Genomic DNA, 72,089 nt, shown 5'->3' on the forward strand with positions numbered 1-72,089 from the left:
CTGCATTAGCACAGCTGCTTCCCAGGGAACACCATTACAGGACCACTTTTCAACAGCCACTCCACCCATTGGCATTAAATTGTTTTTTTCAGCAATCGTGGGACTTTCTCTAGCAGCAATAATCAATCTTTACTGTAACAAACATTGTCTGTAACTTGATTCAAAATATACCTGAAGATATTCCAGTAAGGCAGAGGGGAAAACTGCATTATGAAAATATCACAAAGTCTTCTTCAGAGCAGGAGCATCCACCCATGCAGGAGGCCTGAGCACACTGTGGCAAAGTAGGGGTGCAGCCCTGTGCATGCCCCCCTCAGCAGCATCGGCCTCTCCTGCTCCTCCCTGCTAACCCCAGGTCCCCAGTTGCCTACTCCCAGGTCCAATGGGTCCCCCCTGGCCAGTGCATCTCGGTGCCTGGCTGCTGGCACGGGTTATATCTGCCCTGGGAAATAACAGGTCCCCGGGGCAGCATCAGGCAAGAAATATTGATTCCATGACTTATAGCTATTTCCTCAGGCAGTTCCTTGAGGGAAGCATGTGAGGTAGTGCTGGGAGATTACAAAGCAGCCTCAATAACTGAAAAAAGCTCTGCAATTCAGTTTGACGCCACTCCTTTAGATCAGCTACTTTTCCCAAGTTAACCCCATGTGATACTCTTTGCTCTCACCACCCGTTTCTCTTGCAAAAGTTCTTGCACCAACCTGAACTCGAGGACACGAGCAGCCTGTGCAAGGTTTTGTAAATATTCCTGATCTTAGGGGATGCTGTTGCACTGAGGATGGCATCAGGTGGGCGGTGGTTGTATTCCTCTGCGCTGCCTCAGCCTGGGCTTGTGGTGCTGAGCCCGAGTGTTTGAGGATCTCTTTGGATGGATTTTTTTTTCTTTTTTTTATATACGTGAAATTCAGAAGTAGTTATAGCCCAAATGGGGCATTTTGAAGAATACACACTGGACAATTTGAATGTAAAGTCTTCACCAGCAATCCAGTTCTTCAGAAAGCCACCTGAATTGCTTTAGACCCTAGGATGTCAGTGCCAAAACAAATAACTAAAAATAACAGATAACTGAAAATCATGTTAAAAATCATGAGAGAACAGTACCCAAGACACAAGCATCTTCCAGGAAGATCTTGACGCTTTTCACTTCCAATCATTATTCCTATGTAATATCTCCATCCTCAAAACTGGTGGATATGAAGTAATTCATGAATTTAGGTTACAAGAGCTGGTGTGAGAAGCCCCCAGTGATCAGATACTGGTCAACTTTTTTCCTCTCTTCCTAAATGAAGGCTGACTTGGAAGAACCATTTTGAACATACTTTTGAAGAACATACTTTTGGCAGTGTTGAGACACCAGGAGAAGCCCTCTAAGCCAAACGTATGGACAAAGGGACAAGATCCTGCACTGACCACTGACTCTGTTGTGCTGAAGTAGGATTTTTAGCTGAAGGCAAAGCCGGGCTGGGGGTGCTCAGCATCCTGGGGATCATGAAATTCATTAATCAGGATGAGTCTCCATGGCAGGAACGAGACGTGGTGCAGGGATGGCGAGAAAAGCACCTCGGCCAGTCCATCTGCACAGTGAAGGGAGGCAGGCTCCAAGGCAAAAATGAGCCATGCTCTTTATTTCAACAGTGATTTCAAGTATAAACAGCATCCTTTTTCACTGTACACCATCTGCCTTCATGTAATTGCCACAAAGAAAGGATCGGTATCTTTTTTTAAAGTATTGATCATTTTAGCATCTACTATCTCAGAGCTGGCAAGTGATCTGCATCTTCTGAGTCAGCCTGGTGGCACCCGTACGAGTTCCTGCTCCCCCATTTTACAGAAAAGTGGAAAAACTATCAAGCCAGGAAAGCAGTAACAGCCTGCAGCAGGTTTCAGTCGAGGAGGTCTCCTCACCACTCCACCTCGGGCCATGGAGGCCAGGCAGGTGGAGAAAAGATTTGCATCTCTGTATTTTGCATTTACTGCTGCAACAAAGAACTCATGCAACGTGGGCATGCTTGTGGCTTGTGTGCTTGGATTAGGTGATTGCACCAAAGCAGACGCAGCAATAGCCATAAAGCATTTGACTGTTAGAGGACAGTTACAGAAACTGTACTTGCAGCCCAGTTTTAAATGGAAGAGTGTTTTACTGGAGTGGAGAGGATGGAGAGCGGCCGTATGCAATACTCTGACAAACAGAAAACTTTAGGATTTATCTACAAACTAAATGGGCACTTGTTATCTAGAATGATAAATCTCTGTTTACAGTGTAAATATTTTCTCCCTCCTACTCCAGTGCAAGCTCATTGCCTGCAGAGCAGAATAGATGGTCCCAACCAGACCCCTTTACTGCTTTCCCCAGGTTTCTGTCTGGAAATTGCTGGGGAGAAACTTATAAAACAGAGGACATCTGGAAACAAAGCCTGATGGAAGCAATTCCATTAGATAAATGAGTATCTATCTACCATTTAGCTTTCTGACATGCAATATATGTTTGCCTCTACTATTTCAGACAGTAATTTTACAGATGGGACCATTACCCATAAATTTACTCAGACGAGAAAACTCTATTTAGTGTCTTTGATTCCAGCAGCCATTGCTACCAGGCTTGTGAACAGCTGCTCACTCCTTCCATAGGCACCAGACCCACAGGAGGGGGTCTGGGGTCTCCCCTCAACCTCCACCACCCCACAGGAGTGGAGGTCCCCCTGGCCTCCCCTTAGAGACATCTGCCCCAGTGAGATGCTGTCCCTTCTCCCTCGCACCCTGGGGAGAGGGGCTGTGGGAGGTCGGGGAGCAAAGCTGAGCCCTTCGCAGGTTGAGCCCAATTTGTAAAATATCCGTGCCGATGGAGCCGCGCTAAAAAGCTGCATGAAAGATCCAAGCTTTGAGAAAAATGTTGCCTTAGCAACTAATTGCCAGCCTGCTTTTGCAGAGGAGGCAGCTGCAGCGATGTTTATGCGCGGGTTAACTTCCTTGCTGCCGCAAAGGCTGCACAGGGGTTACACCGAAGCGATAGCTACCCATCTATTTTCAACTCCCCCATGCACAGACTGAAGACGCCTGCGCCCAGCAGCCCGGGGAGGTGGCTGGAGGTCACACTGCTGGCACAGAGGCACGGGGCAGCAGATCTGTCACTTCTCCAACGCAAGAGCAAGAAAGAAAATCCCAACTCATGCCTTGGCTTTCACTGCGTATTTAGGGAACCAATGGTGCGTTTCCCAGAAGTTGCTTAAATCTCTTTTTGTATATTTTGTAGTCATGGTGTGTTATTTTTAATTGGAAACCTTACAGATTAGATCCTTGCTAATCTGATTGGCATTTGCATCAGGATTTAGTTAAACGGTAGTGTGAAATGTGCTGTTGGAAACACCTTTGTAAACGAGATGCATCCTTTGACCAGCTCAAGCAAAGCAGGCGTAGCTGAGTCTCTCACCCAACACGTGTCACTATATAAACATCAACTCAGGCATTTTTAGAGATGCACTGGCTACAGCATCTTGCGGAGCTGCGGGGGGGGTGGGGGTGGGGGGGCGGTTGGTTGCCCAAGCTCACCACTACTCAAAAGCCACATCTGACCTGTGCAGGCAGAAGGGAGGACTGAGGCTGGCAGCATTTAGACACTACTCAACAAATATTGAAATTTACACCTAACTTTGGGCAGACACACAGTCCCTGCGGCCAGAGATGCTTATACAGACAGGCTTGCTTAGCACTCCTGGCCGCGTTATGGCTACATCATTTTCATGTCCTCTTAGGAACATCCTATTTAGATGTTCCCGGAGATGCTTTGCACCTTGAAACACTATACAATCAAAAAAAACTCCCACTGCAAATGAGCAATAGTGTTGAGAAACTCCTGCCCTCACCTGAGTCACTGAGGATGAATTCAGAGTGATAACAACTAACAGAACTGAGAACATAGGTGATTTCTATTGCCAAAGCTTTTTACAAAGCAAATTATATCTGACAATTACAGGAGTAAAATGTGTGTCCCAATATTTGATGAAACAAGTGTCTGTTTAAACAGAGGAAGCATGTAAAAAAAATTAAAATCCCAACTTCAGCTGGGTGGGTTTCTGCAAGACTTGAAATTTGGTGGCAAAAAACTTTGCGAATGGTCCCAGTAGGCTTTTAAAAACCTGGTTCATAAATTACTGACACAAATGCCAGCATCTCACTGAAATCTACGTGGCGTGTAAACACTCAGGTTCTCTGAATAGTCAAATCACTCAAATATTTTGCATTTAAAAAAAAAAAAAAAAAGAGATGAAATCAGATTAATTCGGTGGAGGAATCCCAGCTCTCTAAGACCAGCCCTCGTAGGGAGGTGATTAATGAAGGCAGGGTGGAGGAGATGGTGCTGCAATGGGTGACTTTGCTCTCTTACGGCAATAAATCGGGTGCATTAAAAATGATGAATCCTGGTGGTTCTGTGATATAGTAAAAGCCACTGTAAGGGTAAATTTAGTAAAGATAGCCTGAGAAAAGTTTCTCTCCTCATGTCTTAATTTTAATTCAATTAAGACACTATTAATGAAAAATAAAACCTGTAAGAATTTGAAAAATTAATATCTCAATAGCTCTTGGTTTCTTTTAAAATCTGTGAGAAGGTTTTAAATCCCCAAAACTGAAATTGGCTTTTCCTCCCCAAGACTGCACTGTTCCTTTCAATAAGTAGACAACCAGTTGCAAAAAGAACCAAGCTGTACCATAAACCTCAGCAACACAGCACACAGGTCAGGGTTCTCATCCTCCTCATCCTCACCGAGGGCTGCAGCACTGGGGAAGGAGAAGGGACACAATTACACCTTCCCTGCCCAGAAGGACCCCAGGCTGCTGCAGAGCAGGAATACGCAGGGGGTTTCCCCCCGCACTTCGAGGGATGCTGCTGTGTTATCCCCAGAGAGATGGGCGCATCCTGGCCTGCTCAGCTATAAAATATTATCTAGGCTCTTAGAAAGCTGCTGGGCACCCTTGGCTGCAGCCTGGCTTGCCCCAGGTGGCATCAACCCAGGGAAGGCAGAAAAAAGGAAAAGAAACACCATAAATTATTCCAGTGGAGACCCAGCTGGGCAGGTGGCAGCTCCCTGCTGCCCCACAGCGCTTTTGGCGCTGGGCTGGAGGGACAGCATGGACCAGGGACCTGCCGGGGGTCCAGGTGCCCCTTCCCACTGTGGACATTTGGCACCTGATGGGGGCATTTGGTTCTGCTCCTGAAAATGGAGATAGATATATATCCATTATATATTTTTTTTCTTTTTTTTTTTAAGCTCCTGGGAAAGTCAGGTGTTTTTCCTTGCCTTGGGGAGCATCCTGGGATTCAGGAGTACCCTGGAGCCTGTTTGGCCGTGTCAGTGGGCTCCTGCACACATCATGCTCCTGGTTCTTTGCAAACCCCCTTGCTGGTCCCCTCTTTGCTGCCTACAGCATTCCTTGGACAGGTCTGGGGGTTTCCCCTTCAGCATCCCCAAATCCCAAACACGCCATTTCCTAGAGCCCTGCTTGTCATTTCATAGCATATGGTAAAGTTCAAGATCAACGTAGGTCTGCAGGGGTCCCAGCTGGCTCAGAGCCCCCCACGCCAGGCACCACACAGGTACCTGCAAGCATGAGCAGCTGAGGTGCAGGTGAGGGAGCACTCCATCCACAAAGCCGTATTGGGAACACTGGGCTTGTGGTGGAAAAATCTGCTTTTCATGCTTTTGCTGTCGGAAAAGAAACATCATGGAAATGTGCTCCAGCTCCGACAGCTTTGCAATTAGTTGATACATTTACATGGAGCTTGTTGGCCTGAATTCCAAACAAACCAAGCTCAAATGTTGTCATATGTGGATAACTGGCTAGCTGAAAAGGGTCACATAGACATAGTCACACAAGTTACACAATAACAGGAAGATCGCGGTGGGAAAAGAATGTTGCAGGTGGGAACAGATAACTACAGAAGAGAAACTAGGGGCGGGCTTGGTATTTAGGCAACTAACCAATAATGAGCTTAACTTTTGTAATATGTATGAGCTAATTATAACAAGGCATAAAAGGTGACTGTAAGGGACAATAAAGAAAGTCTGCTGATCACTCATATTGAGTGACTGTGTCTTCCCTCCGTTGCGACAGTCATATTCCTCCAAATTAATAAGAATTATCCCTTTTTATCACTAATAGAGGAATTTTGCCCCTAGATGAATCGTTTCCTAAGTAAAAAGTGCTGCATTTCCCTGGGGCTGGAAATATGATGGTGCATAGGCGACCGACTTGGTACCTCTGCTCGGAGGTGTGAAGCCAAGGTTTGCCTTCTGCTCCCTTCTAGGAAAATATAGTTCTTTTGAGGGGAGACACAAACTTCCAGGCTTGGGTTAAAAGCGGCAAGGTCTGCGTGCTGTCTTCCCTCAGCGGTGACCAACGAGCCTGAGGAACCATTGCTCACCTGGACAGCCCAGTCCAATGATCTCTATATTTTTGGAGATTAGATCAAAAATAAATGAGGCTAGTTGCCTAATTCCACCCCCAATCCAATCGCATTTGGCTGAAAAAGACATAAATAAATCCCGCTCCTGCAGGTTTAGTAGGAGCCCCCCAGGAAGAGGAGGGATGAGGTTAAGATGCTGTGGTGGGTGCTGGCACCCTTGGCACCAGTGCTGCTTCACCGCCCTTTGCAGGGGTGGAGGGACAGAAAAAATGAAACTCTGAGATTCATGACAAAATAATGATTCAGAATCACATTCACTGCTTTAGGAGACAGATGCTATTTTAAAACAATTGCATACGTCAATTATGCTCATTTTTACCCTGATTGCTTCTGGAGGAGCCTGGTAACGTCATTTACCTTACTGCTGCTCTCTTACACAGCACAGCGTTCCAGGGTAATTTCCATTGAAAGGGACTTCTGAACATCCCTGAAAGTTTAAAACGTGAAAAAATATATATATAAAAAATGATATTTTTTTTCCCCCTAGATGAAGACAGTAAGCCTTAAACTAATGGCTGCACAGCACAATATTCAGAGCAGCACGTCCCTGCTGAGCTGTCCCCTCACAGCCCCGGGGATCCCTGCACCAGGTCCCCACTCACTCTGTGGCCCGAATCATCAACACGTGTGCACACAAAGCGGTTCACATCTCCGGCACCGGGTTTTTGGAGGCAACTGTGGAATAATAGTTGCTGGCTTGGGTAAGCAGGTGACATGGGCAGGAATGCAAGCAAACAGCAGACTGCCTAGAGCCCAAAAACCAGCTCGCCCAGCGCATCCCTCAGCCCCACAAACGTTTGCTCTGTCTCCTAGAACAACATTTTTAACATAAGATACATTTAAAACTACTTATTACGTGGCAGAGTAGAAGCAAAGGTTAAACATGATAAATCCCCGAGTCAATTTTAATAGAACGTTTCCCTGTTTATCCTTTGGAGGTAAGAAACTTCATATTAATCTGAACTAATAAACAAAGTATTAAAGCATACCATTAGGAAATAAAAGGAATCAACTTACTGGAGATCTAGCTCAAGTTTAATCCTTCTGCTGGTTTCCAACTTCTAAGCAATAATTTATTACTCCTATATAAAATATTAAAGCCGGTGCCTGCAGCATCACCCTATACTTTAAGGTCTTGAACATACCATTTCCTAATTCCTGCCCGGTTACCAATTTCTGCTGACTACATGAAATAGGGTCCCATTAGCCCTGCTCACCCCCCCTCGCCACAAAGGCACAAACCACCCGATTTATGGCATCTCGGCTTATCCAGGGAAGCGGGAAGGGAGTGGGATGTGCCTCCCACCCACGCCATGCACATACAGCTGGAGCTGCTGGCAAGGCACTCACGCCTGGAGCCCGGGGCGGCCAGATCACTGTGTTCATATTCCTCCATGCCAGAGCTCCTGTGCAGGCACTTTCCCTTTCTTGCAAGGAAATACGCCCCATGACAGAAGACGATGTTTTCCCTCGAAGGGCAGGATACAGCTCGTTGGGTGCGTCTTGAGAGATCTGTTATAATGCTGTGCCAGTGCATCAAATGTTGCTGCTAATTTCTTGCTCCAAGGGGCTAAGTGATAAATTTTGCTTAGGAGAGAGAAGAGTTAAACAGGCTCTAGCATCTTCACATCTCCCATTAGGAAGACAGAGCAAACCCTGCTGCAAATTGCTGCCAGCAGGATTTGAAACCCTACAGGAGAGAAGCTGGAGAAAAATGAAAATATCTTCTTTCTTGCCCAGGTTGACGTGTTGCTGTTCTGCGGCAGGAGCTGGGTATCAGGCAGCACAGAGGATGCAGAGCCCCAGGGATGCGATGGGCGTCTGGTGCTGCTCCCTCCCCAGGTCTCTCTCTGGGTGGCCTGCTGGGTTGAATAAAGCAGATTTTGGGTCAGGGGCCAAATTTGCCTCTGCCCCGGGAGGAGCAGCCATGCGGGCTCCCGCAGCCTTTCTGCAGCAAGGGGATCTCACATATTGCAAACACTGGAGTAGCCCAAAATTTGCTGTTTCTTTCTCTTAAAACAGGAGACACAGGGAGCACACCAGGCATGAGCATGTCCCTTATTTTCTGCCTTTCTCCTTAACCAGGTGCGTTGTCTCTCACCTCCAGGAATCACGTTTTCCCATGTGGGCACCCTCCTGCAGCATATTCCTGCCCATGGGCGTGCGGGGGGGAACCGTGAGAGTTTAAAGCCAGTTTTAACTGCAAGCAAAATGTCAGTGGATTGAGTGGATGGAGCAGATCCAGGTTCCAGTTACAGCATGGTGACATGAGAGCACCCTTCCCCAAAACAGGGGGGAACTGGTACAGAAACGATGTTTTCATTCTTTTCTTTCAAAAAGGGACGCCGCTGATGTCAGCGCACCCTAAAATAACCACCCATTTATCGGATGCGTGGATTCGGCAATATCCCAAGGCACAGCCTGGCGAGGGAGTTGGACTGATGGAGACCAGCTTCTTGCACTGGCTCCCAGCGAGAGCTGCACCAGGCTCCCAGTAACCAAAGCCACCGGTCCTGAGGGCACCAGGGGAGGGAAGAGCCGAGTGCTTAGGGACTCGCTGTGGATATGTAAGGCTCCAGATACTCTTTACCACATTCCAGTCTTCAGAGAAGCATGTTTTCCCGATCGGCTTGTCTGGCACAATCGAGATTTCCCCCAAGATATCTTGAGGGAAAGATGCAATCTGCTTTTCCCCGGCATCTATTTGCTTCTGTAAACTCCGAGGCAGAACAGTCATTTTCTGTTAGCAATACTTTTTTGTTTCTGTCAATGAAAAATTAATCTCAAAGGGAATGTGTTTTTCTCCAACTGCTTGTTTTTATTTTTGTTTCGTAAAATGCCTTAGAGCCATAATTCTACATGGTTAAAATTTTCCACTTGTTAGCTCCCACCCCACTTCTCCAACTCATGTTACAGCCGTGATTGCCAGAACGTAATATTCAAAACCCAGCAGTGTTTTTTTGGTGTTGCCAATAAACAGAGGTAGCTTATGAAGAGCGTAGAAGGAAGCAGACATGGTGATGGATGAGGCACAAATAAACAAGATTTATAGGCCCCCGAGTTTCACCCGTCCCATGCAAACCTGGGGGCTCCACCCTGACAGCCTGCAGGCATCTCACCCGCGCTAATGAGCTGATTTTACAGCCCATTACTTATCTCACAGAGGGTCTCCCAAACCTCCTCAAGCCCCCTTCCTTGCTCTGCACTCACCTGCATGTCTCCAACAGCTTCTGGGACCTCCTGGTGCCCATCTCGAGTTGCACAGCCTTCGCTTTCAACCGCAAACCCTGCTGCTCGTCATTCACGTAACTGCAAAATCGTCTTGGGATTTCTATCTAAATATTTTTACCTATCAAATGAAAAGACTGCATTTCAGTGAGAGCTGTTCGTCTCCCACCAGCCCTCCTTTCCCCACGGTGAGCGTGCTGTAGCTGACAGCCTCACACAGTTATTTATTTTCAATGAAAAGGATCCCTTTAATTAGCCACTTCATGAGGAAGAGGATCTCACGCGGTATCTCTTAGGGACTTTCTGACATTTCTTGAGGATTAGCAGCACCTTAATTATTTAAAACCTGCCATTTACTCTGTGTCCTACATCTCATGAGTCAATTAAAACACACAGAAATGTCAACAAGGGTATTTCAGATGGCTGTTGCACATCAAGCCACCGCAAACGATCACAGGAAAGCTTTCTGAACCAACCCGGGATATATAGATACACGGCAGTACAGGAGAATTGCATTCAGGAGGGTGGAAAGGACACTGGGAGAACATCTGTTCAGTTGTCCAGCCTGCATCTAGGATGAGTGTTAAGTACATCCCATCAGACAGATGTTCTTAAAATCAACCAGCTCCCCATTTCCAGCCTGGGCTGTGGGAGACCTCCAGACAGGCGGCATCCCCAGCCTGAAAGCAAGGACTGTCTCCTCTGGAGGTAGCAGGCAGATGGAGCTGGAAAGCAGCACGGCAGATCACAAAACAACCATGGTTTTGGCTGAGGAGCAGCGCTACAGCTTGCTACCTGCTTGTTTGATTGATTTAAAGCAGCAAAAAAAGCATTTTACGAGTAAACAGCTGCCCAAGGGTGGTGTGCAGATAGTACTCCCTGAGTAGGTTGGATAATGCATGTGTTCAAGAACATCTTACCTATTTCTACATGAAAAAAGGGAAAGATCTACCATCTTTCTAATGGAAGAATAACCATCAAGCACACAAGTCTGCCAGCTTAATTTATGGGAGGGAAAAATGTGCTTTTTTTTTTTTAATAATAAAAATAATTCCAGTATTGGGAAACTCTCAAACAGGTTCCCTAGGAAGGCTCGGGGAGCTCAGGGATATCTACCAAAATTCTGAGCAAACCTGGTAGAGCAGCATTGCGTACGCCAGTCCCCAGAGCCCGTGGGGTGCCACTCTGAGACAGTGGTGAAGATCACCCGGGGGACACCCGCTGCCTCTCGCCTACAGCTAATTCAGCGCTTCAGCCCTGCTGCACAGCGTGAGTCTTCAGAAGTACCTTCTGCTCCTCTGGAAACAGCCATACGGAAATTGTTTCCCTGGAGAAGCCTGATTTTGTTCCTCTCGCTGCAAACTTGGTCTATAACTTGTGCAGAGCCAGTGCACAGAAGGCATTGACTCCAGACCCGTCCTACTTTTTTTGCTGCTATGGAAGCATAAAACCTTTAAAATTTAATTTTGATAGCAAAATAAACAGCAGAGAACCATCCCATGATGAGGAATGAGGTGCATGATGTCACGTGTGGGCATTTGACATTTCCCAGCCCTGATAGCAGGGGTCACGCAAGGAGCTGTGTCAGAAAACATTTGCTCAGCCCCAGATTTCACTCGGTCGCGTGCAAGCGCACCATTTTAATTGCTAGCATGGGGGAAAACACGGTCGTCAGCTTGAAAACCCCCTTTACAGCAGAAATGCTCCAAGTGCTGCAAGATGGTGCCCCCACGCCCAGGGCAAAGCAGCCCCTGGGACCCCCCCGCTGCTCCCCATCACCCCAATACCTGTGCTAGCACAGCGACAGAGCAGCCAGCTCTTGCAAAAATCAATCCCATCAACTTCATTCCCTCTCGCGCTCCAACGCTGCTTCGCTTGGTCTCACCAGAAAATGCCAAGGATGGGTTTCATTGAGCAGCACAAAAGTCACTTCACAGCAGACTTCAGAGCTCATTTAACCTTTTCCTCAAATGCATGTTAATAATTGCTTTCATCCTCCCTCACAGGCTGTTCAGCATTCATTTTAATACCGATTTTCCCTCTTCTCCCAGTATGCTCCCATGCCATCCCTCCACTGGCAACCCACACCCAGCTTGCAGCCTCTCTCATTGACCTCTCCTGCTCCACCCAGGGCCAGGGACAGAGGACGGCCAGCTGATCCCAGCTGTCTCGCAGCTTTATTGCGCCCTATTATGCCTTTATTACCCCAAAGTGACCGCTTCTCTGCCCCAAACCTACCGTCCAGGCTTGCTGGGCAGCACGGTGCATCCTGTGGGCAGCAAGCAGCCCAGTAACCCCCACATCCATGGGCTGGTGGGGCAGGGCGCATGGCAGAGAGGCTCTTGGCTTCTTCACGGGCACACCTGGCCCCTCCGAGCTCATTAAAAATAGGTGTTAATTGATGAGTACAAATTCCCCAGCCAAATGACAACGACCCCGCGCACTGGCTGGCCAGCCTGGGTTGCGGTCTGTGTTAGAGGAGAGGGCAGTGTCGTGAGGAAGGGGAATTTTAGTGGTGTAAGGTGATGTAAAGACGGCGTGGGGAAGCAGCTGTGCATAGATCCGCAAGAACTTGTTAAATCCTGGCTTCACAGCTCTTCCTTCCCCTCCTCAGACTCGCGGTATGCCCTCTTCAATTTCCCAACCCTTTCTCTTGCGCAACAAACAAGGAGAGTGTGATTATTTCCCCTGAATACACAGAATTATGAGGATTAATTAGATATCTTAATGTAATGTACCCGCATGATCTGAAAGGTTGTTTCCAACCTAAATGATTCTATGACTTGTGGTTTTCTAGGCATTTGAGGAACATGGGGGGGGGGGGGGGGGGGGGGGGGGGGGGGGGGGGAAGAGAATTAGGTGTGATGCTGCAGTGCTCAATCTCAAGAAGAGAGAAGTTACCCTAAGAAATATTAGGATTTCTTGGTTTTTGTCTTTTTGCGTATGTGTGTATGTGTGTAAGAGGACACACACTTACATTGATATTATATATCAATATCAGGGCAAAGGGGATTCTGGTTTGAGGATGGGGATGCTCAGGGCTGTTCCTCAAGAGAAGAAACTGCAGTGTCTGCACCACTGAAACATTTAACTTCCCTAGGCTTGGAAAACAAATTATTTTTTTTTTTTCCTTAGAAAAAATGCAGAACCTGTTACAGAGCTTTAAACTAGCCCTTACCCGACACTTGATGAGCGACAAGCCCAGGGTCCCTTTCCTGTCCTTTCTGACCCTGCTTTAGCATGCAGTGTAAGGAAAGTGTTAAGTGTAAAGGAAACAGGATCCAGGGTTTATGCCTGAGCCCTGCTGCTCAAAGTAAATAATTTACAGACTTCTAGATCTAGACAGTAGAAAAAAAAAATATAAGAATTATTAACCTGATTGCTTGCATCACACATCTAACAGATTTTCATCCAAGCAGCCCTTTGCTGTGTCGGGCTGAAGTAAAGCTTTAGAGCAGCCCCCTCCACCTGCCTTCGTTTAAAGCTGTTGATAAACTTGCGTATTTTCCAGAAGGTTACCCAACACTGCCAAAAATAAACACTAGCAATACTTCATTTTTAATATGCTTATTTCAGCTCTTCGCACCACCCTCTTAAAAGCATTTCAACCTCACTATTTATTTATCTTTTTACTTATTGTAATTCCCGCCAGCCCCAGCACTGGACAGCGTGGTACTGCGCTGCCTGGAGCATGAGGATGCTGTGCCTTTGCCGCTGCCTGCCATGGACAGCGTGGGCAGAGGGAGGTGGCTCTTCGGGGACTCGCTCACGCTGTCAGCGGGGCAGGCAAGCCCTGCTCGCAGGGTACACGTGCCCCGGCATTACGCTGCAGTTTGACTGCATCAGCTGACCCAAACTTAAAAAAAAAAATAATCTTATAAACCAGCTTTTTCCTGCAATGCGTGTCACGCTCCTATTCTTAGCTCATCCTGGTCAACCATGACAAGGAGCATCTATCCTCTCCTGACCATGCTCACCCTCTTTAGTTGGGTCTTTTTAGCAAGAAATTAATCAGAAAGATTTCCAGGCATAATTAGCACCACGTCCAGGAGAGGATGCATCCAAAACATCCCACATGCACAGCTAAATACAGCTTATTTTCTGCTGGTTCATCACCTCTGGTTCTCTGCAGCTTTACACACGGGGGTTTATCGCCAGCTTGTTTAATGGTTTATCTGGATTACACTCCTGCCTGGGGATATGTTGATGCTCCTGACATGCACTGAGATGAACCGCCTGCACCTTGTTTCTGCTCAGAAAAAGGGGGGAAATAGGCAACAGAGTGAAACAGCGCTTGGTCACTGTATTATTAATATACTATAGTAATTATAATAATTAACACAAGATGAACAAATGGAAGGATGTGACAGATGTTGCTGGTGAAGCTGGAGCTGGAGGCAGCGGCTGGACCTCATGGCAGCCCTGTGCCCAGAACAGAAGCGGTCACTTGTTTTCATAACAGCTAAGAGAAAAGTCCCTGTAAAGCAAAGCGCTCACCTGAAAGAGCCTGAGAAAGAACGAGATGGGAGGGAATCTCGTGCAGAATGGAACAAATTTTTTTTTTAAACTAGATGAACTCAAGGGGACAACAGTCACAGCACTGTGTGTCACCCGTCCTCACAGCCTCCGCCAGCATGCGCCAGGACTGCCCTCCGTTGTGCAACGCGGGCACCAGAGCCAAGACGCTGATGCAGCACATGGACTCCCCTTCTCAGCTTCTGAAACAAAGGAAATCCCGGTGGCACGGGCTTCTGCACTTTTTTTTAAGCCCCTCCACCAGCAGGGATGGTGTTTTGGGGAAGGTTTTCCAGCACCAGCCGGGACCTCACTGGCTTTTGGAGCCTGGTCATGGGGTTAAAGCTCACCGGTGGCACCTCAGGAGTGCTGCAGGGCACAAGGTGGAAATCAAGAGATGAAGCCAAAAGAAAACCAACCTGTGTCCAAAAGGATCTCCGTCTCAAAGCAGGAGGGTGACTGGAAATTCAGGTGTGTTTACATGTGCTACATTTCACAAGGCAAAGCCAGGCGCTGCGATCCTCTGAAACTGTGGAGACAGGAATAAGGAATTATGGATGTCCCCCTCAAGAGCCCAGATGGAAATGCAGGACCAGGACACAGCCCAGGGCAATGCTGGAGGAGACAGTGGCACCAAGGATCCCTGGCAGCACCCCCCTGGTATATTCAATAGAAGAAAGCCTCCAGACACCCCGAACCCCAGGCTCCATCATCACCCTACATCACCTACAGGGAGCACTACTCAAACCAGCTCCATCTTTCATAATGGTCTGGCCACGCCAAGAAAAACATGATGATGCTCTAGTAGTCTACTGACTTCATGAGCAAACAAGAAAAAATTAACCCTCCCGTGCATTAATTACACGTGAAAATGCCTCCATGCCCTTTTGTTTTCCTACCAAAAAGTGTGTAGTAGTCTATTGAAAAAAAAACCAAACCCACCAAAAAAGCAGTTTCATAGCTTGCTAACTTTTACTGCGAAAATTTGGTGATCCTAACTACATTGCTTCTTCTGGATTCAATATTTTCCCCTCCAGCAAGCTGGCTTTTAAAGGTTGGGGGGATGACACCACCCCGTGTTTCCCCAGCGCTGTCAGCAACCTGCAGCATCCACAGCTGCTTGGGCACTGCCCAAAGCTGCTCCTGCCCTTCAGCTGGTACCCAGGGAAAAAAAAAACAGGGAAAACCTGCCCTGGAGGGAACCCAAGGCCAGGCTGGTGCTTGGAGCCACCTGGGCTGGTGGGAGGTGGCCCTACCCCTGGCAGAGGGGTGGCCTGGGGGGGCTTTAAGGTCCCTCCATCCCCAAACCCTTCCGTGAGTCTATGTTGGGGATTTTTTTGGTGTTGCCAAAGGGACCCCCCAAAGCGATAGGTGGGAATATTTTAATTCCCAGAGGATGCATCCGCAGCTGGGCAGGAGCAGTGATGAGCCCCCGGGCAGGGGTTTGTCCGTGACCACCGCAGGGGTTCCGGAGGATCCTTGTACACATGGCCTGCAGCTCCCCCCATAACTACAACCACCTCCTACAATGTTGGGCACCATTCCCGTGGCTTCACAGCAGTTTTTTCCCCCCCCTAACATAGCTTTTGCCTTTTAGTCTGGGAAGAATTGCAAAATAAAGTAAGAATTACTTATTTATGTAATATAATATGTCTATATTATATATATTGTTATATAGAACACATAAGATATATAATAATATTATATTATATAATTTATAATTATATCTAAATAATACTTAAGGAGCTTTTAAAGTAGGTTTTTTACCACCTTACATTGCTCAATGAGTCAGAGTGCCCTCTCTCTCCCCTACTTCATGGACACCCTTTAATTTTATTTTTTTTTTTAATGCTATACTGTGTTGATAGCCCTTCCCCAGGCGCAGCAGGCTTTACCCCACTCCCCCAGCATCCCCAACGCCGCATCGCACTGGGTGCATCTCTCTCCATGGGTTCCTACCGCAGCGTGAGAGCGTGCACCTTTTTGGGGGGGGCATGTCTGACCCCCAGCCTCCCTGTGCAGGGTGAGCATTCACTGAGGCACCTCCGACACCCCTACAGCTCGATCAGATAAATACCAGCAGCTCATTGTTAGCTCAGCAAAATGGGGGCTGCAGTTGCAGGGGGAGCTCAGCAGCACGGCCCAGGAGCACCCAACGTGCCTTTACAGGGCCACTGGCCAGCAAACCCCCACGGGCGGCTCCTGCATGGAGGTTCTAGGCTATTTAAGAAAGCCCCTTCCATTGCTCAATGACAGAAGCGAGACCTTCATTAGCTGTTTGTGGAGAAGAAATCAAGAAAATACATCTTTTCTTTCAGTGGTATCCAGTGGCGGGTCTCCCACAGGTTTGCAGAGAGCTGGGAGTGAGTATGGAAAACAATAACTTCAGTAAATAAATTATGAAAACTAGAAGTAAATTAGAATATTCTGAGTCTCTCCTTACACAAGCAGCAATACCAGTTTCCCAATTCAATTCACTGACAAGAAAAGGCCAAACTTGCAGGGGTACAGGTTGAAGAGGATTTCAAGTTATTACATCCCACAGCACCAGGGAAATCATTTTGATTTTACTGTATCCTGCCTGCACAAAATATTGTCTCATGAATTTTTATTACTGAGTAGCACACTGTAATCTGAATTTTATCTAGCCATTAAATGAAGTCATATGGAAACCAATTCACTGTGTTTAACAGGGGTCTGAAGTACATTAGAAGAGTCATAAATCCTCAGGTCTGTATATTCCAATACAGCCCTCCAAAGACATTTGGCTAAAAAAAATAAATTATAACACACACTCTTCTTAGGGTTGCCTAGCTCATGGGTAAACCTTGCACCGAGGAAAAGGAGTGGGTGCTCATGGCTTTAAGGAAAACGTCTGAATTTGTCTGTCCTAATGCAGAAAGTGCTGTTATTTATACATTGCTCCAATGAAATCGTAACACACATTGCAAATTAAAGAGTAAGATTATCGCATTGATCCCATTGGGAATTCCCTGCTTTACCATGAGCTTTAACAATCGAACTGCTGGCATTTCCACCTGATCACTTCTAAAGAATTAAATTGGGTTTCCTTCAAGTCCACAACTGCAGCGTTCAAGCCATAATATTCTTTACATTTTCCTGGGTGCAAATGAAATTATTTTGCTGATAGCAGAGCAGAAACGCTTCCCTCCACCCCCAGACCTGGCTTGGAGCTGGCATTGTGCCCCTGACCACAGGGCTCGCTTCTGGGGAACTCCAAACCATGACCCTCCCCATCGCTGAGCCAGAGGACATTGGATTCATGAATATATAAAAATAGAAATTGCCTGCCAACTGGATCTGCATGCAATACAGCTTGCTGCAGTGATGGGGGAAGGTCACGAGGTGTTTCTGCATCCAGTTCCTCCCACCTGCTGTGGGTTTTCCTCCCTGTTTTCCCCGCCAGCTGCTCAGCAAGCAGAGGTGGGATGCCTCAGCACAGCCCACCAGCATGGCACGAAAAACCAAGGTCACTGAAGACGGCGGCGCCACGAGAGCAGCAGCAACTGATCCCCAATGCTGTCAGTGCTGCTGCTCCCAGCCGCTGCCCATCGCTCCCAGCCCGGGATTCTCTCCCGGCATGCATGCAGGAACACAGCACCTCTGCAAAGGGTTGGATGTCCCCCAGCCCCTGGAGAGACCCAGGTGCCCCTGGTTGCGGCCGCTGCGGGGATTCGTGCCCCTCCGTGGGCTGCGTGGCGAGAAAAGCTGCAAGGGCAAAGGGCCAGCACCAGAGCCAGAGCCGGTGAAGACCCCTGGGGCATCTCCCCCTTCCCAGCCCTCTGGTTTAGTCTCCATTTGGGCTCCAGGCACGAAGCAAAATACTGACAAGCTTTCTTTCCCACGAGGGTGAAGCCCCCCTGCATGCCAGCGAATAGATCTTTCTCCCAAAGGTATTTCTGTATTTTTAATAAAGGCAGCACAAATTTGTCCTGGGGTCCCTGCTCTGGTGAGGGCATCCTTACTGCTAAATCATCTCCTCACCACTAAACCACATCCACTCGACAGCACTGCCTGCGTGCACAGGGACATTTAGTTGCAACTAAGTTTAAACCCAAAACTATTTCAGTGCCTTTATAATTCAGGGGGAGAAAAGCCAAAAAAAAAAATTCTGCTTATGTGTCAGTAAAGAATAAAATATTGTAAGGTCATTTTTGGCAGGCAGAAAATTGGGTTTTACCTACAGCAAACTCACTCTCAGAAAATATAGGTCTTGTCTACAAACCTTCTGTGTGGTTTTTCCAATGGGCTTGAGTTGAAGGGATTCAAATTGAAGTGGTTCAATTAATTGGTACCTGGAGAGTCAGGCTCTGCCTCGTTCTGTAACCAGCCAGAGAGGCTTGGTTTCTTGTCTGAGTAAAAAAAAAAAAACAAACCAAAAAACCCCCAAACACCACAGACCTAATAATAATCACAGTAATAGTCTGGAAAATAAAGAATATCTGGGAAGAAATTTACTATTCCAATGTTTATCAAAATTCTTAAGTTTCAACTCGCCCACCAAAGAGACAAGCTAATTTAAACGTTATGGCATGTCAATGATACATGCCCGTAAGATCAGCGTCTGCATCGAGATTTTTTATCTCATTTCTGTGCTGTTGCAGACCAGGGGGTTCCTGCTGCCAGCTAATCCTTCCTGCTACAGGCTGGAGAGAAGAAAAAAAATAAACCTGGGGTGTTGGGCATTTGTTTTGCTGCCCTGGGAGCCCCCGAAATGCAGAAACCCCACGCATATAGGTAAGCCTGCCCTAGCGATGCTGCCAGTTAAGCAAAGGGCAAACCCCACCAAAATCCACGTCTGGTACAAGCTGCAGAAGCTGAGCTGGCTCTGGAGCGAACTGCCATCTCTTGCATCGCTTTGTGACCATGGGACAGCCACAGGGCCGAGCCAGGTCCCTCTCCTTCGGGTTTTCCCAAATTGTGCTCTGTGTGCAGACCTAAATCTTGCACAACCACCCCAGCAGACACCAAGGTACCAGCCCCAGCCTGAATTAACCCACCCTTCAGCTGCCTCTCCAGCAGGAAATCCACCAATCCCTGTTTTTTAACAGCAGTAAATAACGCTGGAATGACTAGTAGCCCCCCTGGGTTTTGGGGGGGATGCATAGCCAGCATTTGCTGAGCTTCCTCTGCCCTCCTCTGCTTTGCTGGAGCCCCCTCCGGAGCACTGGCCCTGGGGAAGGGGGACTTCGTGCCAGCCTTTTGCTCTGGACCACTGCATCCACGCACACCAGATCTACCCAGCTGTGCTCGGTGCAAGCACCCCCCAGGCATCACCCACGGGCTGGAAATCGAGGTGTTCCCTGGCCACAGGCATCCCCTCGCTACAGCTGAGCACCTTGCACCCATCTCCCTATAGCCAGGGAAGGAGAGGAGCAAGGCTGGTCCTCCCGACACCCCCAGGAGAGGCTTTTCTTTCCTTTGGGAGGTTCCTGCAGCCTCACAGCTCCACACCGGGCTCTGGCCACTTCCCCAGGGCATCCTGCCTTGGTAGCCACAGTGCAACAGTACATTGCTTCAGCCCCCCCCCCCCCCCCCCCCCCCCCCCCCTACTGCCCATCCCCCTTTTCTTTTTTGTTTTATAACCACCCCTGCCATGCTTTAAACAAAGCAAAGCCATTGTGGAATGGCATCACCCTGCTGCCTGGGGAGGGGTGGCAGGTACTCGGGGGTGGGGGTTGATTTGACACAGGGAGGCTGTGCGGGTGGCACACGAGGGGGATGTACTGCTGCCTGGGCCCTGGGTGGTGGTCCCTGCACGCACCCCCCGGGGGGTGTGTGTTACAGGAGAGGGCTCTATCCTTCTCCAGGTCCTGCTGCAGCCACCGAGACCTGCAAAGCATCCCAGAGCTGGAGAATGTGAATTACAGATGTGCTTTCTATATAAGCCTCAGCTAAAAATGATGAGTGGGTGCTATTTATATACACCCCGGGACGCAGCAGGCACTTTAGGGACTGAGGCTCCTCACTGCAGGGGTACCACAGAAACAGCCACATCCTAACGAACAGCTCTTCGCCTCCCGAGCAGCTCAGATGCTGCGGAGTGATGCCACTGCTGGCTCAGCCCCTGCCAGCCACCCTCAGGGAAGGGCAAATGGTGATGGGGAGAGGAACAGAAGAAGAAAAAATTAGTGCTGGGGGGCATTTCCCAATGGATCAAAGGAAGTGAGTGATGGAGATGTGACAGTGTGCACAGGGGATGGAGCAGAGTGGGCTCAGGTAGGGGACAGAGCTGAGGGCAGGGAGAAATGGTGAAGAATAGAAAAGGGAAGGAAAGAAAAATCACATGGTACACTTAAATGAGGCCCCAAATAAATGAAAGCACCAATGCTCCCTGCTAAAAAGCAGCCTGGTTGGGGTTTTTTCACAATTATGTCTTTTGTAAATCTCTCCTGGCAACTGCTCTATTGCAGCTACAAGGGACGGTGACAGATTTAGGGGACAGATGTTGCAGGGCAAGAGGAGGGATTTGTGACCAATAATCTGAAAATTGGTCGAGGGGCTGTTGTTTCCCATGCAGGAGATGTGGCTGGGCACCGTGCAGCAGGTGAGCAGTAGGGGGGATGCTCGCCTCACAGGGCGGCCCTGGCCCCTCAGCCTGCCTTCAGTTTGGGGGTGACCTGCCTGTCAAATGCAAGCTTCTCCAGCAAACCAAACCCAAAACACATGGGTCCTGCATCTGGAGGGCAGTTTGGGATGCAGCCTGGGCTGGTGGCAGCTGCTAAAGGTACTTACAGCTCAAAGAGAGGTCGGATGCTGTAAGCACCTGCTGGGTGAGAATGAAAAATCCTCTGTTCCCCAGTGCTCTTGCTATTTTCTGACCCCATCCAGCCTCCCTGTAGGAGATTCCCAGTGAATTTAATGAGAATTGGCTCTCCAGCCCCAGGGGGTCCAACACTCCCTGGCCCCACCGGTAGTATGTCTACCTCGCTGTTGGATTGCTGCAGCTCAGAGCTACTTGCAAGACATAACCCCAGCGTTCTCCGTAACTTGCAAAATAACCTGATCAGTCTGTGACAATAAAACACGGCTCCAACAGCAGTGATGGGGCACGCTGAAGATGCTGAAATCCTGCTTCAAGATGCTACTGTGCGCCTCTCGAGTTAAAATGCATCTATTTAAAATGCATCATACAGGTGACTAAATTGCAACTGATACCACATGGACTGATGCTCCCCACTCCAGACGCAGGACCTGTGCAAAGGGCTCTGGAGAAGCACTCACACCCCTGCCTGGTTGCAGCCTGTATTTGCAAATAAAAGCATCTGCTCTTCCCTGGCATTGTAACCTCTTCGGTCAAACCTTCAAACAACAAAGTGCTCCCGGTGTGTCCCCCGCAGCAGGGCTGGAGGTACAACGAGATGGGGACTGCAAAGCTGCACGCCCCCGAGGTACAGCCGTGACATTTCCAGAGGGAAAATTTCCATTCCCAGCTGAAATTTCTCACTTTTGATCCTAAATTACCTTCTCCTTAGAGACTACATCCCTATCGCTCATGATCACAGACCATCATGCCACCAGCACTCAGCCCACGGCTGCAGCCCAGCAGGTAGCATCCGCAGCTCCAGAGCAAGGCAGGGCTTGCCCTCCTGCTTTCCATTGCCTTACACTGGAATTCTTTCCTGCATTTTTTTTTCCAGCTCCACCTTGCCTCCCTGACCCCACTGCACCTACCTCACAGGGGCAGGGAGCAGGAAAACCTCCTTTCCTTGAGCTTTTATTATAGTGAGAATACATTCTTGCAGGGTATTCTGTGTTTTTCTCACCATGTTCTCTGGCACCGGCGTAGACGTATCATTGTGTTCCCAAAACACGAGAGCAGCATTGCATGAAACCTGGAGTCCGAGCTTTGAGTCAAGGAAAAGGAGCAGTAAATCACCTCCCTCGCCCAGCAGCATGCACTGATCCTGCCTTGTGCCTGACAGACGTTATTCTTTGTCATTAATGAGAGGAAACCAAGTTTCTCAGAGTGGATCTCACTGGCACCATGGGATCTCCCCCTTGGGTGACCCCCTACCAGAGCTGCTTTGAGGAACACCCTGTCTTTTTCCCATATTGTGGCAAGTTATTTTTTTTTTTTCCCTCCCCTGCAGCATACCAACCACCTGCTCACTGCCAGCAAACAGAGGTGGCTGCCCAGTGAACCAGAAAAGTGCAAAACGAGTAAAGAAATAAAGCTGTAGGGATGGGACTGGCAAGCGCGGGTGAGGTTATCATCAGCTGTGGGTGAATTTGCAGCACGTGAAGTGTCATGCAAGGTCCCCAGGTTTGGAAAGAGAGGGTTTCTCCGCAGGGAGGTTATGCACAGCGTCATGAGGTGTCACACGTGCACGAGGCCACAGGTGAGGACAGGAGCGGTGGCAGGACAGCAGCTCACCGCACCAGCGAAGGCTCACATCTCCATTTACACCTCCAGCACTGCTGCCACCTGCCTGTGCTTGTGCACTGCCACGGATTTCTGTGAACTTGCTCTTTGCTCGGGAAGAAGGTGGTTATTGGTCTGCAGGCAGGCGCTGCACCAAATTTCCATCCTTAACAGAGCTTCACCGCAGGGTTCGTTTGATGGAAGAAGGCTTGAATGTCCTCTTTCTACCTGGACACTGTTAATTCCTGAACAAAAACGTAGCTGGATTTTGAAAACATATTTATAATTACATTTTATATTGATCTATAAAATATATATATATAAATGCCCACACATCCTGGGAAACACTCCATTTCAGAGGGTTCCCACAGGGTGCCTGATAAATGTGGCTCAGCACAGCTGAAGCAGCTGGAAAGATAAATGTCTTGCTGATGACTTTGGGCAGGAGAAGCAACGTTTGCTTATAAAACATAGTGAAAAGGAGGACGCGTTTATGAACATGTGGTGCTCCTAGGAAACACTGTCTGGGCCAGCGTGGTGCCGAGGGGCAGCAGGAGCAGAGGCATCCCGCCTGCGAGCCTGGACTCTCACTGTCCCTGGGGATGCTCCTGCTCTCCTATAAAGCACTGCCAGTTTAGCATTTGTTAAGCTCTCTATTATTTCCAAAACGAACACACTGAAACACACACACTGCCTCCACAAAAAAAGCCTAGTCTGTCTATTTGATTACAAAATCCGCTATTTGCTCCTATCTGTGCTGCTGCTCGATCTGTTACATCCCTGCCTGGCTGGAGAGGGAAATAAGCAGCATCCCTGACTCCTTTGAGGTGGGCAATTTAATGGGCAGGTTTTATTTTCATTTCAGCTTTTTGGTACCCTTCAAAGAGGGGGTCCCCACATCCCGCAGACATTGCCATCTCCAGTGACCCATCCATGGAAACCCATCTCCTCCACAGAGCTGCTGGAGGACAGTGCTGCCCAGGCTGGTGACAGCCCATGAACCCACAAAGAACTTGGCAGGTACCTTTGAGGGCACTGGGAATTCCCCAGCTAGAGGAATGGATAACCCCAGCTTATAAAGGGATGCTACCCTTATAATGAACAATATCATTCTATAAACAAGTTATACTATGTCCAGCTACACAGCCATTGCAAACCAACTCAGATCCAACAGCCCTTGGCTCGCCATCAAAAGGTCCCCAGCTCCTGAGATGACTCATTGCTGCGCAGGTTGCCCAGGGTCGGGGTGTGGGCTGGGTTTGTGTTTGTGTTGCTAAAGATAAAGATTTCTCAACATTTCTAACCCGGCTGGGCTCAGAACGTACCATAAAACACAGGAAATTTCCTTTTGTCCTCAACGAGCTATAAAACTCGCCTGGGCCATAACAGCTCACTGGCACGAGAAGGAAGGTGCAAGGATGGAGATGTACAGAGCAGGTTTAATTATTAAATCATCCCGTATTGAACCCCTTGAAGTCCTACGGAGCCCTGCCACTGCTTTTTGGCTGGTGGGATCCCGACAGAAGGCACTGCAGGAGGTGTGGGCACACACGATGCAGGCTCAAAACAAAAAGGAGGGCACAGCACAGCTGCAAGAATGCATATGAACCCTGACACTTCTGTAAGAATTACCAAAAAATTTCCAATAGCTTTAGGGGTTGTTTTCATTAGTTGGGGTGAAGGATTTGTTACTTTGGGGTTGGTTATTTTAGCCACGTCGCAAGCACCAAGCCATGGCACCGAGCCACATGCAGGCAGTGGATTCATGGAGTTTAAAAGCCTCTGAATGGTCCCATGCTGATCTCACTGCCATCAAGATTTTACAATTAATTTTCTGTAGGAGGAAACTGTTTAAACTATCATGAGTAACACTTTGCCAGGCTGTAAAACACACAACTTTAATGCTGACACATGGCATGCAGGGCCTGGGAAAGGCTAAACCCTCCCAAACAAAAAAATAACCATGTCGCATTTTATGGGGTACATGAACCTTTTGGTTTATGGCAGCTGGTTACAGAAACCCTATTGCATTTTCTGCTGTAAAACCCACTTCACGTGACACCAGCCACCTCCAGGGGATGGCTTGGCAAGGAGACGGGACGGGAAAGGGGATTTTCCTAAAGGTTGCCATATGAAGGACAGCCAGCCCCGAATCAGCCTCAGGCTTCTCCTCGGTGACCCCTAACACCAGCCATCCCCCAAGCCAGGGAAGTGGCTCTGTCACCTCGGAGCAAGTTTGAAGCATCCCCCTCCCCCAAGATTTATCCCCAGGGCTTGCAGCAGACAATCATGTCAGGGTTTGTCACTTCAGTGAGTGATGACTTACACCGAACAAACTTCACTCACATGTACGGGGATGTTGGGCTGCTTGAATCTCCCGATTTGGCTCAAGAGATGCTTTAAATGGCTTTTACAAATTTCTAACTTCTTGTCGCTTCTTCAGAGGTCAATTTCACCCCCTGGAAGACATTACATGTTTCTCTGGAATGTGTGGTGCCAACCCTTGTGGTAGCTGTACAGGGCTAATAAGTCATGTAAGGCATTTTGTGAATTAATTTGGTATTGCAAGTGTCCCATGCATTTTATTACTGCTTCTGATTATGATTACCTAAAGATGCTGAGGTCCATTCCACTGAACAGACCTATATAGTTTTTAAGGTAAGAAATATTTTCTGCCATAATTCAAATTTCTCATAGGATGCAACACAGCCTTTACTCTTGAAATAGTGCTGCTTCAGTCAATGATTTACCTGCTGTTTTCAGAGCATACCCAGGGACAGACTTCTGCATTGAAGAACACCCCTGGTTTTGGGCGAATTGCCCTGTGGTACCCCAAGAATGCCAGAGCTGCCAACTTCCCATTCTCCCAGCGACCAAAACGAGGGTCCTCCCTGGGCTTTGGGCTATGCAATACCAAAGGGAGGTGAGTTTAGGAGACAGCTGTGCATTGCACAGCTGTATTTGAGACCTCAAGCTCGTTAACCTGTGTTTGCAGCGAGCACATCTGCACCCCCTGGCAGGGTGCCCTCACGGCCCCCAGGATGCAGAGCATCTCCTGATGGGCAGGTGATAAAACAGGGTTTTTTTAAACAGAAAAACCAACCACCAGGAGGTAGGAACCAAAACTAAAAGCCCAAGCAGAATTCTCTTGGTTTGCTTGTACTCCTTCCCATCGCCTTAAAGCAAATCCCTTAAAGAAGGGTGAGTCGGAGCAAAGAGCAGAGCAGAACCAAGTGTGAGAAGTTCTTTGAACCACAGTTCCTATCGCTTGCCACCTTTCTGCACTTCAGAACAGAGCCCAGAAGCTTGGTCCTCATCCCTTTGGATAAAGTTCAAGCCCATCCTTCATATGTAAATTCAAAAATTTAATGACTAGAACAGCTTTTTGAACAGAAGCTGACCAATTGTCCTCTGGGTAAATAGCAAAAAGGCTTGGAAGGGATAAAGGAGACTTTAAAGAGTCGCATCTTTTTAGGAACTAGACCTTACTACATCTTGGTCCTTTCATCCTGAGCCTATAGTATTGGGGGGGAATAATCTAGTTAATTCACTAATCAAAGAGAAAGCAAAAGAGGAGAGCGTATCTCATCACTCCCTGAATATACTGCTCTAAAGGGCTGAACGTTATCTGCAAAGCTGTAATATTAATGGCCTAGAATAATCCCAAGAGTCAGAGGGCTGACAGCAGTCCAGCACTGTACAACACAGCAACAGCCATAGATCCCATCTGACGGAGCTACTCAATAACCTCATACGCATATCTCAGTTGCTCTTCACACCTAACAGCGCATCCTGCTCTTATATACACATGCTCCCAGCTAAGGGAAAAGCACTCCACTGGAGGGTCAGTCTGCAATTAGTAGACCAAACCTTAGTTTCCAAAAAAAAAAAAAAGTCTGGTTTTTACTAAAATGCATGTTTTTCCAGACTAAAGCATTCACAAACACAAACCTGCTTTGGAAGCATGAGGGCATGGTCACTGCAGCCGCCAGGGCCGTAAGCCCCACTGCTTCCCAGTCTTAAGGAGCAATTAGCAGAGCTAATTAAAGTGATGAAGCATGCTATGGAAATATTTCCCCTGGTTTGCTTATGTAGCACACACTAATCGCACCCTTCTGCGGCCTCACAGAGACCAGCCAGAGAAATTAGAAATATTTATAATCAGAAGTATTCCACATCATCATCTCCTCTCTATATAATTGTATACCTATTATATATAATTAGACATTCCAGGCTTTTAATACTTCTCTATTTCTTTAGGTATTTCTTTTATCACAGACACAACCACCCCCTTTTACTGACAGTCACTGTCCTGCTCCACGCTGCTAGTAAAAGCATCCACCTGGGTCAAGGACCTGCATCCATCAAGCTCTGTTTGGAAGAGCAGCTTGCAGTCAAACGCAACACAATAAAAGCAGCACACCAAACCTGAGAGACATGAGAGAGAGAGAGAGACCAAACCTCTCCCACAGCGGGTCACAGATCAAACCCAGCCCCAGGAACCCCCAGCTGAGAACATTGGCTGAAACCAAGCACCAAAACATTTGGTAGGTGCCTACAAGCAACTTCCAAACACAATGCTGTGGGACTGCAGGGGTCAGGGGGCCCAGGACAAGAGACATTGCAGCCCTTGAAGTAAAAAACCCACAGTTTTCCACCTGCTATTGCACCACAATATCTATTACATTGCACAGCAAAGGAACAAGAGAGCAAAACAACACCTTACCCCATAGGTGCCTCCAGATCCCTAAAGAAGGTCCTTAAACCTTCCTTTTCCCAGCTGCATTTTAAAGCAGAGCCTGGGGCTGATTGAGCCCCAGCACCTGAGGCACCAGCCTGTTTCTCTCCTACCACCTGATAGCACTTAATAACCTAATGACAAGCCAGGTCTCCAGCCCTCGGGGTTCGGTGTTCGGTGAGGCTTGGAGGGCTCCTCCAGCCCTGGTGCTGTCTGGGGGGCAGGGGTGATGGTGACTTGTGAGGACATGGCACAGAAGAAATACTGCTCAAACACCAGGCAGGTCCCTCTGGGATGGTGGTGTCCTGACCTGAGTCCCCTTGTTGTTTCTGGCCTTTACAACCAGGGCTGAGCTGCAGGTTAATCACGGGGCGGTGCAATTACTCCTCCTGGACACGCATGCAGTATCTTTTCCTGAAGGCAATGCCAGGCTTTGGCCCACTGGGGTCCATGGTCTGGCTGTTCCCTGGTGTCCAAGAGGCTTTGCACAACCCATGCACGAGGCAGCATGTGTGGCTGGGGCGGGTGTTTGCTGAGGGGGGTTGCACGGCAGCTCCCTCTGCTCTGCAAACAGCTGGGTGGGAAGGGGAGCATGGCGGCACCTGCAAGCAGGGCACCCCAAGTACCCCAAACTGATAAATCTGAAGAGGAAGATGACCTTCAGCCAGATTAAAGAGTAGCCAGGGGATTACCAAGAGCCTTGATAAGAAATGAAATGGACTCCCAACTGTATGTTTCACTGAATCCTTATTATGTGTTGATAATAAATCAATAAACCACTTTGATCCTGATTGGATTTAAACCCCATGGACTAAGCAAGTATTTCCTGAGGGGAAAAATAAAAAAAAAAGGCCCAAACTCATAGGAAATGGAGAGAGAACTCCTTGCCTCCCTGTTGCAGCCATCCTGTTGGCTGTGATTAAATATTTACACAAGAAGGAATGGGAACCTGAGGGTTGAAAATGTGGCATAGGTGCCAGTCCAGGAAATCATCTCTGCTTCTCTTTGGCCCCTTTTTGGGGCTTATCTCTCCCCGTTTTTCACATGGGAAGAACAGTGCCTAACACAGAGCTCATCTGCTACTGAGTCAACATCCTGCCAAGAATCTAGCCTCAATGATTTCTTTCAAAAATCAGATAGCAGTTTGGTGGCAAAGTCAAGAAAAGGAATTAATTGTCTTCAGTCCTCGGCCCCACTGAGAGGAGTGCAGCTAGGGGAGGGAGAGCCACTACGAGCTAAATGTCTGACCAGCTCATTCCTGCCGTTGCTGTTAGACGAAGGGATGTAACACCCCACCTGGTTTGGGGACAGACCAAGTGAACACGCTGTCTGCGCAGGAACACTGCCAGCTCAGAGTGCTGCCTACACCACAGAAAATCAACATAACCTTCAGCAGCGTGGGGGAAGAGATATGGTGGGATAATGGGTGTTAAGCAGAGCAAAAGGCAATGGTCATGGTAAAAATGACTTTAATATACAATCTATCAAGTTACATCGTGCTATAAATAAAACCTGAAAAAATACAAAAAGAAAATTAGTTTTTTATAATTAATAACCCAAATTTTTTTTCTGAACATCTCCTCTGGATAAATATAAACAAGAACGGTACCAAAAAGTATTGCTAGAAACGTGGTGATTGTGAAAAAATTATTGGTGCCATTAACTGCTAAGAGAGTTTATTTGCCTGTTTTTTTGGCAGCCTTTGGGAACTTCTTAAATTCAGCCTGTTCCTTGAAAAAAAGCTGAGCAAGGATATGATCTGCTGTTGCATGGAAGTAGTCATTCATACGGAGAGTTTCCAGCTGTGAAGAAAAAGACAATATTTAAAAAAGAATATTTATAGCTACCTGATCTATTTCACAATATTGATCCTATGGAATATGAAAGTGCACCTTAAGTCCCAGGTGAAAATGAATGAATATAAAAGTATATAACTAATGACAGGTTACATGGGGCTATCAAGATCACTGGAGATGCGTAATCTTAGATAAAAACACCCTTACTCTGGCTCCCAGGGTATAGATTTGTTCAAGGCCTCTGAAGACCTCTCCCTTTCGGGGGGGGCTCAGCTTGTAAAGACCCTCAGCCTACCCAGTCCGCCCAAGGACACACTCCCTTTCTTAAACACCAGCAGTGCCTCACGCACAAACACGATCCAAATTCCATCTCTCTTACACACACACATGCACCAGCATGTCACACCCTACCACAGACCTTTTCTTTGCCTCCCCCACCTCCTGTTTCCGTGTACAGAGTTTTGATAGGTGTTGCATGCCAGCCATTCACACCAGAAGGAAATCTGCACCACCAGTGTGCTTGACACACTCTTAGAATTTGTTTTGAAAGGTGTGTGTGCCAAAGGACTAAGCTTACATGCATGAGAAAGGCATAAGGTTATGTACAGCTGAACATTTTTTTTGCTTCCCTTGCCTGTATGAATTCTCACCTGGTTTCCTGTACTGTAGGCTAGAATAAAAAACAAATCCTCATCACATAAGCTCTTGATATAATGTTGCATTCCAACAGGGAAAAATATGACATCTCCAATGCCAATGTTGAAGTTGGTGGTGACTCCAGAGAGAATAACTCCAGCCTGGTGCAAGTAAAGCAGTAATACTCAGCAACAACAATTTTCAGTGTATTGTTACAGGATAAATACACAGTGACAGTCCCAGCACGGCAATAAAATCACCTCACGTAGCATCAGCACTTTCACTGAGACCCTAGTGAGAAGGTCCTAGGCAACACCCTGAGCAAGAACTTTCATTCCATCTCAATTATCTTTGCACTTCACATTTGCACTGAGTGAACCACGTATAATAAAATCCCTAAATCTTAATCCTCACTACATTTTATCTATTTATCTGTCCCTCATGGAGCTAAATCCAAAGTATTGCTTTTTTATTTTGTACTCCCAGAAATCAGGGGAGTGGTGATTCCTGTAATAAGCATTTTGCTGAACAACCTAACAAGGTGGACAAATTCTGCTTTGTATAACTCTACTTTGACTGGACAAGCTTCCACAAATGTAACTGAGATCAAAATTTTGTGTGGAGAAGGAAAATGTGGGCCCTGAAAGTTTTATAATACTGCTAATTGTAGAATCATTAATCAGGGCTGGGAATCAGTTATTAGGTCTGTAATTGTTTACAGCCAAAACTCCACTGACTTGCCCCTCATCACTGTAACAAATTACCTGTCCGCAGCCGCTAATGACATAACCCATCTCATTAGCACTGAAGTGGAAATGAGGCTGCCCCAGTCCATTGCTGAATATCCGGAGAGTTGCTAAGGTAAGGATATTTTCATGCTGAAAAGCAGAACAAAAATGCTCAGAAAACCATCCAAGTTTCTTATATCCCTGTTATACATGACAAAGCAGCGATGAACCCACAGAAGCTGCATACTATGCCTTATGTTTAAATAGCTACAGTATCCAATTAAAAGCACATACCTTGTTCAGCGCCTCACTAAAAATTTTTTCTGTTTCATTTAGTCTGGTGTTGTTTATGCAGTAGCGAGCCCACTGGACGATTCCTCCTGGAAAAGGATATTCTGCTGACCCTAAAACAAAGACAGCTAATAAGCATTTCCAGCAAGGTTTGTTTAACATTGCTTGTTAGTGTATTGGCCAAGTTCAAGTCATTACTATGTACTAAACTTGAGGCCTCGAACCTTACGAGCCTCTGGCACCAAAAAGAAAGCCCATTTCACTGATCTATCCTTCAGGCACTAGACACTGCAATCTCCTTGACTATTTGTCTGCAGCCAGATAACCACAATGAAAAACTCCAACTAGATTTTTCCATCCTGCATCGCTATCAGTATCAACACACTTAAAAGAACATGCTAACTGCCAGTATATTAATTAGCCTTAACCTTTACAGCACTGACCGTGTGTCACAATATTTTGTAAAGTACTGCCAATGCAGAAGGACATTTTGCTCCAAGCACAAAGGTTATTGTCACACACACATCTATTTCTCATGACCTCCCTCAGCTGCGTGTGGAGCTTTGGACCTCTATTTGCTTTTTATAGCTTCTCAAATAGACTATACTACTTGGAATTCAGTTTTATCATCTATCTTTATTAGGTGCTCACTGATAATTGATAGATCCAGGCTGTACAGAAGGTTTAATACAATTGCTGATAAACCAGTGAATATGGTTCAATACTGTTTATGAAGTTGTATTCGTAAAAGAAAAGGGAGGACATGATTAGGTATATGGTAAGGTATTTATTCCCTGACGTTTCACGTGCAAATGCAAGATATTCTAAGCAGCTCAGCAGCAGTCACTCTCCAGCTAATCTGCTGCAGGGCTTCCTGGCCTATTAGATTTTAATTTCTGAATGAAAACTTTAGGTTTAGGTTATTGCTTAAGCATAGCAGGGAACACACCAGTCCTGGTTACATACATCGGCAAAGAATCTTGACCTGGGAAGTAGTTAGTTCATGCCCTGCTCCTTACTGGCATTCTGCTCTCATACCTGCTGTTGCAGATAGAAACATTAAAACCAAAAGGGTAAACTACTCTGAGGTGAGAATCAGGTTATAAGTCTTCAAAGTGCAGTAATTAGATGTATTATCAATATATTTTTCATTTCATTTCCTTAATTTCTTATCATTTCTCTGTATACTTAACTCCTGTTTCAGTGAATCACTTACAGATCCCCTCCTCTCCCCCTCTAGAGACACAGATTGCTCTTACACACAGGATTCTCAGCTGTGTACCTTTGAGATTGTAGAAGTACTGCCATACCAGGTTGTCCGGAGACTGCACATAGGTGGCATTTTGCACAAGCTGATCTAAGTTTGATGGGAGGTTAATTGCTTGATCTTCTTTCTGTTTCTTGAATGTTCTGATGAAGTTAACACCACCTTGTGGCTGTGGGACACACGATGCATGTTAAGTTGACAGATACACAGAGCAAACTGCAGAATAAAAATTTTGCTTCGTTGAAGATCCCACCTTAGTACCTCGTGGTAGATAAATTCTGCCTTGTGGACATGCCTCATCTCTTTAATTGCCTTACCCTGTCAATACTCTGTTTTGCTCCTTTGCTCTGCCCTTCCTCCTCGGTTACTACAGAGATCTGGAGTAGAAGGGAAACTCAATCTGTCTCCCATCAAACTGGTTCAGGGTGGGAAGGGGCCTATCACAATTCTGCGATTTGAACACGCAAATTCCTCAGACTCCACAGAAACTGTGGCCACATTCTTGCTCGTAGGACACTGCCAACTAGCCAGTTCAAATAAGATCCATTTTAGCAAGGAGACGGACTTATCTATAGTTTCCTATGCGATCTTCTTATGCCACAAAATTCATCACGGGGTAAAGACACCTGGGGTAAAGAATGAGACAAAGAATACTTCCCATTTATTCCAAAGTTGAACATTATCATCACAGATGTTATCAAGGACTTGGGCAACGTCTCTTTTCCATCTCACTGGATTTGACTTGTTAGGGTGAAAATGTGGTAGGGTTAAACTTAGGCGACCAATTGTACATGGGCCACCTACAGGCTTGGAGGGAATTCCATTCCATGCTCTATTACCACAGATAAAAAACAAACCAGGGGGTAATTTCCTAGGGTATAATATTCCAGGTGCAGGATTGGACAGATCTCGACTGGTATGGTTACACCAAGTGTTCCAATTAAACTGATTTCCAATTGGATATACGGGAGTAACAACGGTTGCGTTGCAAGGCATGTTAGAGGTTTCACCAGCACATGGGTACCGGGAAGAATTCAAATATACACAATAAGAGGCATTTAGTGAATCGACTAGTTCGATTTCTTGAGGGCTAGGACCAATAGGGAGTCTGTCATCCCAGTTATCAAATTTTTCAAAAAAGCTACTCATATTATTACCTCAAGCCAATATGGTAACTTTTGGCATCTGGTTAAGAGACTGGTTAAGGGTGACCCAATCTGAGTCATTTAACGGCACGCCTACTAAGCAAGTTAAAAAGGGTATACTAGGGGTTGACAAACTTGCACTAAACGTGGTGGTGTTAATAGATCTACTCAAGGTTACCCATACATTTTCTTGCGGATCAAAAAGTGGCTTAGACACAAAAAGCTACAGTTACGGCAACAAAATTAACTAAAACAATAAGCCTCAACATTATGCTTAAAATATAACCAAAACAGTGTTAATAAGTTCAATCACAAGTTGACGTTGGTCACTGGAGCATCGGTCACTGCCGCTTTGGTCCACTTCGCTGGGACCCACTGTGGCCCTGTGGGAGTAAGTACACACATGTAACCCCTTCCGGCATACTTCACTTCAGCGGGCCCTTGCCACAGGCCAGAAGCGGGGTCTCGATTCATGACAAAAAGGAGTTGACTATCTTTTGTTTCGAGCTGGCTGTTGTGCACCCAAGTAGGCGGGTGCTCGCTTTCAGAAAAAATGCACAGGTAATTTATGACAAAGAGCGTTTTAGCAAGTCTCTCCTGGGTATCTTTAACATCTTTAAACTTATTAAGATACTGTTTTACTGTCTGGTTAGTTCTTTCGACTATTGCTTGTCCAGTGGGTAAATGTGGGATGCCAGTGACATGTTTTACACCCCATGTTTGACAAAATCTTCGCATTGCTTCACTAACATAGGCGGGCCCATTATCTGTCTTTATGGTTGATGGCATTCCCATGACCGCAAAACAACTAATCAGGTGTCTGATGACATGGGATGCCTTTTCTCCTGGTTGTGCTGTGGCCCATACAAATTTGCTAAAGGTATCAATAGTTACATGTACATATTTTAGTCTTCCAAACTCAGGGACGTGGGTGACATCCATTTGCCACACTTCACGTGGCCCTAGACCGCGTGGATTTACTCCTATTCCCAATCCTGGTCCATGGTGGCTACATGTGGGGCAAGCTCTCACTATTCCCTTTGCTTCTTGCATCGTGATATTAAACTGGCGATAAAGTCCACGGGCGTTTTGATGGAAAAAGTGGTGTGCTTCACAAGCCTTGACAAAGACACTTAGAGGCACAGTTAAGGATACTAGTTGGTTGGCTCGTGCATTGCCTTCTCCGAGCCCTTCTGTCCATTGGTGACTTCGGATGTGAATAATACAATATGACGTAGATCGCTGTTGAATGGCTGATTGAAGTTGTCGTAATAGTTGGAATAATCGGTCTTTCTTAACTTCTTTGAGTCGTGCATCCTCAATGTGACAGATGACACCGGCGACATACAGCGAATCTGTGACTACGTTTATTTCTTTGTGCATCCACTTTGTGAATACCCAGACAACAGCTACAAGTTCTGATATTTGCAGCGAGTCGCCGCGCTCAGCAGGGAGAATGTGGTGCTGCCACTGTTGATCTTCATACCACGTTGCTGCTGCTTTCCTTGATTTTTTCCCTGCATCTGTATAGATGGTGAGGGCGTCTCTAAGAGGGCGCTCACTTCGTTTCGGTCTGGTGAGCCATTCATGGTTGCTGACCCAGCGTAATACTGGCGCTTTTAGGGAGCTCAGCTTTATTTCTGCTGCATGTGTCAACAAACTTAACTGCAATGCTGGAGAGTGCTGCAACTGCCATTCAAGATCTTCTCATCGGATGGGCAAGTAGATTGTGTCCGGCTCGCGGCCTGTAATTTGAATGATTCGATTTCTGCCTTTGCGAATCAGTTCAGCTAAGTTCTCAGTTTTTTCTTGCAGTGTTGTTTTTGGTTACATTTTAGTAAACAACCACTCTAACACTTTGACCGTCTCCCCCTTTTTCTCTTTGCACTGCGTTAGTGCACCAATAAAATGAGAGGGGCCATACAAGATCGTTAGGTCAATAGGGTAATTAGGGTGATAGCGATCGACTGCTTGAGTCGTGATAAGTGTTCCTAAGTGTTGTATCATAGCTTCCTGTTGTTCGGTTAGCGTTACTTTCTTTGCAGGATCTGTACCTTTGAGGAGGGGGCGCAGCACTTCAAGGTCATCATTATTGATGCCAACAACAGGGCGCAGCCATTGTAAATCACCAAGAAGTTTTTGGGCATCCTTGAGGGTTTTTATCTTCTGCTGAATTGATAACTTTTGAGGACGAATTTGAGAGTCAGTAATTTGCCATCGTAGGTATCTCCATACTGCAGAACGTTGAATTTTCTCTGGAGCAATGATAAGATTATGTTTTCGTAATTGTCGATGTAAAAAGGATTCTTGATGGGCTGTGAATGGCTGCGGCTGAGCGAGGAGAATGTCGTCCATATAGTGATAAATGACGGTGTTAGGCCATTGTGTTCTGATTGGCTCTAAGGCTGAATTGACAAACAGTTGACACAAGGTGGGACTATTTTTCATGCCTTGCGGTAGCACGGTCCATTCGTAGCGGTTTGCAGGTGCTTCACGGTTGATGGATGGTAACGTAAATGCAAAACGCTGGGTATCACTTGGATGTAAGTGTATTGTGAAAAAACAGTCTTTTAAGTCAATGATTAACAGTTGCCATCCTTCTGGCAACATTGCTGGATTTGGGAGGCTAGGTTGAAGGGCTCCCATCGCCTGCATTTGTTGATTAACAGCTCGGAGGTCATGTAAGAGATGATACCTCCCAGATTTTTTCTCGATGACAAATACTGGAGTGTTCCAGGGGCTAGTAGAAAGTTTAAGATGGCCACAGCGTAGTTGCTCTTGAACTAATAGGTGAGCCTGTTGCAGACTTTCCTTTTTCAACGGCCACTGCTCGACCCATACGGGGTCATCAGTTAACCATCGTAATTGGATCGGGAAAGTCCATTTTGCAGTGACCGTTATTAAAAAGGTGTGTTGGTGGTGAGTATCATTCCTAATTGGTCGAGCATGTCTCGCCCAACTAATGCATTTACCCCGGCAGGCAGGGGCATAACAGTCACATAAAGAGATGCTGTGCATCCATCCAGAATAATTCGAACTCGGTGCTGACTGCGCTGAACAGCAGCTGTTCCTCCAACTCCTTCTATTCCACCTAAAACAGGTTGAAGTGGCCAGTGAGATGGCCACTGAGCGGTCGAGACGATGGTGATGTCAGCGCCGGTGTCCAACAACGCTTGTAAGTGTCTTTGCTCTTCATCATGTACAATAGTGACATGGGTGATAGGCTGGTGATTTAAAGGCATTGTTAGAAGTGCCAGTCCTCCTGTGGAGCCAAAACCCACGGCTCCACGTTCTTTGGACGCTGGTGATACTGGACTGGTTATTTGAGGGAGTGGAACCAACTGCGCAATTCGACTTCCCTTTGGAATGTGGATGGGCGGAAAATTTGTTTGCGCAATGATGCAAATTTCTCTGGTGTAATCACAATCAATGATACCAGGCAATATAAACAGCCCTTTCAAACCACTAGAAGACCGCCCTAATAAGAGAGCACCATAACTTTGTCCATTAATTATCAGAGGTCCTCGGACATGAGTTGCGATTTTTTGTGGGCGGTTGTCAATTAATGTTGTATCTACTGCTGTTGCCAGGTCCAGGCTGAGGCTCCCTTGGGTGGTGGGTTGTAACACGGTGTCTGCCGATAAGGGTGGGTCATTTCTCCTGGAGGGGGTGTCGTGAAGGTGACAGGAGTCGCGATTGGGGTCGACGCGCTGCGGCTCCTCGCACTCGGTTTCCCGTTTCCCGACTGCCAATAGATGTTGGTGTTGTGGGTTCCTTGCTGACAATTTCGGCACCACACGTGACAGTGTCGACATTGGTCACGGGTATGTCCTGGCTTCCCGCATCGATAGCAGAGGAAGTCTCGGCGCGTGGTGGTTGCTGGCTTCGGGGGCGCGGTAGCCCCAGGGGGGCACAGAGGCGCAAGCGCTGCAAAAGCCTGACTTTGGGCTTGCACTAAATCTCTCCCTACTGCTTGGATTGCTTCCACTAGCAAGGCTTGCTGACCTACTGGCACCCAACTCATTCGCTCTAGCATTGTTTCTACAGAAGAATCTAAGGGCAGGGTTACTAAAATGCCTTTGGTGTAACTGTTACTATTCTCCAAAATACATTGGCGCAATAATGGCCCTTTCATAAAGGTAGGCATATCGGCTAAGTTGATAGCTTCAGTTACTCGGTCAACAAAGGATGCAAAAGACTCATCTCTCCCCTGTTTAACAGATAAATACGATGGTGAGGGTGGCGAAGTTTTTACTCTCTGCAGGGCTTCTCGGGCCAGTCTCATGGACTCGGCTGCTACCTCAGGGGTAAGGTGCAGTTGAGCGTCGACGCTTTGAAATGGCCCTGTGCCCATTAGCTGCTCAACGGTGACTCCTAATAGGGGGTCACCCTGCTGCCTTGGACTATGTGCAGATACTTCACACAGCCGCTGCCAATGGGCTTGCCACAACAATTGCTGGGATTGTTTCAAAATGAGATGCATTATGTTTTTAATATCTTCGGGGCACAATATATCACTACTCCAAATATAATTTAACATTTGTCTGGTGGGCTCACTGTGGAGGCCTGACTCATTCACTGTACTACGTAACTGACTCAATATTTTCCAATCAAAGGCCTCCCAGGTTCCCTGTCTTTGGTTAGCGGCATTCATCTGATACGTTACAGGGAAAGCTTGGGGGGGGTTGACTTGCTCAGCAATATCAAATATTCCCTGAGCAGCTGCTTCTTGTGCTATTTTTTGCCAATTAATGCGCGTAGAACACAACAGTTTGTTTACTGAATTTTTAGAATTTTGTAATGACTGCCCAGTGCTATTTTCTTCCTCAACAGCACTTTCGTCAGATGTGTCTCCGCCCTCTGGCCCCCCCGAGGCTACTGCACCGGAGGGGGGGGCGGAGGACACGGGGCTACGGCGCCGGAGGGGGATGGCGGAGGACACAAAGGGTCTGGAGGTGGTGCAGTGGGCTCTATAGGTGGTACAGAGAGCACTGTTTGTGATAAAGGGGGTATCGGAATGTGATTTTCACATGGCATAATTTTTCCTGCATTAGGATCTGCGCTTGCAAGTCGGCTTGTTACTGCTGCAGCAAGGCGCTTTTCTGCTTGATATCTTTTTATACAATTAGTTACTTCACGCCATGATTTCATCAATTTTTTTGCTGCCTTATCGTCATCTATAACTAAGTCCCACAAGCAGTCCCCAAACGCACGCCACTCCTCTACTTCGAACATTTTTTCGGGGTCTGTAAAAAACCCTTTCGCTTTTCCCATAGTAATTAATCCAGCCAGATCTTTTAAAGGGCCTACTCCCCGCTTTTCTAAAAAGCATCTTAATAATTCAAAGGCTACCTCTCTTTCCACAATGCATGCACTCTGTAGTCTCGCCCCCCTTCTTGTCCGGCGAGGTTGGATTTCCGCGACCTCCCTATTGTCTGGTCCGGAGCAGCAATTTCGCTAGGTAGCCTCCTTCTCGGCTGGCAGACCCCGCCTTATTGCCGAAGGTCCAAGCGGGGAGACGGCGAACGATGTCTTCGGAGCCAGTTCCCCGCTTCCCGGACGCTGCAACCGGGGCCTCAACGAGCACGCCGTCCACCGAAGGAGGATTGGGGGTCCTCTCTTCACGGGAACATAATGAAGGCGTCAGTCCCTGTTCTGGCGCCACTTGTCGACGGCGAGGGAAGTCAAGCGGGCAAACTCAATATGAGTGATAAAGCAAGCTTCGATTTATTACGGCGCGATTATGTCTTATATACAGTTCCAGTTAATTATGCCTACTAGTCATCTGCTGATTGGCTAAGCTCTAAAGGGTTACATTTTCATACGTCCTCCTACTTGCAGTTTCTGCGGTTAGCTAGCTACATATTTTATTTTCTCTCTTGTCTACGCGAATTCCTCAAAGTTATTTACAACATTAGGCACAAGGTCAGTGTGTTTTCTCAGCTTCCTTATCAGCATGCCTCAGCACAGCTGCAAGGCCTGCTCCAGCTAACTTACGCTAACTTTGTTTCACAAAGATCTTTAAGGAAGTCATGGCCGTGATCACACAGCCATTCTGCAACAACGGGGCTATTGGGAAATTAGCTTTGGGCTTCACTATTTAATTTCCTTTTCCAACCTTGGAAATATGGAGGATCCTCCATGAACCGGGAATAAATACGAAGAGCGGAGGAGAAAAGGTTTCTTGGAGAGAGCATCATCATTTCTTTCTCCTTGCACATAAAGGAACACACAGCACAGCACAATGCTACACAAAGGACACGTGCACGTCCTTCCACACTGCTGGGACTAAAGAGAGCAGTTGAGGTAGGGAGGATCCTCTCCAAGAAACAGAGAACCTGGACTGCCATGTTAATGTATAGAAGACTAGATAAAGGCTGGCTGTTCCATCATACAGACCTTTAATACTCTAGCTGCTATATCCTCTGGGGTAGAGAAAAAGGCGTCATCTACATCCAAGGTCTGAAGTTCTTCATGTGTTGTAAAAAACAGCAAGAACACACAGTCTTCTGATCCTACGTTCTTTATCCAATGCACGGTGTTTCTAGGGAAGAAGACCACTTGACCAGCCGTGACGTTGTATGTGGTAACCACGCTGTCATCTGCACCAATTACTCCAATCCAGGCAGTACCCTGTCACATAATCACAACTTAAGAACCATAATGAAAGTTTCCTCATTTAATCCATATGCAGCAAATCAGTAATTCAAATAACTGGAAGGCTGTTAGGAAAAAACAGATCCTGATGCACCCTCTAACAAGCCTTTGTGAACTTAAATCCAGAATAGAATTTTAAGTGACAAAATTTTAGAAGGTTTAAGGAATACATGACCAATACACATTGCGCATACTTAAACCATTTCTTATTAAAGATGCTGAACACCTATAAAGGAGTCATCTTTGACCTAAAACTGCTGGACAGAGGCCCAGGTGTTTGTGGAATGCCCTAATCCAAGGAGGATCCTCCATCCAGCTGGAGCTATTCAGTTCTGATGCTGGTCAAAATATGAATAATTATTCTTAGCTATAAATTAAAAATTGAGATCTATGTACCTATGTGCGAGCGGCAGGGAATCACACGCAGCCGACTCAGTATGAGTGATAAAGCATGATTCACTTTATTAGCCCGAATAGCTCCTATTTATACAGTGTATCTAATTATGCATACTCGGCAGTCTATGATTGGCTAGAATCACTACCTACTCATTTACATGGTCCTCCTACTTGCAGTGAGCTAGCTTACATAACTTCTTTATCTCTACTGCACATACCTCCTTAGAGTTGTTTGTGAAGCCTGTTAAGGCCGTGGTGTCCCTGCAACTCCGCAGCCATCAGCACAGCTGGCAACCTCAGCTGAGGCCTAGTCTTGATAGCACACCGGTTAGACTTGGCTCTGCTCGTACAAATGCTCTACTGATCTGTGACCCTTCTCATCCAGCCATTCTCCAACACCTATGCTTCCAAAGAAACATAATTTTGTTTTCAAATTAATATGCTATCTTGAATTCCTCATGGTATATAATAAATTAATAAAGAAATTCTATTTATTGGTTTTGTTTTCTTTATTTTTACAGATTGGAAATCTGACACTCAGGTGAGACAGAGCAAACCTTTTCAAAGAGATTTATTTGGAGGGGAAAGGGGAGAGGTATTTGGTCCAGGAAAGAGAAGACTGTATGGGAATAAAAGAGTCTTCCATGCAGAAAAAGTTGTGAGAAAGAAAGATGATCTGAAGCTCTCCAAAGCCAATACAAAGGGAGAAATTAGAATTATTTTTTTTTTCAATTAAAAACCTCATGGTTTGTGTAACAGAGCATTCTAATGTTTTGTGTACCAGAACGTTCTAATGGTTTGTGTGACGAAACATGGGAGACAGCTACTTTTTGATTTTGTAATAGTTCCTTTGTTGAAAATTTTTAAAAACTGAAGAAAACTGTGAGATATGCTTTAGGTGTTCTTAACATGGATCAGTACAGGGGATGGAGTCAGAGGCTTTCTTAAGAACCTTAACAGTCGTTCATCTCTCTGATTCTGCAAAGGTTCTCTAAATTAATTACTTTAATCTTTGTAAGCACTTTGATAAGTAAATAAAATTATGTAACTTTCAGGTGTCTAAAGTCTCCTCTGACTTCAGTTTTCATATTTCTTTGGAAGCTACAGGTGTTTGCTACTCAGGTGAGTAACAACATTAAACAGCCTATTTCAAGCATCTTCATTTGAAAATGTTATTTCAAGCAAGAAAACTGATGTCATGCATCAATCAATGGTAATTTTGCTTTTATTACCTGTTAACATTTGTATATAATGTATATGTAATTATTTTTTACATATGTGCATCTTCTATACGTATATGATGCTTTAAACTGCAAAACCAATTGGGAAAGTTCAAATAATCAGATAATACCTGTAGTAGGTAGCCATGTTCATTGGCATTAAAGTGCCAGTGGGGAGCCCGAAGCCCTTTGCTTTTGATCTGTAAGGTTCCAAAAGTCATTTTGGAGCGATGGTTATTGATACTTTTTCCAAATTCCATTTCTTCATCACTTTGATATTCATTTGCATCCTTCCTGAATCTCGCCCACTGAATTTCGCCACCTGGGTACACATGTACCTGTAAAGTTAGTGTGAGTGGAGAACTGGGTTAATTGTGGACAGTGGTGACCAAACAATCCAAAAATATTTCAGAAAATTATTGGACTGTGCAATACTGAAAGTACCTATTCCTTTTCTCAGTGAGGATTCTCTCTGTATGTATTTTAGTCACTTTTCACAATCATTTATATACTTTCTCATGTCATGATGTAATAGTATTGTTTCTACAAGTGAGAGCTAAAGAGTGACATCAAGAACAATATTATCTGCTCCTCCTCTTTTTACATGATTCTGGACATTGATTTGGGAATTCAGTGGCATATATGCTTAAACTTTTAGATTAAAATAATTTAGAACACTTCCCAAGTAAGGCATTTTCCTGAATTTCTATGGTTGCAAACTATTTGCACCTGAAACTATTCCTTTCCCAGTATTTGTACCGCCTCCAGAACATGTTTTTTACTTGAAAGAATCACTGAGGAAGGTCATATTAAAAGGGTTGCTCTCCCCTTAAACACTTTTGTTTCCATTCTTAAAAACATTTTCTGTTTGAAAATTAGATTTAACATGAAAACATGCCAAAATGGCTGTTGTCAGTTTAAACTGCCCTACTACCTAATCGATCCTTTTCCCTATTTTGCTGAAAAGCAGAAATTAATCAGGAATTTTTTTTACATATATAAAGATAGATTTAGAAGATGGAGTATGTCTTCAGAGTTTGCTCAAAGGATAAGTTTCTGTGAGTATCAATACACCTAAACAAAAACTACATAGTTCCTAGGGCTTCATTACATTGCCAATTAATTCCATTTAGCTCACTGAAACAAGATCATGCAATTAATTTTTTTCTTGCAACATCACAATTTGTTTAAATTCAGTCCTAAGAACGAAAAGGTTAGTGTGCTACTCAGCTTACATTAAAATTTGATCTTTCTGGGTTTGTTTCTCAGAATTTCATACTCTGTAATTTCAGAATCACACATAAAATGGTTGCCTTCTCTTGCAAGCCTAATTTGTTGGAGCAATTATTTAGCTCTCCAAGAAGCACTCCAGAGATCCATAGCACTTCCAACATCTGCTATGAACTGGAGTGAAACGTTGTCAGGAAATTTGTGTCTCTCCCCATGGATTATAAAAAAAGCCTGAATAACAGATTTAGACTGATCAACTAATCTTAAATAATAGTTAGGTGAAATGAATTCATTAAACTTCTATATACAATGCTAGAATATTATTGCACAAGATGAACAATTTACCTTTGATTTCCCCAGGTGATTCATGAACTGGAATCTGATATCCACATTTTTTTTATCTGGTTTGGGGGAAGATGCGCCATCATCTTTAACATCTGTCTCTTTCATAAAGACCGGGTTGTTTACATAGACCAAGGACAGGACCAGCACTCCTATTGCAGTGGTGATAACACAGGCCAACAGACAAACTAGAAAGGTTTTCATCAGGGACCAGCTGCCCTTTCTTTCCTGAAAATAATAAAAAAAAACCAACCAAAAAAAAACCTCACCCAAAAAGAAAGCTTTATTGGATTTAACACACAGGAGAAATTTTGTGATAGTTCTTTTGTAATCAAAACTTCAGAAACATAGGTACAACCAAAGCACTAGGCCCAGCACAGGGAAAACTTATAGCGTATGCTATCAGATTGTTGCTGTCCTTTTGTTATTTCATCAAGTAAAAGCACATCTTCATCATCCTGGGGTCTTAAAAACTGTTAAACATTTTTTTTTCCGTTGCCGTTTCTAATTTATATCACAAAACACTGAAGACCTGCAGTGTCAACTCATGGCAAACTTTCATGCCTGGGGCAGAAATTCTGCTGCTGCTTTACGGCACATCTCACACGGCCCCAGCTCCGTGGTAGTGGAGAAGATGCTCTGGGCATCATTTCTTCACCGAAAATTTCCTTTGTGGACATTCAGACTTCTGGAGGAGGGTGAAGGGGAGAAGCAGCTGGGCAAACAGAAGCACACAAGCTCTTTATAGAAGGCCAAGGCACTTCTGGCACCATGAACCATCACTTTGATGAGGATTTTCAGTGTTTCCTACCCCTTAACCTTTTTTGCTGCTGGAGTTGCAGCTTCAGATGAATAGAGACTGCATTATCTGCCCCAAACCTTAGAACTCTACTGATTCTGCATGCACAGCTTAATGTACCTTTAAAGGCCTGATTTTTCAGACATTGAGTGCCTGAAAATGAGCTATGAATGTTGATTTCTTAAGCTAGACAATCAGAAATGAAAAAAAAAATTGAAGATTACTTGCTAATTTTAACAAAATTACCTTTTTCATAAGTCTATTTGACAAAAGCTCTTTACAAATACATTTCACTTGCCAGCAGAGAAATGCTCAAAATATCACCCTATACTATTTGGTAATAATCTTTTCTTCTGTTTAAATGACTCCCTTTTTAAAGCTTGTGTTCAATCAAATATCACAACAGCAGCACTCAGACCACAGTCTCATCAGAGCTCAAGGCTTTATAGTTAAATGCATTCAAAATCCCCATTTTCCAGATTTGAAGGACCTTTAATTTATAGCATTTTCACAGTAGTGGCACCAATTCAATAATTATTTTTAAAGTCAAAAGAATGCTGTACATATTACATAATAATAACTCACATAGAATATTCAACCTCAGCGCAACTGTGGGGAGTGAGTTATGTTGTAAGAAAATCACAAGCCTTGGATTATTTCTAGCCAAGAAGCGGCACTGTGCTGACTGCAAACAAATGTAATGGCTTATGAGCGATATTCCAGACCTTATTGCACAAAGTTAATTCAAATCCCAAGAAGCAAAAACTTTAATGGGAAAATTACAGAGAATTACTTTTCCCAAGGGCAAAAAAAAAAAGAAGAAAAGATGAAACAGTTTTCTAATGTGTAACTCAGTAGAGATACTAAACATTACCACAAGATGAGCTTTTAAGTAGGTCTTTCTGTTAAAATCAATGGGGAATCCTCCAAAGATAATTACTTTGCCCAGTAGTTAGAGGATAAAGAATTTAGCTATTAACTTAAGCGGGGCCAGGGAATTATGTCTCACAGTTCAGATCCTAGCTAGTGCACATGGAGTTATGCACTTCAGGACCTCTGAAACTGAAGCCCTTTACAGCTTTTATTTTCTTCAGGACCTTCTGAATAGTATAGGATTAGGTTGTATTACAAAATAAGTGTTTAATCTTCAGACTGACTGCATTAACAATGTTTTGATAGCACTGTAAAAGAAAATGACTGGTACCTCTTTGTTTGGCCACTCTTTTCCTTTTGAAGAACTTTGTATGCTCTCTCCATGCATTTCAAATGCTTGGTTATCCATTTAGTAAAACTGAAATAGATTGGTCCACAGAAGACAAGAAGAACATTAAAACAAAAGGATGTTAATTCCGATATGTGCTCAGTTATGTTACAGAGTCCAGGGAAGTGACTCATCTTCTGCATAGTAACATGAATGGCATTTAGTGCAGTACATTGTGCAGAAATATGGTGCAATACAAATAACTCTTCTTCACTAAACTAAAACAGAAAGGTCAGACAATTTCCGCATTCAGATTTAATGTTATTCATGTATCACATGAACCCTAAGACACGACATGATAATGAGACAGAGTCTGAACCATCAAATATTTGGAGGGGAATTAAAAAAAAGCGAGGCTCATCTACTTCCTTTACCTATGCTAAGGACCTAATACATTTAAATTACAGTTTTGCCTGGTTGTGTAATCTACTTTTACAACCACAAAAACGGTTGAGGTTCCAGAACTTCTTTGGCAACCCATTTCCCTGCTTACATATTATTATTTTTAAAAAGGTCTTCCTAAGCCTAAATCACTCCTGCTGCAACAGAACTGTTAGACTTTACCTCCCCACACAATGGAACCAAATTACACAGAAAATGTCCCACTAGGTAAGACCAGTAGTACATCCAGGCCGGTATTTTCCATCTGGCAGGACTTTAGGAAATGACAAGGGAGAGCATAGCCTGGCCACTATGTCCAGGTTACACCTTTCATACCTCACACGTCTGCATAACTGTTGGATGAGAGCTGCTAGAGGGAACAGCTCCTTCTCTTTAGATTTCATTTTATGAAAAATTCCATGACTTTGTCTTTTCTGAACCTGCTGATACTCCCTGACCTCCTAAGTTTACTGCTTGCAGGTCAAACCAAAGAGCACTTTTCAGTCCTAAACAGATATCCTGCAAGCTCCTTTAAAGGCCCCCTATCTTTCTGTACTGTAGGATCTGAGCAACATCAGACACATGCTCCCCCCTCCAAGCTGAAGGTCCAAGGCCTTTTAGTCCCTCCCTATTAGGCAGCTATTCTATCTCCACAACTGTTTCAATGTTCTCTAACTCCACAGCCTTATGACAATAAACAGAAAATAACTTCACTGTTAACGGCTCTCCAAGTGTTACAGATTTGCTAATAAGTTAAGATTGATTGACTTTATTTGATTGATTATTTGATTTTATAAAATAATTTTATAAAATAGAAATATAGAAGGATAAGAAATATATTTTAATGAAACTCATAGTTATATAGTAAAAGCTGCTATGAGATCCTCTGTACATCCCGTACCAAGGCCAGAAGAATGGGCTAGAACCATTGTTAAAACTTAGGTAATAACTTTAGGGTTTGAAAGGTTTTTTTGTAGTTAACTAGTCTTTCGTATGTAGAAAGTGTATTGAAATGTCAGAATATAGGATTAATGGGAACTGGGGAGAGTCGACTGGAACAGCTTGTGGTTACCTGCCAAGAAACCGTGAACTTTAGTAAAAGGTAATTCCGGCAGGGGGAGATCGCGACCACCGACTCATATACCACCTACCCAAATCGTACCCCAGACCCATTTCTGGACCTTTCTAAGCTCTACTGCGCAGAATCGGATATGGGAGGAGAATATGTTAATGATTTATGGGAAATATTATGATTATGCATGAATACTTAATGAATATGTATGAATAAGTTCTATATATGGTGTATGATTCTGAAACTTGGTGTGCGTTGATCGTGAGAGGACTCGCTCACGCACCCGGCCGTCAATAAAGAAGTGTCTGCTTATCTACATCACATTGGTGTCGATAAGTTCTTCATTCCGAGATTTCGGTAACACAAGCACTGATGTCTACTCATCTTTACAATTCCCTAAAAATAATTTAATATAGACTATTATTCCTCGTTTTGAGGCACACAAGTGTTAAATGTTGCTACCCAGTTGTAAAAAGGAAACTAGGTTTGTGTAATACATAGCGTATGTAATAACCTTTCTCTCTCCTGCTCCCCCCCCTCATTTCCTTGATATATTCAATGTTTGATTATGTGCTTCTGAACTTCTAGGAAACTGAGGTGAACTGATTCCCCTATAATTCTTTGGTACCATTTGGCTGACTTGTCATTAAAAGGTAAGACCATTATAGGACTGCACCGAATTCTAAACCTTACTGAAAATTTGAAGATGGCTTCAGCCATTTCTCCAAGAGCTTAGCGTTAATGCTGGTAGGTGTAGTCCACTGAACACGGGTAGCTTGTGTAAGACCTATCAGTCACATGGTCCCTGCCATAATCTGAGCTTTCTCTGCCACCCATTGCTGCTGATGTATGTTTTAAGTAAACATTACACCTTCCCTGACAACATGTATTACCCTGTAGGGAGGTCATGGGCCAAATTTTCCTTGGTCCTCCCTTACATCAATAAGGTTTCTATCGTTTACTAGCATAAACAATAAGGAACTTTAGGGTTATTTTACTGTCTTTGAAAGCTCTTTCTCCTTATCTCTCATTTTTGTGCTTTGGACTTTCCAAAAAGCACAAAAGCCCAAGATGACTCATCTTTAGGGACAAATCTAGCCGTTTCCATTATGCTTCCTGGAAGACCATTGAGGGTTGCAAGACTTATTGCATTTATTTTCACTGTTCCATATTAGGATATCCTGCAACTATGTCTTCAATATATGTATTTTTATTAACTGTTAAACTCCTGAGCACTTTTTTCCTAGATTTTTTTCATAGGATTTTGCAAACAGATCTTTGAATTTCTTTTAATTGCTTTTTTCTGTTCTTCCTCTTTTCTGTCTAAAAATCTTGAAAACCTTGTAAGAAAATTCTTGTATTAAACTTCACCTTCTATATCAAAACCTGACACCACCCTAATCTAAAAATACCCTGGATACTGTGTATTCAGTTGATTTTCCCCAACATATATTTGGTTAACTAGTATCTATGCCCTCAAGGCAAATTATTCTGTCAGTTGTTTTCAAAAATGTTCTTTCCATCTTCATCCTCCTTGGTTTGGTGATCTTGGTGGTAGGTCCTCAACATAACAGTACCCTGGCTTTTTTCTCCTCTATTATCAAAAAGATACTTCTAACAGATTATGTCCCTCTAGATTCTAAGCTTCACTACAAAGGTAAATATTCATAGAGAAACGTGTCTTCCCTCCTTTTTTCTTCAGAAGCCACCTCCACTTTTTTTCTGTATTACTTCATTAACAAATGAAATATTCCACTATGTAAACATTTACATTGTCTAAATCACAACTTTAGAACCTTGTACATTCTTCCATTTAGTTTCCATACAGTCTGAACTAATATAGACATCTAAACATTAAGCAGGATAGCCTGTTTTCCGTATTGCTTCAATCCTTTTTATAAAAATTCTACATCCATGGTTACTATCCCTCTGGTCACCCTTCCACTGACAACACTTACATTCTTCTATCATCAGTCCCTATAATTCTAGTTTAAAGCCTTCCTTCCCAAGTTGGTAAGTCTAAACTTAAAGCAGCACTTATTTTTCCTTATGAGATAAAAGCCCATCTCTCCTCAGCAGTCCTTTCTTTTCTGTTCTGGAAGAGCTGTAAAAGCTCAGCCATTTAAATTGGCAACAGCAGGATCAGGTCAGTTAAAATTAATGAAAAGTTTTTCTCATTTTCCTTTCAGCAGCAATTGTCTCTGCACATTAAGAGACCCATCAACTATAAAGTTGACCAAATATTTTGAGTAACAACACAAAAATTAAAAACCATGGTAGATCACAGAATCCATGATCAACAAGAAAGAAAATACACGTCATGATTTTCAAGGGTTTAAAAATTCCAGGTATTTATATATATGTGAGAATCCATAAGCATCTCTTGGAAAACAAATACAACTGCTCTGGCAGCATCAAAGTTACATAGGAAAAGAATTAATTGGTTGACAATGAACAACTGTAGGGTTTGTAGTTTTTCAGATCCTCCTTTTGCGAATAAAACGGATATAAACTCTAGCCAAATTAACCCTCTGTTGGCAGAGCTGTTAGCCTTCATGCTATCTAGAGCATGAAATTAAGTTTTCTTACATCAGCGCTTTTTTGTATCAGTGTGAATACAGTGATGCAGAGAGATTTCCTAATACAAAAGAACTGTTACAAAGGAAAAGATAACTGCAGCATATAGTGATTACATTTCAAGATCAGTATCACAAGGGACTCTGTCATTAAGTCTTTAAAGGGCTAAAATCCCCCAGACAAAAATCCCATCTAATTTCCTCCCACTATGCTAAGTCACAGTCTTACACCGGACAGGATCTTCACAGGATTTAAGAGCACAATACTAGTCTTCATCAAAGCCTTTACTTCCCTCAGCTCCGTTTTACTGATATATATACACTGTAATTCAGGAAGTGGCCTCCTCATAAAAATTTCCTGTATATGCAAATACATAAGATCACAAATACTTGCGTACATCCTTAGCAAACAGTTCTTTCCTATATAGTCTTGCTACTTTATTTATTTCCTCCAAACCCTGGCCTCTCTTTCTGGCTGCCCTTTTGTTTTTCCCACTATCGCTACAGAAGACTAGATCAATAAAATTCCTTTTCTCTGATCTAGTCTCAAGAGCAAGAACACCACTGATATCTTAAATATAGCAATTACTTTTGTTTAGTACTTGATTTACATATTCTGTTGTTTTTCCTGAGTGGCAACTTCTTTATCCTAGCTTATAAGCAAACTAAATTCCAGCTATAATTGTAAGAAGTGATCAGTGTAGACAATGAAAAAGTTACTTTTTTCTAGTGATAAGGATCAAATCCCTCTTTAAAATACTCTTTAATGGCCATAAAAAGCTTGATGTCATTAAAAAAATATTTTTATGTGAGAACAGGTGTCTCCACTTACTGAATAATGGTGGGGTTCTTTTATTATTTGATTCTATTCTTACCGGAATTCCTATTGTTTACAGTAAGAAATTGCGCCACTTACTTGCTTAGTTTCACACGCTTAAGGTACTTTTATCTTGTGTAGTACAGCACCTCACACAGTGGACCTTATTCATGATCAAAGCCTTTCATACCTGGCCCACAAAAGTTAGTAAATAGGAATATTTAATATCAACAGTACTTTTCATTGTTACCTAGGTCTGTGCGCTATGAAAAAAAAAAGTTGGTCCTGTGCCAAATTCTCCAAAGTGCATTAAACTGATAAAGCAAAAATATCTGGAGGCTAATAACAACAACTCCAAAGAATGAGGAATCGCACAAGTAGGGATAGGTATGAGGATTCTCCAAGGGGGAATTAATAAAAAAGACTAAATAGCAAATGAACCCTGCCCTACCATCAAGAGAAGCTCTAAGGGAGAAGGGGGTGCTTGACATTTGTCCTATGCACCCTTGCAAGCAGGATACAAAGGGAGTGTGGTATAACCTCTAAGTACTCTCACAGGGCACCAGAGCCTTAGCTTGGAATCCGCCTCGCTTGCGCTACCAGCACCCCAAGGAGTACCTATACACCTAGATGAATAAATCTGCTTTTCTACTGTGAGCTATAAAAGCACAAACCACATTCAGGAGCAGGAGAGCTATGATGGCTTTAAGCAGCGTCACACTAGTTGTGCTGAGCATTTGAGGTATGTTCAAAACTATACAGCTTACATACTGTGTGTAACCACCTACACATAGCATCCAGAGTAGTGCAAAAGTAGAGCAAATTCATTGTAATCCATACACAAACACATATGACATCAGGAAAAACACCTCATCTTTCTTTGCACATCTGAATTCTTTTAATAAAATTACCTCTGGCAAACAGATAGCAGCTTAATGCAGACAACAGTTATACCCACAGTATCAATGGGTTTGTACATTCACATCTCAGCAATGCAATGTGTTATAAAAAGTTTCTACAAGGAAGTTTTCTAGGAGTGATTTTATTTTCTATACTCTGATCTAGCGCAGCATTTAAGAAAGGCCAATAACATCTGCCTGAAATAACACTATGTATTACTTATGACCTATGTATATTTTCATGATGTCATGACAGCCATAAAATGAAGTCATCTATTACTCTATCTCTACTTACTAATTCTTAACAGGAAGATGGGAGAAATACATAGGTAATCTTTTTACTTTTTCTTCTGGTTTAATTTATCAGAATCAGTACATGCTCAAGTACCTGCTTTCTCATGTGTACATACATAAATACGCAGATTAAAAGGAAAGAGTTCACTAGAAAAACAAAATGTATGGCGACATGCCTACTGACAGCACAAAATGCTAGGCTACATTATGTAAGCCTCAGAAGAGGTACAAAAGGCTCCTTTCAAAATGTTTGTCAATATATTTCAGTTCACAACTCAAGTTATTACTTACAGCTTTTCTCTTTGCCTCTCAATTTGCTGTTGGCAAATGGCATAAGTTCTAGTCCTCTCTCCCCTGCACAAGTTCCAGTGCTTATCAGTGGCTTTCACGAGCTAATTCTATTCAATTATGCTGGGGGGGTGGGGGGAAGAAATAATCTATTACTTCTCTGCCTATTTAGGCCCACTGAACGATTTTATATGCTCTAAAGCCAAGAACAAAGCCAAGGAAAATGGAAGGGTGATTAGGACTTCCCAGTAACAGTGACAAACAGCTCTGGATCAGCTCAGCTGAAACTTTCCATGCCCCTAAACAGGATGCCCCTAAACAAGGGCCTTCTCTCCCCAAAGAACCAGGCTTCACTGGGGTGTGAAAGGAGGACAATTCAAAAAGACTTCAGATGCTTTTTGATACAATATATTTGGTAAGTTTGTGGTCAGGGAACCAGGAGCATACAATTACATCAACTCAAGTCCTGTTAGAACGAACAGCACTGAAAATATTATGTAATTTTATTGCTAAACCTCACTGCTTAACTTTACACACGATGTTGAGCTCCCCCTATTTCTAACAGGTCATGTAATAAACAATGAGTAGAACTGGCCAAATAATTTTTTTGTAAATTCTTATAAACACGCAGATTCTTCCATTAAAATGTTGGCATTATTTTAATTAAATATTCTTTAAAAAGTGGTATATCTTGTCACATATTGTTAGATCCTGCTGGCAGCACTAATACTCAATTATGCTTTGAATTACTAAAAAGAACAAATATGTACAGAAATAGTGAATACAACATTTCTGAGAACATGCACTGGCTCAGCCTTCAAAAAAAATTCTGACTAGTGGTCAGGCTGACAAGTTATTTAAATTATACAATATTAAAACACTTCTAGGTATCAGCTTCACAGATTATTTTTATTTTTTGTTTATCTTCATGATCATCAGTCTTTTCTCATTGGTTACTGTTATCTTCAACAAGACTTCTCCGATGTGACAAATGGTGTAAAGCCCTAGATTAGGAAAAATGAAGACTTTAAGAACAGTGTATACATTACTATATACATTTAAGACAAAAGGATAATGATTTCTCATAGTTTAACAGTTTGAATGGTATTATAGACAGTTTACATCTCTATGTCTAACTGTACCACTGAATCAGTTGTAGAGATTATAAAATACATCAAGATGTTTAAGAGAAAATACTTTTTGCAACTGAAATTTTAAATGTGTCTTCTCAAATACAGGTGCTCACACAAACACACAGCTACTATTAAATTATTACAAACTGGATATTTAACACAGGATATTAAACTGCAGAACTTATGTCATAAAATAGCAGATCAATACCGAAAGTCACTGTATTTTTTTCAATTCAAAAATCCTTTAAAATCTTTTACTTTTACATTACAGTATAGAACTATACTGCAACACAGTTTCGTTGAAACATGTGTCCTACATAATAAACTCATTTTCCATTCTGCCTTTTCTCAAACTTATTTCTTTAGTTATTTATAACTGCTTAGTAGGACTCTGCTGATTTCAGTAATAAAATCTGTTTTACAGCAATTATTTTCTCACTGTAGTGAAAACCACAATATTTTGTCCTGCATTACATACTATTCCAAGTCTGATTATTTTAAAGTCTATCTATGTGTAGCAATAATTAATCTATTGAGTAGCAGTAATTAATCTATTGATACAAATGAAATACAAATGCTTACTTACAGAGTACATCTCTGCAACTATCCACTAGCTATTTCTCTGCTCCATGAACTACCATGTTTTTAATTAGTCACTACTGGCTTATTCTTAACAAACTTTTCAGATCACATGACAGCTCTTAGCTAATTGATCATATCCTTTCTGCACTTTCTGAAAATATTGAAAAGCCAGAAAAATCAATGGTCACTTACTTCTGAATAGAATTAGTAAGAGCGATTATCTCACTGTCACACAGTTTTAATTCAGCCTCTGCTGTTTCAGAAAGCTTAAAAAAAAAAAAAGAAAATGTTAACAGAGGGAAGGAAGAATAGCTGAATATGCCAGAAAACAGGAAACTTTTATAGCACATTGCATTGGAAAGGATTGCCAACAACTTTATAGCATCAAAGTAATTCATCTTGGGAGGAATCTCAGGAGGTGGGCTCCTGCTCAAAGCAGGGGAAGCTATGAGGTTACAGCAGGTTGCTCAGGGCTTTTATCCAGTCACATCTCTAAAACCTGCAAGGTCAGAGACTGCACAACCTCTCTCAAACAACTTGCTCCACTGCTTGGCTATCTGCAGGGTGAAAAACTTTCTCCCAATATCCAGCGTGAACCTCCTGTTTCAATTCATCCCCATTTCTCATCCTTCTACTGTGTCCCACTATGAAGACCTGGCTCCATTTTCTTGATACCTTCCTCAAAGGCGCAGGAAGACGCCAATTAGATCCCCCCAAACTTCCTCTCTGCCAGCCTGAACAAGGCCAGATCCCTCAGCCCCCTGCCCCAGGTAAGTGCTGTAGCCTCCAACCACACACCTAGGTACCCCTCTACCAGTTTCCTGACATCTCTCCTGAAGTGAGGGGCCTAAACCTGGATGCAGCGTTAGAGATGTGGTTTAGGAAGTGCTGGGGGATACAGAGGGACAGACAAGCGTTTCTCTTGATGTGTTGCCTGTGCTCCTGTCCGTATAGCCCGGGCCCTGCTGTTCCTCCTTCTCTACCAGGGCACACTGATGGCTCCTATTCAGCTTGTACCTACCAAGACCCATTTCATTTCATGAAAATGCCTATTTCATGAGCATTTTCAGCAGAACAGCCAGGCAGTGCCCAGCCTGTATTACTGCCATGGTTTCTTCCTTCCCAGGTATGAGTTCTTGCATTTACCCCTGTGGGATTTTGTGAGGTTCCTGCTGGCCCATTCCCCGAGCCTGCCTGATCCAGGTATATATGGAGCAATTTCATTCACTACCCAAGCCTAGGACACAGGGTTTAAGAACTGTATGCAAGCAACACTGAAAAAGGTAAACAGTGAGGGTAAAAGTCTATGAAATCGTTTTGAAACAATAGTGCCACAAAAATACCAACTCACTGATGCCGAAGGAAACAAGGATTTTGATACATGTCCCTGAAATAATTGACGGGGATATTACCAGAAAGTAACTTTTTCCAAGCACAGCTGTTGCTAGAGCAGCGGAGAGCAAGCCTGCTCTCTCCGGGCAGGACTGCCTGAGATGTCGCCATCTCCTGGTGCTGCTTTCTGCAGCAGGGCCCAGGCCGCTGGAGTTACCGCCCTGCCAGGCAGTGCCCCGAAAACAGCAGCCGCCGCAGCGAGAGGGAGCGCTGAGCCTCCAACAAGGCCGAGGGGATGCAGGGCACAGCAGTCACAAGCATATTCTGATGCAAACTGGATTGAATCTGCTGCCAGTATTCTATGAAGACTGGAAACAAAAGAACTAACAGTTTTTCCCAGATATGTACACAACCATTGTGACAAGATATGACATAAGGAAACTGACTACTTTCTCAAACTCTTCCTTTTGCTCAGCAGTTTCATTCTGGCTTAAACTTCCCTGAATTGCTTGAAGTTTAAACAACATTAGCTTCAAAGCTTCAAGGGGCCTGTGATGATGACCTCCAGAAAAAGTATTTTCCTAAACCAAAACGCAAGGAGTTAGTTGGTCTTGCAGTGCACATAAAATAAACAACTTCTGAAGTTTCCCTGAAGCAATTTTAAAGACTGATTTCTGAGTGTTTATTTCTACCTATTCTTCAAAGGTCTATTTATAAATTGTACATGTATGATGCTACGCTGGTTTGTCTTCATTTATGCCACAGTATTGTCAGTGAAGTCCCTGTAAATACATAAATGGTTAGGAAGGCCTGAAGCAACACAGAAAGGCCTCAGCCCTGGCTTGTGTGAAAAAATCCAAGAACATTAAGACTGTCAGTCCCTGTAATGCTATGACAGCAGTACTGGAACATGTTTCAACATTTCATGACTGACAGAGCAAGTAAGCTTCCCTAATGATAAACATAGATTTATTCATATGATTAGCATCTATATGGTATCTGCTCATTCTATAATCAAAAAAGCAAATTAACTCAAGGTGAAAAAAGTTTGTGGATAATTTAGAGATGCTTGTGTCCAGAAACATCTGATTATCTAGTAAAACCAAGAGAACGGGAAGCATGAAGAATGAAATACAGTGAAGCACCATGCATCAGACAGAATAATTTGAATTATTCATGCACAGCCTTCGGTTCTGTATCAATGAACTCCTTTGGGAAACAGATGTACGTACCACAGTGGAAGAACTTAAAGGGGGGTGCTCTGTTTACTAACAAGATAGGAAAACAGAATCTTAGAGCAGTTAAGATTCAAGGACAATAGGGCAGAAAGTAAATATACCAGCACATAAATTAATAGTATGCCTTTTAACTAGAATACTGGGCTCCATGCTCATGTCCCTAGCTGAGAAAAGGATAAAGGGTTCATATAATCAAAATTAAAGACTGAACAGTATTAAGACTATCAAGAAGGTGTTTAATATGTAAGAATGGGAATAAAATAATGAATAATCAGAAGAGCAAATTCAATTCACAATCCAATTCCAGTGCAACAGCATAAATAATAAGAAATATATTATTTAACTTACCTCTTGAACTTGACTCATATTTAACAGTACATCAGCCAGACTATGAAATTAGTAGTATTTAATACATCAGTAACAAAAGGAATGTCTTCTTTTACTCGATGCAGGAAAATTATTATTTAAACAAAACATGAAGTGTACAAGCCAAACTATTAGTAAACAAAGCATTTTATAGTTAGATGCCTTCTTAATCATAATTGTGACCAAAGGTTAGATTATAGGATTTAACAACTATGAACTCATCATGCTCAAATATGACTAAACTACTTCAGTTAGACTTTCTACTTCATATATTATAGAAGAAAAATCAATTTACAGGTACTCCCCCTTCTAATATTTACCAGTCTTATATTTTGGGCACTCAGAAATACATACTCACTTTTACTGACCTTTTGTCATGTAAACAGTCTTCCAAGAATTTGTGTATGATATCTGCCTTGGGGAATGGTAGAGCATTCTCCATATCCTCACGGCACACAGGCACTGGTGGTTTGCTAAACCAACATTAAACATGCAATGGAGAATAACAACAGGCTTATAAACTAAAATAATTGGTTTAGGATATAGTCATTATGATGAAACCAGATATACCGCATCACTGCAACACCAAGGGGGCACAGAGTAGCCTTTCAGCACTTTGGTGTATGTCAGAGAAACTTGTAACTATTTTTTCCAGTATAATCAAAACATGGGTAGCCATAAACATCAACAAAAAATGCAAGGTAAGGACTTCTTAGCTATAATTTATTACACAATAGTGTTCTTCTTACACTTGGTACTCCTCCACTAATATTCTGGTGGCTAGCAGGAGGTTAGATTATTAGCCTCTCTCTCAACAGGAGCATGAGTAGTACCACTTCTGTTACCACATGCAGGAATGCTACATTTTGAGACTCTTGCCTGTTAAATATTGCTAAAATTAACCAATAGTTCAAAATCTTCTGAGGTAAAGGGAAGCCAAGAGACAACACCCAGAACCACGTACACAGAAGTTGCTTCTTCAAAACCATAGGAAATTCTAGTATTTATTTTTAGCACTTTTGATCCTGTGAAATAACCTCTCAGCTCTTGGGATAACCAGAATTTCACTCCCAAGACTGCTCCAAAGCTTCCCAAGGCTCCACTGCTTTTTTTAAACAAGGGACTTCCCACCATTAACTTGTTTTTCATAAACTATTAATCATAAACTAGTAAATATGTCAATTTAAGTTCCATGAAATAATTTTTCTCTTGAAACAAGTATTTCTTACATATCATCGATATACAAAGATGTTACTAAAAGGCAACAATAAGTAATATTGATAGCGCTCCTTGCAAGTCAGTGAAAAAGGGAAAGCAGTGCCCCAATACCTTGACCTTGAAATATCAAACATTTCGCACTAGCAAGAAATCTAACAGTAAATCTTTTATGTACATGCCACAGCACAGTTACTTATAATCTATATATAAAAGCAATTATATACATTATGCATTTTCACAAACAGATTAGTCCAAAATCTTTATTGACTTACAAAGCACCTGGAACATTTTTCCCATGTCATCTCTGCTCCTAGTATATCTGTTGTAGAACTACCATCATTTTTCAGATTATCTGACAAATCTTCAGTTGAACTCTCCAGACTTCCGTTGACCTTCAAAGTAAGCAGCTCAAGCTGGTCCTCTAAAAAAACAAGGACGCAATGCGTCCAACCATCTTCAAGGGCATTATTTCCATATTTTAATTTGATGTGATACTCAAAATTACTACAGATCAATTAGCAGTAAAAATATTTTACAGAGAGTACAGCACCAATACAGCTCCTTTGGTTATCTTGGTCTGGCACATAAATCTTCAGTACCAAATGGGACCTGCAAGGTTCTAGCCAGTACAGTATTTAAAGTAGTCAAATGGGGTTTTTTTCTAACTTATGTAAGCTAAGTATCATATGCAGCATTCAAGATTAATGTTTTTCATGTGCTTTCATGCTATAGAAAATAACAGCAATATTAATTTGCAATGCAATATTTAATATTGCTTCTTAATACTGTAAGTTCTCAAGTTAGTTTTCTTACTATTTTTGTACAGGTTTTTCTATAGAGCTGCTTTTACAGACACTTGGGAGAGAAGCCACGCAACATATACATGCAAATCACATATGGGACAAACATTTTAAAATAGGTTGAGACAAGCACTCAAAGTGACAGACACGTTTTCACATATTTTTTTATACCTAGCCTATTCATGATCGATAAAATTTTCTGTGTGAAGAAAAAAAAAAAAAAAGATACAACCCTGGATGCAAAGTTCATCATGCATACACATTAGGAAGGTATTTGCAGATATTTGCATATCTGACATTTTGTTGCTTTGAATTCACAACATAAAAAACATTTTAACTTAGTTTTTATATATAACCTCTTGGAAAATGGGGAGACCAATATTTATGCTTTGCATAACAAAAAAATATTTTTCTTTTTAAATGAATCAACTTGGAAGTGAAGGTAATTAACACTTTGAAATGTTAATCTTTCATATCAAAGCAAATCTTGCTGATATTTCATAATACAAAGATGGTGCTTCACCACATGACAGCCTTCTGGCTTCAGAAGAGCAATGGTCTGCTGCAAAGAGTAGCTACATGAGAAATGAAAGTCTCCACACAAACTGAAGGCACTAGATAACCTAAATATATGGGTTACAAATACCTCCTGCTGACTGCATAAAGTAGAGAAAAAGATTGCACAATAAATTGTATTTTTTACCAATTTGACAGGTTCATTTACGCCATGTTTAGGAATCTTTTTCCCCCAGGGTTACAATTAATGTAATTTAATTTAATGCTTGAAATTCTATTAAAGTATTTAAGGAACTAATGTCATTATCTTGCATTAAGGTACTAAATATGCCACGGCAATAAATACACTTTGCTGTAAAAGTAATACTTAAATATTGATTTATATATGAAAACTAAACAGTATAAAAGCTGTTTAACTTGGTCAGCTACTAGTAAGTGCTTCAAGGGATTTGTCAGAAATGGAAGTGAATAAATCTACTGTACCAACATAGCTAGTGTTGATTTAAAAAACCCATACATGTCTTTATATGCATACCCTCAAAATTAAAACATAAGTTATATGAAATATAGTTACCTCTAAATGGCTTTTTAGTATGTCTTGAAAATGAGTTATCAGATGGGAAGCATGCATCTGGACTGTCATAGTTGCAACTTCCTTCTACTTTGTTATCACCTCTCAGATCCAGGCAAGCATTTTGTTCAGAAAAATTAGAAGTCTTTATCTACAGAGTGTCTTTTTCTCAGGATCTCAAAAGCTTGTGGAGAGGAAGCTTTGCCTTGTATATTAGAACTTTGACCATCACTTTCTTTGGTTGATCCAGAAAAAAAGGCTGTAACACTTAAGCCAGACTGGGTAATGAAAATTGGGAACACTACTTATTCCAGATACACTTAAGTCAGACTTCTGACTGGTAAGTCACCTTGGATAATTCTTAGAAGCGTTAGATTTCTCTGCAAAAGACAAGAGTCTCAAACTTCCTTTAGAGGAGACAGAATTGCACCTAACCGGTGCAGACACATGTTTCTTTTTGCTGAAGTCTTTTTGTGGATTCTGGTGAGCAACAACTTTCCCATTCTCCTAGAGACTGAAACCACTTGCAGTATCAAGTGATGATGTTTGGCAAGGGCAGAAAGATGTTTTAAGGGACCATCTGTTCCACTCACTACTTTGATGCTCTAAGAGGATTGTGTTGGACAAAGGGTAGTGATCCATCTGCTGGAAACGCTAACAGATCTTCTGTCACAAGACTAATCGAATCTGGGTCACACTCACTCTGCCTTCTAGAGGGTGAAGCAAGAAAACCCAATCCCACATGCCGATCAAAATCATCCAGTGCTGAAAAACAAAGATATTTTACATGACTCTCTATACTTCAAGCTTACCAGGATACATTTGTAAGATCTAACATGAAGTAATAGTTTAAAGCTGAAATATATTCTTTACCATGGGGTACTGAATTACAGCTCTTGCTGTTCCATTTCTAATCAGGATCTTGATAAGAACCTTACCAATCAAGTTACCCCTCCTTTCATAGTACATTTACAGCTTTGAATATTTTTTATTTGAGAAACAAGAAGTCAACATTATACAGTCCATTTTTAGTTTCACATTCAGAACTGTATATTTTGCAGATACATCCTTAGTATTTCAGGCCTAGTAGTGATGCTTCCTCCACACAGTAATGTCAGGGATGGCTTTCCCCATACTGAAACTGAGCACATTTACTAGAGAAAAAGGTGGCTAAAAGCAGTAGCTTGCAAGACAAGTAGCCAGATAATGGGCCTACAGACCCATTTTGTGATTCTATAGAAATTTACATGCTTGACAGTTTTTCAGGGAAGAATTATAGCATTAAATCCTTTTTTTTACTGAAGCTATGAAGCTCTTTGTTCACAAAAATAGGTTTGCCTCAACTAGTACCTGGAAGTGTTTTTTTGGTTGGTTTTTTTTTTTCCCTCACTTCCACTGTAATATAGAGATTTCAGTTACTGATATTAGAGACTACTGTAAGATACAAAACATACAGCTAATAAAAAGCATACAAGACAGACTAGGTAATACATGAATGGAGCCAATAAGACTTCTGCAAAGAACAGGAACAAGGAAATTTCAGAGTAAAATGTGAGGAGATGACACGTTTCATAGAACAGTTTCTCATTTTTAGTGATAATCAGAATGCTTATTTTTGTTTGGGAGATCAGTAAAACATAACTATAAGGTGGTTTGTATTGAAAAAATACAATCCAAAAGCTAAACACTGCTAAAAAAAAGCCGTCTTGATAAAAGAAAGGTGTGAAACTAGTGGAAGGTTATAGGCTACAGGGAAAAAAAAAAAAGCCCTGAATAATACAACATGCTACCATAGCTATCCATGCCAATGCAACCCAGGAAAGCATCCTTTTTCAGGTATGAAGTGTGCCTGTACTTAGGACTTTGTTATTTTAGATGTAACGGCCAAAGCATTTCCATTATAAATTAGCTCAAGCACAGTTATCTACTCAAGAACTTCTCATAAAAGTTCATATAATCAATTAATCTTTATTCAAGCTAACTAATAGTAACAAAAGCCAATTCAAACCCATAAATGTTACCCAGCTGTGTAAGACTTCAGTCCCAAAAGTACATCTCAAAAATCCATGGATAAGAGGCAAATTTTGCTCCAAGACAGAGCCCCGTTTAAGGGAACTCCCTCAAATAATTAGATTCTTATGTTACTTACTCCAGAAACTGGAGCACCATTTACTGTACCACCATAAAGACTTGCACGCAGTTGTGCGGGGACTATTCCTTCAACAAAACACACCCGGTGCAAGATGAGGAGCTGCAATACCACGGGCAGTGAAAACAAAAGAACAGAACGGCAAACCCCAAAACTTATAAAACAACATATTTGCAGAGACATATCATGTTTTCCTGTGGCATGATGCTTTGAAAACTTAACTTGTTTGGGAGTGCTTTGACGTATGCAGATTTTTCCAGTGCTTATTTCTGAAGATGTGAGACTTAAACCAAAATTTTCAATATACGCCTCCAAAGCCTCAGAAGCAGAGCTGTAAAGCTTGCCCTTGTAGTGGATCAAGGTGTTTGAGTATGGAATATTGCTGTCAATGCTATAGCTTGTTAAAAGAGAAGACACTGTTGAATCAGGAGAGCAGACACTGCTTTCTTTTATTGAGCTTGTCATGGCTTTTATCCATGTTTCTGCTAAAATCTTTACTCTTTTTTTTATCAATCTAAATGGAAAAAGAAACAAAAGCACAAGTGATAGTCTACACTGAAACATCATCTCACAAACCATAATGTACTAAGGATTTTTTAACTTTTGTTCTGCAATTCTTATTTTCCTAAAAAATACTGTTTAGCTATTCAAATTGCTGCTTTTGAAATAAGTTTGTCATACATACATGCCACCCCTGGAATCCTCAGCAAACATGTTCACAGACAAAAAGACAAGTAGCTTAGCATAAAAACCTAAACAACTCCATGTCACAAGAGCAGGAAGACATCGCCCTTGCAGGTATTTGTATACTACTGGAATGCGGCGAATGAAGAGATGGGACGCAGCTTAATGCAAGCAAGTTGTCCCTCTTAGTGATTTTCTTACAATTATATACATTTCTACCTTCTACATATTACACACTGATTGGTTAAATCTTAAGCGTAAAAAACACTGATTGGTTGATATTTAAGGCACACTGTTAGAACAATAGGAACTTACTAGTTTATCTTGACATAGCAATAATTTCTATTCCAAGGTTAGGGAGTTTCTTTCTACGCGGCTTTGATTACATATTGGCGCCATCTGTTCCCTTATCTGGCTACTTGTTTCTCTGTCCGTCTGGTTGCCTCCTCAACTGTGACAGCTCAGGGGTCTGCAGTTAGCTTGTTCCTTTGCTCCCAGGGCTTGTGCCCTACAAGTTCTAACAAGTCTATTCATCAGGCTATCAGTACTTGGACTCTTGTCCTTGAGGCCTTGTCCTACATCTCCCCCTTCCTGTTGCACAAAAAGAACCCCTGAAATCGAGCAAAAACAAGGCACAAGTAATAGAACAAATAAAAAACCAACTAAGGCATATTATCAATGTCAAAATAACCCACTGTCTCTGTTCCGTACAATTTTACAATTTCCCCTTTTTGTTTTTGAACAGCTAGTACCAGGTTTGCCATGTTCTGCAGGGCCCTTGCAAACATGACAGCAACCAAGGTAACAGCAAACAAACAATACTGCCAATTGAGTGAATGGATGCCAAAAAGGCTGACATTTTCTCAGATTTTGATAACATGTTGCTGCAATGGGGCGCCTAAAATCCACGCAGCACATACCATCAAAATCCTGACAGCCATGTCCTTGAACCAACAACAAAAAGCAGTGGCAATTTTGACTCACATTCTTAACTGCCTACCAAACAAGGTGATTTAACTCTTTAATGCTTTCCCTGCTGTTACTCTGGATAAGAGAAGAACCGCTGCGACACGTTCCCATCATAGCCTCCTACTACATTAGCATCTACAGAAAGACAATTATCGACATTCAAAGTGTAAACAATATCAGCTTCTTTTGGATTAACATTATACATAGGTGGAAGGGCACACCAAACAAGAACTGGTTCAGTCAAAAAGTTCGAAACATCGAAACATCGCATGCCTTCTCTGAACATCCCTCTGGGGTCATTCCCCTCATTCCCTCTCTTTTTTATGCAAAGAGAAACACTTTTACCATAACAGAGAAGCCCCTATTTACATCTGAGCCCGGACACAAACCGCAGCTGTATGCTCCACCAGGCTCAGGGCAGAAATCGTTCATGTAGTTACATAGCTATATATCACTACAAGCGTGCAGACACCTATTAAACACTAGATAACCATGTTTATCTTTCCTAGTCTCCTTCACAATACCCAGCTGTTCTCTCATCTCTTGTTAGGTCAAATATTCTCCAGTTTCCTCTCCTACATCTCTCTTCAGACATTCTCTATCCTCCTCTTTTTTTGCTTGTTAATTGCGATGAGGCAGAGGTTGTGTGTAGCTGGGTGACCATGACCTGCTTTATGTTACAATCAACTAAACACTGAATACAGAAAAAAAAATGCATGGGAGACATAAGGCAAACATCACTAAGGTGGTTAAAGATAATTATAATAACCTGTAATACTTTTGAGTCATGGCCCAAAGTTTCCCAGCCATGAGAAGAGACCAAAGGCATCCCACCCCTGGCTCTGTTGTAGATCTTTGTTTTAAGGCTTTTAAGTTTTGTATACTTTTGTAAATTAATTCACAGTGGTCACTCAGATTCACGTAACACATCCTATCAAAGTCTTCACACTTGTGTCCCTGTGCTAATAATAAAAATCAATAGCAACTCGGTTCTGTAGCAACATATGATGGACAGAATCAACATCTGTTAATAAGCCAGAAAAAAAATATAGTATTTGTAGTATTACTTTGTTTAGCAAGCTAGCAGCCTAATTTACTAAGCAAGTTAAGAGCGTGTACTATTCTTACAGAAGAGATTAGAGAAGCAAAAATCTGTTATGCTGCATTCCAGAACTCAGCCTGAGAATTACAGTCTGCTGTGAGTTCTGCGTTACAATCATTTGACACATGTTGGGGTTGCGATTGTGAAAGTTGCCCATTTACAATTTTCATTGGCATTATCACAGCCAGTTGTTTTAAAAGCAACCCTTGAGCTTCCTGATGTTCGACTTGTTGCAAAATATTCTGAAGCCAATCAATCAAGTTAGTATTAAAGTTAGTGACTCTCTAGGACCCTGCAAGACTGTGGCAAGACTCCCCCATCCTGACTGCCTTAATAGCTATTCCTTCATTTGCAAACAGTTGTCCCTGGGATACCTTGCCTGAGTCACAGAATCGGCACAGTTAATTGCTCCAGCCAACTGCTCATAGTTAACAGCAATTCCCCGATTAAGGTTTTCAGTCAAGGCCACTACACATAGCTCACAAAAATCAGATAACCACATCATAGACTGTATCAGTTAGTACCATACAAAGCAGTAACTTCCAATCATGCAGTGTGAGTGTATAAGGCTCTGCCATCACTTCAAGAAGGGACATAGCAAATGTATTATGAATCCTCCCTTCCTGCACTGCTTTGCTTAACCCTTTAACAGCCTCGTATTGCACAGGCTGCCACTCTCGAGGTTGATTTGTCTGACAAAATACTCAACATGCCATAGCGACTCCCAAAACCCATCACTTAAGTGTTTCCCACTTGCATTCCTGCAACCAATCCCTCAGACCCCCTTTTACCCTCCCCCAAAATACAATCAATGCATCAGGAGAGACGAGGGGGTGGGGAAAAGTTCTAGCTCCTTTTCCAGATCTATAGGACCTGGATCAAAAAATCATTGTCCGAGTTGTCCTGTTCCCGTGCTTGGTCCTGTGTTGTGAGGGTCGCTGCAATCAGTGACAGAAGCTTTGGGGGCAGAGGAGGTGTGGACAGAATCACCATCGCTGACGGCGTCTTGAGAAGAGTCGCACTGTCGGTGGAATTTACAGCTTCCTCTGGTTTAGCACCGATAGTAGAATTAGTCCACACTTGGCAAAGAGTAGTCAGAATTTGCCACCAAGATGCTAAATGCATTCCCGACACGGAGTTCCCCTCCGCGGCAGCATCATACAATTGGCTGCTGTCTGTACACACTTTCATTCTTTCAAAGTCTCTAAAGTTTCTTGGCTGCTCACCTGTCTCGATGCATACAGGTGTTATCCTCAGGGTTTAGGTTGTCCGCCTGGTCCAGACAGCAAGACGATCGTTCAGCCAAGCCGTCTCCTCCGGAACGCAGCCCTCTTCCACGAGCTGTCTTTTTTCCGTCCTTATTCTTCCAAGGCTTCGGGACACCACCATAGGGGTCACCATTTGAGGAGACTGAGGCACGGACTCCCAGATCTGACTAGAAGACCCTTCATGAGTCCATATACGTCTCTTTCTGGGGACGAAGCCTGATTCCCCGTTACAGATTTCCCACAGCTCACCTCTCAACTCCGGAGGGATTTCTGGCCGGCTCCTGCTTCCTTTCAGCAGATCATTCAAAGTTCTGTGGGATTCGCTGCATGTCGCTCAGATAGGCGATTCGAGAGCCCTTCACGTCAGATCCTTAAACGCATCACGTCGGGGTCACCAATTTGCGGCAAATGAAGAGACGGGACGCAGCTTGATGCAAGCAAGTTGTCCCTCTATTAGTGATTTTCTTACTATTATATACATTTCTACCTTCTACATATTACACACTGATTGGTTAAATCTTAAGCGTAAAAAACACTGATTGGTTGATATTTAAGGCACACCGTTAGAACAATAGGAACTTACTAGTTTATCTTGACATAGCAATAATTTCTATTCCAAAGTTAGGGAGTTTCTTTCTACACGGCTTTCTTGATTACATATTGGCGCCATCCGTTCCCTTATCTGGCTACTTGTTTCTCTGTCCGTCTGGTTGCCTCCTCAACTGTGACGGCTCAGGGGTCTGCAGTTAGCTTGTTCCTTTGCTCCCAGGGCTTGTGCCCTACAAGTTCTAACAAGTCTATTCATCAGGCTATCAGTACTTGGACTCTTGTCCTTGAGGCCTTGTCCTATACTGGAACAGGTACATATAGCAAAAAATTTTACAAGCCCTGTGAGAGCACTTACAATTGTTTACGCAATTTAGTCAACTGAATCCAAGCTGCCTTTGTAACCCCATGATCTGTAAATTGAAGAGCTAGAAGCACAGACTGGTTCCAAATGCTGTAATCGGGAAGGTCAAGATCACTGAAAGAAACTGAACAGTTCACTTCACCCCTATAGGTAAAACACCATTTGAAAAACTTGTTAACATATTAAAGAAACAGGTGCTATAACAAGGAATAGCGATTAATAACTTTGTTATATCCAGTATCACACACATACAAGGAACATCATGCAATGGCAGCGTAAAGATTTATATGAAAAAGGCACAGTGAGGGTTAACTCTTCGACCGAGCAGTTTTCCCCGGAAAGCCGAGGAGCCAGGCTGGGCACCGGCCCAAGGGCAGCGTGACCGGCACAGAGCCCTCCCGGTCCCCAACCTCACACAGCAGCCGGCAGGCCCGCACGGGCAAGGCCCAGCTGCAGCAGGCACCCCCAACCCCCTTCCCCTCAGAAGGGCTGCCTAAAGCAGCACAGCCCCTTCACTACGCCAAGAGGGCACGCCAAGAGGGCACGCCAAGAGGGCACGCCAAGAGGGCACGCCAAGAGGGCACGCCAAGAGGGCACGCCAAGAGGGCACGCCAAGAGGGCACGCCAAGAGGGCACGCCAAGAGGGCACGCCAAGAGGGCACGCCAAGAGGGCACGCCAACTAACCCATCAGCCCTGCCCAAGGACCCCAACCCCTACCAGCCGCTCCTGCAAGCTTCCCCGCGCAGCGCTTTTTAAGGGACCGCGTCCCTGTGCAAAATGGCGGCGCGCAGGCGCAGTGGCGGCAGGCGCGGCGCGAGCGGGACTACAGCTCCCGGTATGCCCCGCGACGGGAAGGCGGGTGGGGATAGTCGGTGTCCGCTCCGTGCCGCATAGGTGAGTGCGAACCGCTGCTGTGTTCTCTCTCTCCTGCCCTGAGCCCCTACTGGCGGGGCCGCTTCTGTCGGAGAGTGGTGTGGGGGGCTGCTGGGGGGGCTGTCTCCGCGGCGGGGAGGGTCCCGCCAGGTAGGCCTCCGGCTCCGCCGCGTTTTCGGTGGTCGACTTGGCCCGTCAGCGCTCCCCGAGCCGGCCGCGGGTCGGGTGGGCCCGGCCAGGTCCCACCTCGCCGGAGGCGCCGTGAATTTGTGCCCGGCGGAGGGTGGGTGATGCGATGCCTTGAATAGAATATTCCACCAGGAAGAGTTACTGACTTCAGGCCAAAACTGTGACTTCATATCTACTAACATCTGCTCTTTGTCACATTAATAAGCAGTACTGATCCCTGGTGTGTCTTTTGTGAAGGTTATAGCTGTTTCTAGGAGCAAAAGTATAGCTGTTCCCATTTTCAGTGTGACATTGAATATTTGTTAACCACATATCACAAATACCAGTTTCTTTTTTTATTTGGCAGGAGTATTAACAGCTTGCTTTACTTGCTAAGTGTGGGATCTGGTAGTGAAAAGCAATAGAGATCCTTGCTTCAGTCAGGTGAAATATTTTCAGCAGAGTTCAGGGAAGCATTAAGCTGTTTGTTGAAGTCTAGAAGGATTTCATTTGGGATTATGTCACCTAAGCTCAAGAAAGGCAATGAGGTATGTATTTCACTTTGCCTAAGATAGTAAATTTAGATTTGGTGATCCAAGTGGTCTGTACCAGGCTTACTTCCTCTTTTTTCGGTGTTCCCCATAATCCACTGTAAAAACTGGAAATGGAGATTTTTCACAAGTGTGCCCTTTCTTTTATTCTAGCAACTGTGTCTTTCAGAAGCCTTGCCTAGAAGAAGTCTTCCTGATTAACAACTCACTGAGTGTAGGAGAGAAGATGTGACAGGATGCAGGCGAGAGCTCCTTAGGAGATTGGTAAACATAAGTTCACGGGAGTTATTCCAAATATGAATATGCTGATATTACCTGGTCCTGCCACAGCTTACTTTCGCTGGTTTTGAGTAGGCATTAAAATGTTTTCTGTTACCATCAGACCTGCTGTAGTTAGTGGAGAAGCAAGTTTCTGGAGTAGTTCTATACGCCCACACTGCACATACTCCACCAAGGCAGTAAGTGGTGACAAGGAGTTGCTGCAAAGTGAAGAAACAGACCCATGATTTTACAGGGCCTCTGTGTTTGGATTTGAACTTGGCTCTCTTTGCTCTTTCTGACTTACACTCGTGCATGATCAGGGTCTGTAAATATGATTTAATGTTTCTTAAACGGTTTGCAAGCATAATCTCCTTTGAGCTCATCTGTTGTCACGCAGCATCCTTCACCTTTGTGTTTAATTGCTGTCTGTGAGTGCTTGCTGTAGTGATTCACAGTTTCTCCAGGAACTAGGTATGAGAACTCTCAGTATTAGTGAGCAGTTCCTAGCATTACAGGAGTTTCCTATTTCCTTGTGAGAGGCCCCTCTTCCCCTCTGTGAACTCTCCCTTTGTTACAGATTTGCTAATAAGTTAAGATTGATTGACTTTATTTGATTGATTATTTGATTTTATAAAATAATTTTATAAAATAGAAATATAGAAGGATAAGAAATATATTTTAATGAAACTCATAGTTATATAGTAAAAGCTGCTATGAGATCCTCTGTACATCCCGTACCAAGGCCAGAAGAATGGGCTAGAACCATTGTTAAAACTTAGGTAATAACTTTAGGGTTTGAAAGGTTTTTTTGTAGTTAACTAGTCTTTCGTATGTAGAAAGTGTATTGAAATGTCAGAATATAGGATTAATGGGAACTGGGGAGAGTCGACTGGAACAGCTTGTGGTTACCTGCCAAGAAACCGTGAACTTTAGTAAAAGGTAATTCCAGCAGGGGGAGATCGCGACCACCGACTCATATACCACCTACCCAAATCGTACCCCAGACCCATTTCTGGACCTTTCTAAGCTCTACTGCGCAGAATCGGATATGGGAGGAGAATATGTTAATGATTTATGGGAAATATTATGATTATGCATGAATACTTAATGAATATGTATGAATAAGTTCTATATATGGTGTATGATTCTGAAACTTGGTGTGCATTGATCGTGAGAGGACTCGCTCACGCACCCGGCCGTCAATAAAGAAGTGTCTGCTTATCTACATCACATTGGTGTCGATAAGTTCTTCATTCCAAGATTTCGGTAACACCTTGAACTCCTCAGAAGATTATGAACAAAAGCTGGAGAAATGCCAGTATGTGCTAGTTTATAAATAGTGAGAAGATTTGCAATCAGTGTCAAAGTGGATTGAAAGTATACGGAAAAAATCAATTAATACATTAATTGCGTATGTTTAAATTTACATGTTCCTCTGTAATAGCTCACAAATAATTCATTTAAAATGTGGGGTGTCAAGAATGTAATGGTCTCAAAAATCAGTTACAGAATAATAATTTTTATTTCTACTTGAATCTTAGTCAATCCACCAAGGGCAATTACATCCGTATGCTTTACCTCATTATAGCCTGGCATCCCCAACTGCTAGATGCTTATTATTGTATAACTTTTCCAGTTCATAAATGTGAATTCAGTATCTGTTTTTTTGCACAATCTAGATACTGTGGAGAAGGGATAATTCAGGAAATCCCTAGTAAAATTATTCCTTTTATGTATCTTCCTGAATATCAAAACAAATGGGACAAAGCATTACAATCTTACAAGCTGTTAGAAAGGATTGACCAGGTAATATGATAATTTAATACTGATATGGAGAAATAGTGTGAAATGGGGATAATGGACATCGATTGTGATTGTGTCTGCTCAAGGAATGTGGGTATGGTGACTAGTCATGGGTGCGGTGTCTGGTCACATAGGCACACAGCTCTGAGGAGACAACTACAGTTTTGAGGAGACCTGCCCCTCTTCCTCTAACAAAGGGGAGACGCTGCCCTTCTTTCTCTAACAAAGGGGCTATTTAAAAGAGAATGAGAAAAAGATGAGAGACATTCAAATGCTATCTAGAGGGAGGGAGTGCTAAGTCTCCTTGCTGGAGAAGATTGGATGGTCACAAGGACATGAATCACCTGAAGAAGATCGGATGGTCACAAGAACAGGAATCACCTACAAACCTGCAAGACCACCACATTCCAGGCAAAGGACTGATAAGCTAATTAACATACGAAGCGGGGTTTAGGTAACGAATATTTATAGGCGTTAATTGAATATTCATTTGTTTCATTGTGTAAATGTGAGATGGTTCGTCACTTCGGGCATGCACGCTTGTGGAGGAGCGATGCCCCGTGCATCTGCGCGCAATAAACATACCTACTTTATAACTTTCGAGTTATAGAGTCTAATTCCGCACGTCAGTTTGGCGAGCCAGGCAGGAGGATTTCTGCTCGGCTGAGGGACCAGCTGCGGAGCGGACGCTCCTAGGCGCGCCCTGGGAGATTTCCTCGGAGGAGCCTCCTCTTCTCAGCTGCTCACCCGGGAGCAGGAGAGAAACCCCTGGATCCACGGATAAAACGGTATGTTTAGAAACGGGGCGGCTGGTGAGACGCACGGAGACGTCCGGCGCGCAGCGTAGTCCCCAGGAGGAAAGGTACCTTGGGAGGGGGTTTGCTGACCAAGGGGTGGCCGCTAGCGATCTTGAGGGCAGACCGAGCAAACCCGAGGTTACTGCCATTCCTAAAAGCCCGGAGGCCTCGTGACGGAAAGCGGGGGGTGGGACGGAATAAGGCGGAATCTCACAGGAACAAGAGGGACCTCACAGCAAAAGTAAAAGGGAAACTTTTGCATAGGAAAAAGAGGAAGCTAAAAACTTCCTTTAGGTTGTCTTAAGAATTGGGGAATTCCTGGAATGTAACAACTGAAATAGCGCTCTGTGTCTTGTTTGTTCTATGTGTTGTCTTGTTATGTGTTCAAAACTCGGAGTTAGAAATGTGTGTTGAAAAATAATAATATTCTGGTAATTTGTGGCAAATAGCGGAAAACTTAACACTCTGCTTAAGACCAGGAAAAATTTGTTTTTGTTTGTTGTTTGTTTATTGGCAATTGTTCATTGAAATGCATACTTTGTGAACTGTTAGCATTCCTAAAAGTTGTACATAAGTGCACGGTACCGTATAACATACTGCTTGTGTAACTGCGGGCTGCCCGGAGTGTGAATGGTGTGATTGAGATGCGCATTTTGATTTTCCGTGTATAGCTTAATTATTTTGACTGAGTGTGAGTGCAAGAGTGCTTGAGACAGGTGTTTGAGTGCAAAACGAGTAAGAAGCTCTATCCGCGTTTCCGACCTTGGGTGGCTAAGGCGGCCGGAGAAAAACAAAGTAATTCAAATTGCAAAATGGGAAATGGAAGGAGTAAGCCCTGTGAAAAATTGCCCTTGGGTTGTATATTAAAACATTGGAGTGATATCGTAGGACAGGGTGGCACCGAAAATAGAAGGAAATTGGTTAAATATTGTAATCGGTGGTGGCCTTTGTATAAATTGGGGAGTGATGCGAAATGGCCTCAGGAGGGAGGAACGTTAGATTATAACACTCTCCTGCAATTAATGTTGTGTCTGAGAAGAGAAGGAAAATGGGACGAAGTATCGTATGCAGACATGTTCTTCGTCCTCCAGGACAAACCTGAGTGGCAAAAGGACTGTGGATTAGTACCCCCTTGGGACCCTATGGTACTAGCACTAGAAAGAGTGTGGGATTAACATCACCTGATCTTTGATTGTGGCTCTAGAAAAGGATAGGAAAAACCTGAGACCTAAACTAGAAAGATGTCCTTGTTGAAATTTTTGTGTTAAAAAGCTCAGGTTGCGGTTCCTTCTGTGGAGCAACCAGAATGAAACTTTGGAGTTATAGAGTCTAATTCCGTACGTCAATGGTATGGGACTGATTTCATCAAGAGTTT

General features: G+C 43.5%; 2 protein-coding genes and 1 long non-coding RNA gene across 3 annotated transcripts; 1 reads left to right on the forward strand and 2 right to left on the reverse strand.

Annotated features, from left to right (window-relative positions):
- Positions 1-28,779: 28,779 nt before the first annotated feature.
- Positions 28,780-47,211, reverse strand: LOC129783057 (uncharacterized). The gene is made up of 9 exons (XM_055792717.1): positions 47,177-47,211; positions 43,039-43,372; positions 41,595-41,801; positions 39,590-39,823; positions 32,061-32,214; positions 30,782-30,891; positions 30,524-30,637; positions 29,774-29,920; positions 28,780-29,129 (listed from the first exon to the last, which is right to left on the reverse strand). Exons 1-9 carry the CDS (start codon positions 47,209-47,211, stop codon positions 29,004-29,006), a joined length of 1,461 nt encoding a protein of 486 aa, XP_055648692.1. The 3' UTR covers positions 28,780-29,003.
- A 3,500-nt stretch (positions 47,212-50,711) lies between these two features.
- On the reverse strand, positions 50,712-57,434 carry LOC129782589 (lung adenoma susceptibility protein 2-like). The gene is made up of 4 exons (XM_055792626.1): positions 56,438-57,434; positions 54,919-55,050; positions 53,330-53,403; positions 50,712-52,426 (listed from the first exon to the last, which is right to left on the reverse strand). Exons 1-4 carry the CDS (start codon positions 56,513-56,515, stop codon positions 52,369-52,371), a joined length of 342 nt encoding a protein of 113 aa, XP_055648601.1. The 5' UTR covers positions 56,516-57,434; the 3' UTR covers positions 50,712-52,368.
- Positions 57,435-67,109: 9,675 nt separating this feature from the next.
- LOC129783010 (uncharacterized) lies at positions 67,110-69,344 on the forward strand. Its single transcript, XR_008745042.1, has 2 exons — positions 67,110-67,155; positions 67,670-69,344. It is a non-coding gene; the product is annotated as an uncharacterized LOC129783010 (long non-coding RNA).
- Positions 69,345-72,089: the final 2,745 nt, after the last annotated feature.

The sequence above is a fragment of the Falco peregrinus genome, chromosome W, assembly GCF_023634155.1.
Source record: "Falco peregrinus isolate bFalPer1 chromosome W, bFalPer1.pri, whole genome shotgun sequence".
Taxonomy (NCBI): Eukaryota; Metazoa; Chordata; class Aves; order Falconiformes; family Falconidae; genus Falco; species Falco peregrinus.

Coding starts and splice junctions, on each gene's coding strand:
- LOC129783057 (XM_055792717.1), bottom strand. CDS start 47,211: ATGGTCTTACCTTTTAATGACAAGTCAGCCAAATG. Junction 43,373..47,176: donor AATGACAAGTCAGCCAAATG/GTACCAAAGAAT, acceptor ATGTTTCTGAAG/TTTTGATTACAAAAGAACTA. Junction 39,824..41,594: donor AACATGGCTACCTACTACAG/GTATTATCTGAT, acceptor ATTATGTGACAG/GGTACTGCCTGGATTGGAGT.
- LOC129782589 (XM_055792626.1), bottom strand. CDS start 56,515: ATGGAGAATGCTCTACCATTCCCCAAGGCAGATATCATACACAAATTC. Junction 55,051..56,437: donor GTTTACATGACAAAAGGTCA/GTAAAAGTGAGT, acceptor GTTTTGGTTTAG/GAAAATACTTTTTCTGGAGG. Junction 52,427..53,329: donor CTTACTAATTCTATTCAGAA/GTAAGTGACCAT, acceptor TTCCTAATCTAG/GGCTTTACACCATTTGTCAC.